Genomic DNA, 54,482 nt, shown 5'->3' on the forward strand with positions numbered 1-54,482 from the left:
CATCTGGCTTTGTTCCACCATGTTCTACTGCAGTTACTACGGTTTTCCTTGGTATTCTATCAGGCTCTGAGTTCAGGCCATCCCGACCATGACACTCACCCTCACACACTCCATGAGACAGCCAGTGATCCAGTTATCACCAGAATAAACATGGCACAATTCCGCTGAAAAATGTTGGATAATTTTGGTCATAAAGTCAGTCTTGTCCAAAACTGAGTTTAGTGAGACTTGTGGTTGTGACTGCATCACAACGTAAATGAAGGTTGTGTCACGATCGTCGTAGGATTGAGTAGACCAAGGCGCAGCGTTGCGGGTGAACATATTTATATTTATTAACTAGATCACACGATCAAAACAATGAACGAAACGTGAAGTCCTTCGATACACAAACCAAAAGGAACAAGAAACCACAACACAAAGTGAAAAGACCGATAGTTAAATATGGCTCCCAATCAGAGACAACCAGCTGACCCTAGTTGCCTCTGATTGGGAGTCATTCAGGCCAACATAGATATACAAAACATAGACTTACACACCCTGGCTCAACATAACATAGTCCCCAGTGCCAGGGCGTGACAGTAACCCCCCCCAAAGGCGCGGACTCCGGCCGCGCCAAACAACCACAACAGGGGAGGGACCGGGTGGGCACTCCGCCTCGGCGGCGGATCCGGCTCCGGACATGACCCAGGCACGGGTTGTGCTGGACTGACGACGCACACCCCTGGCTTGATGCGTGTAGGAGGAACGGGCCGGACCGGGCTGACGACGCGCACCACTGACCTGGTGCGGGGAGCTTGGATGGGCCGGACTGGGCTGGCGACGCGCACCACAGACTTGGTGCGGAGAGCAGGAACGGGCCAGACAAGGCTGACGAAACGCACCATAGACTTGGTGCGGAGAGCAGGCACGGGCCGTGCCGGACTGACGACGCACAGCACACTGGCTTGGTGCGGGAAGCTTGGATGGGCCGGACTGGGCTGGCGACGCGCACCACAGACTTGGTGCGGAGAGCAGGCACGGGCCGTGCCGGACTGACGACGCACACCACTGGCTTGGTGCGGGAAGCTTGGATGGGCCGGACTGGGCTGGCGACGCGCACCACAGACTTGGTGCGGAGAGCAGGAACGGGCCGGACAGGGCTGACGACGCGCACCACAGGTTCGGTGCGAGAGGCAGGAACAGGCCGAACCGTACTGGGGACACACGCCACAGGCCCTATGCAGGGATCAGGAACGGGCCGGACCGGACTGGTAATACACCCCAGTACCTCTCGCCGTGCCTCCACACTTTCCCTCTCCTCTGTGACCAGTGGCCACCTTAACCTGGCGGCCTCCTCTTCACACCCGCTGGACCGCTCCATCGCGGCCTCCTGCTGCCCCTTCGTCCACGTCGTGAGCCCCCCCCTAAAAATTTTCTGGGGTTCTCTCCTCCCCGTGGACCAGGCCTCCCTAGCTCTCGCCAGACTCTCGATCCATTGCTTCATAGACCAGCCTCTCTCCTCTTCACTTAGCGTGGCCCAGCCGAAACTCCTACTCCCCTGATCCCAGGTCCTTCCTCTCTCCTCTTCATGCTGCTTGGTCCTGTCTTGGTGGTTTCTTCAGTCACGATCGTCGTAGGATTGAGTAGACCAAGGCGCAGCGTTGCGGGTGAACATATTTATATTTATTAACTAGATCACACGATCAAAACAATGAACGAAACGTGAAGTCCTTCGATACACAAACCAAAAGGAACAAGAAACCACAACACAAAGTGAAAAGACCGATAGTTAAATATGGCTCCCAATCAGAGACAACCAGCTGACCCTCGTTGCCTCTGATTGGGAGTCACTCAGGCCAACATAGATATACAAAACATAGACTTACACACCCTGGCTCAACATAACATAGTCCCCAGAGCCAGGGCGTGACAGGTTGCCCACATGCCCACACCAAGTAATAATCAATTCAGAATTTAACTGCACGCGACCCAATCGTAATGCCTGTGGTAAATGTGGGTTGAATTTGGATATCCCTATGGGGCTAGTTAGGGACCATCAGTAAATTACACCATGTACATGGACAACATGTTACAATTCCAATAGCTCCAAATTTGGATTGCAAAACTAAAGAGAGACATCAGACAAGACACAGAGACAGCAACAGAAGAATATGATATGATGGAGAGAGACACCAGACAAGACACAGAGACAGCAACAGAAGAATATGAAATGATGGAGAGAGACACCAGACAAGACACAGAGACAGCAACAGAAGAATAGGATATGATGGAGAGAGACACCAGACAAGACACAGAGACAGCAACAGAAGAATAGGATATGATGGAGAGAGACACCAGACAAGACACAGAGACAGCAACAGAAGAATAGGATATGATGGAGAGAGACACCAGACAAGACACAGAGACAGCAACAGAAGAATAGGATATGATGGAGAGAGACACCAGACAAGACATTGAGACAGCAACAGAAGAATAGGATATGATGGAGAGAGACACCAGACAAGACACAGAGACAGCAACAGAAGAATAGGATATGATGGAGAGAGACACCAGACAAGAAACAGAGACAGCAACAGAAGAATAGGATATGATGGAGAGAGAGAGAGAGAGAGAGAGAGAGAGAGAGAGAGAGAGAGAGAGAGAGAGAGAGAGAGAGAGAGAGAGAGAGAGAGAGAGAGAGAGAGAGAGAGAGAGAGAGAGAGAGAGAGAGGGTGTTTAGGTACTGTTGGAATTTTTAATCAGTTTAGCTCATTGGACAGGTCAGAGTCAATGTTTGAAGTTCTTGAGTGGTTTTTGGCAATACACTGGTGATGTATTCATGGATTTAACTGTTGAAATTCCTTCCCGGACCCTCCTACTGGCTGTGGGCTAAGCCACCAATGTCTTCAAATCCTAGGGGAGAGAGGAGCTGCTACCCCTGGGGAGAGAGGAGCTGTTACCCCTGGGGAGAGAGGAGCTGCTACCCCTGGGGAAAGAGGAGCTGTTACCCCTGGGGAGAGAGGAGCTGATACCCCTGGGGAGAGAGGAGCTGCTACCCCTGGGGAGAGAGGAGATATTACCCCTGGGGAGAGAGGAGCTGCTACCCTTGGGGAGAGAGGAGCTGTTACTCCTGGGGAGAGAGGAGCTGCTACCCCTGGGGAGAGAGGAGCTGCTACCCCTAGGGAGAGAGGAGCTGATACCCCTGGGGAGAGAAGAGCTGCTACCCCTGGGGAGAGAGGAGCTGCTACCCCTGGGGAGAGAGGAGCTGTTACCCCTGGGGAGAAAGGAGCTGCTACCCCTGGGGAGAGAGGAGATGCTACCCCTGGGGAGAGAGGAGCTGATACCCCTGGGGAGAGAGGAGCTGCTACCCCTGGGGAGAGAGGAGCTGCAATGAAGAGAGACGGTGACCCTGCTCGGGAAGAGCTTAATGACTGGTGATTGTTGGGGCACGTTTGGCAGGAGCTTCATTGATGAAGACTGCTGAACTTGCTGATGTTTCACAATATGCCATGGCCGTCTCAGTCACCAGGTCTCAACCCATTGGAAGACAACCATCAACAAAACACTCAATTATGGAATTTCTTGTGGAAGAATGAAGTCACATCCCTCCAATAGAGTTCAAGATACTTTTTTTTCTTTTTTCTTTTTTCAACCTTGACAATAAACATGTTAATGAACCACAAACACTTGATGTTTAGGGATGGCACACACATAGGGAGACAGTTTGCGTTGCTTCCCACATATGCACCTAGAAAGATGTAGTGTTTCTCAACCTGTCATTTTACATAATGTTGCAAGACACATACCATCAAATGAATCCATAGACTTTTGTCCATATTTACAGAAGGCTGTCATTTCACAAATTGTTCCTATATTGAAAGGACATAGGGAAAATAAAGTCAAACATTTCAATACAAAATAATAAAAACAATCACAGCATTACTCAGTCTTAATGTATTTTAACCATATTAACCTGTTTAATCAAATTGTTTTCATTTGGAACACTAAATCAGAACTACATTTGGAGTTCCAGACACTTGTAGAATGTATGCCAAGGCACATTGTAAGAGCTATAAAGAGACAGGGAGTGGGAGAGAGAACAGGTAGAACCTGATATGGAAATGAGCAGAACAAACTAAAGGAACTTTCCACCACCGAATGATCATTCCAGACTCTACTTCTATTGAGAGACATATAAAAGGTAAGACGACGATTGTTATGATATTAATATAGTTGATGATATTGTTATGTGTAATAATATAGTTGATGATATTGTTATGTGTATTAATATAGTTGATGATATTGTTATGTGTATAATATAGTTTATGATATTGTTATGTGTATTAATATAGTTGATGATATTGTTATGTGTATTAATATAGTTGATGATATTGTTATGTGTATTAATATAGTTGATGATATTGTTATGTGTATTAATATAGTTGATGATATTGTTATGTGTATTAATATAGTTGATGATATTGTTATGTGTATTAATATAGTTGATGATATTGTTATGTGTATTAATATAGTTGATGATATTGTTATGTGTATTCATATAGTTGATGATATTGTTATGTGTATTAATATAGTTGATGATATTGTTATGTGTATTAATATAGATGATTATATGTTTTGTGGACAGTGTTATAATAGGCCTACTCTCCTTAACATGTTTTGGATATAAATTAGATGCGTGGGGTGAATTCGTTCTGTTTCCATCTGTGTGCCCCAGGGTGATCACTCCTACACTATCTAGAATCTAAAAGGGTTCTTTGGCTGTCCCCATAGGAGAACCCTTTGTAGAACCCTTTTTGGTCCTAGGTAGAACGCTTTTGGGTTCCATGAAGAATCCTTTCCACAGAGGGTTCTACATGGAAGCCAGAAGGGTTTTACCTGGAACCCAAAAGCGTTCTCCTGTGGGGACAGCCAGAGGACCCTTTTGGAACTCTTTTTTCTAAGAGTGTACTGTATCATAGGTCTATAGACTTGTCTTCTCAAAACAGGCTTAAAACACAACAAGCAACAACATTTTCTCTTTCTAATCTACTGTTAACTCTTTTCACTCAGGAAGGTATTTCGTGAGAAAGAGAGACAAATAAATACAGTGGAAAGACTAACAACAACTTACACTTCCTCGAAACAGGTTGTGTGTGTTCATTAGTGCCCACCGTAGCAAAACGTTTGGCAACAGAAACCGTTTAGGTCACGTTGGACAGCGTTTGGAGTAAACTGTTTATGCAACATTTTAAAACTGTTGGCTGCGGAGTCAACTAATGAACACGACCCAGGTTGTAGCCTACAACTCGGCTGTTGATGCCTGCCTCATGCTGAAACCTGTATGTAGCCTGAGGGGTGTACTATGATGCAAGCTAGATATACTGGTTAAAACCGATTTGTAGGTGATCAATCCTGCTACTGATAACCTATGTGAACTGATCTGAACAGGTTTAGGCTGGTCTTCTAGGATATGTAGGCTATAGCTGAGGTATAGACCTCCATCTGCATTTCACTAACAAACCTCTGTTATATATTATAACCTAGCCTACTTTACATAATATAAATCTCCTACTTGTTGCAAAAAACCTTTCTGTACAGATCACTGATCCCCCTCAGATCAATCATGTTCATTTTAGCCCTTCTGTCTACATTCTCAGATACGTTTAGAAAAGAACAGATTGAAAGAAATAGTCTACTTTTAATAAATACACATTAGCCTAAGAGAGTGGAAGGGCTGAGAGGAATGTGGCCTTGTGTTGCTGCACTGTCTATAACTACCTTAACAAACAGTAACAGGGAGATGAGGTGAAAGATATCAGTCACGACTACATGTTGTTACAGGCTTTGGTATTTCCATTTATATTTTGAGGTTGGACGTTAGCACGTTGGCCGCACCTCTTGGCGCCACCTCAATAGACAGTATGCTTATGCCTGTGCTGGCTTGTCATCTCTTTAGTCAGAAGGGTTCCATCTGTTATGTGATATTGAAGAGCAGCTGGTCCAGTGTTCTGGTTGGCCTTAAAGATGTTAGAAGACTGGCACCTCTTTGTAACTCTGCTTCTTTAAGTTGATGAACAAAGTCTTTCTGTCTTGTATCTCCCAGGGTTTGGTCTGGTTTGGTTTGGTTTGGTTTGGTTTGGTCTAGTTTGGTCTGGTTTGCTCTGGTTTGGTTTGGTGTGGTCTGGTCTGGTCTGGTTTGGTTTGGTCTGGTTTGGTCTGGTCTGGTTTGGTCTGGTTTGGTCTGGTTTGGTCTGGTTTGGTCTGGTCTGGTTTGGTCTGGTTTGGTCTGGTCTGGTTTGGTCTGGTTTGGTGTGGTCTGGTCTGGTCTGGTTTGGTTTGCTCCACTTGTTCTTTTATTCCATATTGTAAGTAGGAGGGTTTTTATTTCAGATGTCCTCGTCTGGAGCCACTTCATTGGGCACTCATGGTGGGTGTCTTTTAGGTACCACTTTCTTGTTGCTAGTCAACATTCAGTGAACACTAGGGATTGGTCGATTAATACCAGAGCTACGATGTGCCGTTGCAGTTTTCAAAGCACTACTGATTTGACACAACGTATCAATGCTTGTATCAAAGTAACAATACTACGTGATGATGACGGTCGAAGCTTCGGACATCACACTACCATCTGACAGCTGTCAGAAGAGCATTGACCTCTGCTGGAGGCTTTGTGTTTTTTTCTATACTGAACAAAAATATAAACGCAACATGTAAAGTATTGGTCTCAGGTTTCATGAGCTGAAATAAAAGATCCCAGAAATGTTCCATTCGCACAAAAAGCTTATTTCTCTCCAATTTTGTGCACAAATGTGTTAACATCCCTGTTAGTGAGCATTTCTCTGTTGCCAAGATAATCCTTCCACCTGACAGGGGTGGAATATCAAGAAGCTGATTAAACAGCATGATCATTACACAGGTACACCTTGTGCTGGGGACAATAAAAGGCCACTGGAAAATGTGCAGTTTTGTCACACAACACAATGCCACAGATGTCTCAGGTTTTGAGGGAGCGTGCCATTGGCATCCTGACAGCAGGAATGTCCACCAGAGCTGTTGACAGATAATTGAATGTTAATTTCTCTACCATAAGCTGCCTCCAACGTTGTTTTAGAGAATTTGGCAGTACGTCCAACCGGCCTCACAAAATGTGAGAGATCTCACTGATTTCTCCCTGGTGCCAGTGCTTTTTCCAAAGCAAAGTCTCTTTCAAACACTGACCTCTACTGGACACCTTATTTATACATTTAGTTTGATGTCTTCCAGTTTGTAGCCCCTGAATGGGAGCTCAGCAGGTAGGGATGGGGATTGGGATTTCCCATTGTTGTTCAAATAATTTGTTTTATTTAGTGTAACCTATGATAATCTTCTGTATTTAGTTTCCTAAATAATACCACAGATGCATCATTTTTGAAAACATAGTGAACCTGGAGGCAAAAAGCGAACCCCACATTCTAACTAAATATTGTTTATTAGCACTCAAATCTATCAATGGCATTTTCGGCACAATTTGGTGAAAGCCCCAAAGCGTTCAGAAAGCCTCTGTTTCCCACCACTAGTGGACACCCCCATGAGTGTCTTTCAGAACCCCTCCTAAAACCACCTGTTTCGTTTTGGTTGTTGTTAGTGACTCTTTGTTAGTTCCTTCTTCTGTTTGAGAGACAATGTTTTATTTCTTGTTGGGGAACGTAACAATGTTCCTGTGATTAAATTAAATCACCTGACTGTTTGGATGTGTCTGTTAGTAAATGTTTTATTTCTAAGAGATCATGAATAAAAGAGAACATTTACATTTTAGTCATTTAGCAGACGCTCTTATCCAGAGCGACTTACAGTTAGTGAATACATATATATATTTTTTTTTTTTACTGGACCCCGTGGGAATCAAACCCACAACCCTGGCGTTGCAAACGCCATGCTCTATCAACTGAGCTACATCCCTGCCGGCCATTCCCTCCCCCTACCCTGGACGACGCAGGGCCAATTGTGCGCCGCCCATGAGTCTCCCGGTCGCGGCTGGCTGCGACAGAGCCTGGATTCGAACCAGGTTCTCTAGTGGCACAGTTAGCACTGTGATGCAGTGCCTTAGACCACTGCGCCACTCAGGAGTACCAATTGACATTCTAGAATGAGTTGTCACTGTGTTCACCACAACTAACATGCTGCATCTCTGTTTAGGGGTCAGTGGTCTAAAATGAGTCTCTCTGGGGAGAGAGAGGAGGGGGTCCCTGCCTCTAAAATGAGTCTCTCTGGGGAGAGAGAGGAGGGGGGCCCTGCCTCTAAAATGAGTCTCTCTGGGGAGAGAGAGAAGGGGGGGCCCTGCCTCTAAAATGAGTCTCTCTGGGGAGAGAGTGGAGGGGGGCCCTGCCTCTAAAATGCGTCTCTCTGGGGAACATGACACCAAAGCTAAGAGCTGAGATGACAATTTTATGAATAATTTATTATGTTTATATCCAAAACGCTATTTCCCCAAAAAAATCACGTGTTTTTTTTAAATATAATTTATTGCTAATATTACTTTTCTCAGATTTTTAATTCATAGATTTTAAATGTGTATGAATGTTTTGGGTTGTTGTTTGCAAAACACTACATTTCCAATGTTCAGCTAGAATAAAATGTTTGTATCCTGAATATATGACTGTGATATGTGGTTGTCTCACCTAGCTATCGTAAGATGAATGCACTTACAGATGCCATGTCTTCATTTCACCCAGTTTCTCTCAGCAGGAAAATAATCCTGCAGCAACAGGAAATGTGAATTATTATTTGGATTATAATTAATGGAATTTTTTTGTAGGGGTTGATAAATTTTTCATTATAGCAAAATAAGTCTGAAATTTTGAAGTGGAAATTATAAACTTTAGAAGCCTTTTTAAACCTTGAATACATTACAAGTATGCATTTCCTGCTGTGTGGGAAAATTCATTTTCAAATTTCAAATGTAAAAAAGAGAAAAGTAAAAAGAAAGTCAAGTCGTAGCCGGCTGCGACCGGGAGAGGGGTGGTGCACAATGGGCCCAGGGTAGGGGAGGGAATTGCTGGCAGGGATGTAGCTCAGTTGGTAGAGAATGGTGTTTGCAATGCCGGGGTTGTGGGTTCGATTCCCACAGGGGGGCAGTATGAATAATAATGTATGCACTCACTAACTGTAAGTCGTTCTGGATGAGAGTGTCTGCTAAATGACACACAAAAAAAAGTTTATTGCAACATTTTAAAACTGTTGGCTGCAGTGTAAACTAATGAATATGACCCAGGTTGTAGCCTACAACTCGGCTGTTGATGTCTGCCTCATGCTGAAACCTGAACTTAGCCTGAGGGGTGGACTATGATGCAAGCTAGATATACTGTTTTTTCAAAGCTTATCTAGATTTCAGTTAGCTTCACATTCCAGATCAGACTTCACCCATTAGAATATACAGAGCGCTAGTCATCAGGAAGGTGCTCTCTCAGCAGAACAGTAGATATCTCAATGACTTGACATGTTCTGGTTGTGAATTCAGGCTACAAGGTGAGAATCTTTCCATGGATTATTATAAAGTGGTAGAGAAATGTAATGTCTGGTGTAATTTTAGTACTGAATGGAAGTAAAACACTCAGACCTAACAGTCGACTTCAACTGAGACAGGTACGTGTCAGTTTAATCATACAAAATGGAGCTAACTGAATCTGGGCAAATCAAAATCAATATATTCATATATTATAGTTCTACATTTAACATTTCATATGATAACTGTAATTGTATCATAGTTCCACTATAGTGTAGTGATCCTCGCTAAATGAGCCACGTCACAATTCCAACCAATTAACCCAATTGGCGCCAGTGGTGCGATGCGTAGGTTGTTTGCCTTTTACACATGCAACCTGGGTTCGCTTCCCTGCCCCGCTGTTTGCTACATTGGTGTCAGAAGTAGTATGGTGTCTGTGAGGCCATCAGAATTTATGGCCCGGACATGTGAGGGGTCTGAGTAGTCGAAGCATGGGACTTTTGTAGGGGACAGTGTGAGTCAGGTTACAATTCCCATTGCTGCGATGCGTAGGGTGTTTGCCTTTTTCGCCAGTGACCTGGGTTTACCGCCCTACCCGCTGTTTGCTACACAATTGATATCATAGGCTTCCCGACATCCGTTGAACAAAGATACATTATAATATGAGTTTAAGGATTTGAGGATAATATCAGTAAGTGTTGATTTAGAGTTTTCTTCTGGGTTCAGCCTTCTAGCTTCCTTTATCAATTGGGTGAAATGTAACAAATGACATGGTCTCAGAGTTTGGAGATAACCAGTCCCAGTTTAAATCACTATGACAACCATTTCATTATTTCCCCAGCACAGCAAGGGAATCTAGAGACTCAACCTTTTTTAATTTAACCTTTATTTAAGTAGACAAGTCAGTTAAGAACAAGTTCTTATTTACAATGACGGCCTACCCCGGATGACGCTGGGGCAATTGTGCGCAGCCCTATGGGATCACAGACGGTTGTGATACAGCCTGGAATAGAACCAGGGTCTGTAGTGACGCCTCTAGCACTGATTGGCTCAAACGCATTAAGAAGGATAGTAAAGTGTAAAGTGATTATCCCACTGGCTATAGGGTGAACGCACCAATTGGTGAGTCGCTCTGGATAAGAGCGTCTGCTAAATGACATAAATGTGCCCTTGAGCAAGGCACTTAACCCTAATTGCTCCTGTAAGTCGCTCTGGATAAGAGCGTCTGCTAAATTACTAAAATGTAAATGTAAATGATAGAAATTCCACAAATTAACTTTTAAGAACAAATGACATCCTCATCCGTTTAAGAACAAATGACAAATGTGGTCCTCTGTAGCTCAATTGGTAGAGCATGGCGCTTGTAACGCCAGGGTAGTGGGTTCGATCCCCGGGACCACCCATATGTAAAAATGTATGCACACATGACTGTAAGTCGCTTTGGATAAAAGCGTCTGCTAAATGGCATATTAAAAGAAGGCACACCTGGTAATTGAAATGCATTCCAGGTGACTACCCCAAGAAGCTGGTTGAGAGATTTCCAAGAGTGTGCAAAGGTTGGCTATTTAAAGAATCTCAAATATAACATATATTGATTTGTTTAACACTTTTTTGGTTACTACATGATTCCATATGTGTTATTTCATAGTTTTGATGTCTTCACTATTATTCTACAATGTAGAAAATAGTAAAAATAAAGAAACAATGGTTTTGGGAAACAGCTTGGAGATTTAACAATACTCCTACAAAGGTTCTAATGATTAACTTAGCCTTCAGGTGCTTTAGGGAAACCGGGCCCAGGTGGTCTCTTTAGGAAATGTTGTTAAAATATTGGACTTAGGCTACATGCCCTGTTATTTAGACTCAACACCGATTTGTAGGTGATCAGTCCTGCTACTGATAGCCAATGGGAACTGATCTGAACAGGTTTAGGCTGGTCATCTAGGATATGTAGGCCATATCTGAAGTACAGTACCAGTCAAACGTTTGGACACACCTACTCATTCCAGGATTTTTCTTAATTTTTTACTGTTTTCTACATTGTAGAATAATAGTGAAGACATCAAAACTATGAAATAACACATACACATATTGCTCATGCCTAGGCTACATGCTCTGTCCTGCTACTGGTAGGCCTGAAACGTTATGGGAACTGATCTGAACAGGTTTAGGCTGGTCATCTAGGATATGTAGGCTATAGCTGAGGTATAGACCTCCATCTGCATATCACTAACTCTGTTATATATTATAACCTAGCCTACTTTACATAATATAAATCTCCTACTTGTTGCAAAAATACTTTCTGAATGTATCAATGATTTCCCCTCAGATCAATCATGCCCGTTTTAGCCCTTCTGTCTACATTCTCAGATACGTTTAGAAAATAACAGATTGAAAGAAATAGTCTACTTTTAATAAATACACATTAGCGTGAGAGAGCGGAAGGGCTGAGAGGAATGTGGCCTTGTGTTGCTGCACTGTCTATAACTACCTAAACAAACAGTAACAGGGAGATGAGGTGAAATATATCAGTCATGACTACATGTTGTTACAGGCTTTGGTATTTCCATTTATATTTTGAGGTTGGACGTTAGCACGTTGGCCGCACCTCTTGGCGCCACTTCAATAGACAGTATGCTTATGCCTGTGCTGGCTTGTCATCTCTTTAGTCAGAAGGGTTCCATCTGTTATGTGATATTTAAGAGCAGCTGGCCCAGTGTTCTGGTTGGCCTTAGAGATGTTAGAAGACTGGCACCTCTTTGTAGCTCTGCTTCTTTAAGTTGATGAACAAAGTCTTTCTGTCTTTTATCTCCCAGGGTTTGGTCTGGTTTGGTTTGGTTTGGTTTGGTTTGGTCTGGTTTGGTCTGGTTTGGTGTGGTCTGGTTTGGTCTGGTTTGGTCTGGTTTGGTTTGGTTTTGTTTGGTCTGGTTTGGTGTGGTCTGGTTTGGTGTGGTCTGGTTTGGTCTGGTTTGGTCTGGTCTGGTTTGGTTTGGTCTGGTTTGGTCTGGTTTGGTCTGGTTTGGTGTGGTCTGGTTTGGTCTGGTTTGGTCTGGTTTGGTCTGGTTTGGTTTGGTCTGGTTTGGTCTGGTTTGGTCTGGTTTGGCCTAGTTTGGTCTGGTTTGGTTTGGTCTGGTTTGGTTTGGTCTGTTGTGGTCTGGTTTGGTCTGGTTTGGTCTGGTGTGGTTTGGTGTGGTTTGGTTTGGTTTGGTTTGGTCTGGTTTGGTCTGGTTTGATCTGGTCTGGTTTGGTTTGGTGTGGTCTGGTTTGGTCTGGTTTGGTTTGGTTTGCTCCACTTGTTTTTTTTTACTCCATATTGTAAGTTGGAGGGTTTTTATTTCAGATGTCCTCGTCTGGAGCCACTTCAATGGGCACTCATGGTGGGTGTCCTTTAGGTACCACTTTCTTGTTGCTAGTCAACATTCAGTGGACACTAGGGATTGGCCGATTAATACTGGAGCAACATGTGAAGTGTTGGTCCCATGTTTCATGAGCTGAAATAAAATATTCCAGAAATGTTCCATATGCCAGAGAATTACAATGGTGTCAGAAGTGGAATGGCGGTTGTGAGGTCATCAGAACGCACGGCCCGGACGTGTGAGTAGTCGACTTCCTGGTCGGAGGGGGCAGTGTGAGCCACATTCCAATTCCCAGCATGTGGGTTAACCCTATTGGCGCGATGCGTAGGTTGTTTGCCTTTTACACGTGCAACCTGGGTTCGCTTCCCTGCCCTGCTGTTTGCTACATTGGTGTCAGAAGTAGGCCATCAGAATGCACGGCCCGGATGTGTGAGGGGTCTGAGTAGTCGAAGCACAGGACTTGCTTTTATAGGGGGCAGTGTGAGCCAGGTTACAATTCCCATCATAGCAATAGGTTTAACCCTATAGACAGGTTATAATTAGGTTTAACCCTATAGACAGGTTATAATTAGTTAGTTTAACCCTATAGACAGGTTATAATTAGGTTTAACCCTATAGACAGGTTATAATTAGGTTTAACCCTATAGACAGGTTACAATTAGGTTTAACCCTATTGCTGCGATGTTTAGGGTTTTTGCCTTTTTCGCCAGCGACCTGGGTTCACTGCCCTGCCCCACTGTTTTCTACACTATTAATATCACAGGCTACCCAACGTCCGTTGAACAAAGAGACACAACAATATGAGTGAAAGGATTTTAGGATAATATCAGTTAGTGTTGATTTAGAGTTGTCTTCTGGGTTCAGCCTTCTAGCTTCCTTTATCAATAGGGTGAAATATAATAAATGACATGGTCTCAGAGTTTGGAGATAATCAGTCCCAGTTTAAATCACTATGACAACCATTTCATTATTTCCCCAGAGCAGCAAGGGAATCTAGAGACTCAACCTTTGCAGCATCAGAATCACCTTTATTCGCCAAGTACATTTGCACATACAGATGTAGGATCTTAATTTGAGCCAGTTTGCTACAGCAGGAAAATATTCCTACAGCAACAGGAAATGTGAATTATAATTAATGGACATTTTTGTAGCGGTTGATACATTTCTATTAAGGGAAACTCAAGTCTGGCATTTCTAAGTGGAAATTACAAACTTCAGAAGCCTTTTAAAACCTCAAATACACTACAAGTTTTACATTTCCTGCATTGCGGGAAAGGTTTTCTGCAGAGGGGGTGGGGTGATCAAATTAAATCTTACATCTGTACACATAATTGTAAATGGTGATAGTGACAGACAACATTTAGAGACAGAATACAGACAGAAGAGTTTACACAAATGTCTGTACAACATTATACACAACTAGGAAGAGTGAGCATAGAGCTATAAGATAATGAACAGTGGATATACAGATATACAGTACAGTGGGAATACAGTTGATATACAGATATACAGTACAGTGGGTATACAGTTGATATACAGATATACAGTACAGTGGGAATACAGTTGGTATACAGATATACAGTACAGTGGGAATACAGTTGATATACAGATATACAGTACAGTGGGAATACAGTTGGTATACAGATATACAGTACAGTGGGAATACAGTTGGTATACAGATATACAGTACAGTGGGAATACAGTTGGTATACAGATATACAGTACAGTGGGAATACAGTTGATATACAGATATACAGTACAGTGGGAATACAGTTGATATACAGATATACAGTACAGTGGGTATACAGTTGATATACAGATATACAGTACAGTGGGAATACAGTTGATATACAGATATACAGTACAGTGGGTATACAGTTGATATACAGATATACAGTACAGTGGGTATACAGTTGATATACAGATATACAGTACAGTGGGAATACAGTTGATATACAGATATACAGTACAGTGGGTATACAGTTGATATACAGATATACAGTACAGTGGGAATACAGTTGGTATACAGATATACAGTACAGTGGGAATACAGTTGATATACAGATATACAGTACAGTGGGAATACAGTTGGTATACAGATATACAGTACAGTGGGAATACAGTTGATATACAGATATACAGTACAGTGGGAATACAGTGGATATACAGATATACAGTACAGTGGGAATACAGTTGATATACAGATATACAGTACAGTGGGAATACAGTGGATATACAGATATATAGTACAGTGGGAATACAGTTGGTATACAGATATACAGTACAGTGGGAATACAGTTGATATACAGATATACAGTACAGTGGGAATACAGTCGATATACAGATATACAGTACAGTGGGTATACAGTTGATATACGGTGGATGTCCACATGTACAGTACCAGTATAAATGTATCTAAGAGAGATGAACATAGTGCTAATGCAGTATAGTGCAGTTATTTAGTGTACAGTTCAGAGATGGCTTGATGTGGTGAGCAGCATAGAGTGTATAGTCCTTTAGTCTCTATGGGCCAGATGGTAGTGTACAGTTCAGAGATGGCTTGATGTGGTGTGCAGCATAGAGTGTATAGTCCTTTAGTCTCTATGGACCAGATGGTAGTGTACAGTTCAGAGACGGCTTGATGTGGTGAGCAGCATAGAGTGTATAGTCCTTTAGTCTCTATGGGCCAGATGGCCAGTTGGTGAGGGCTACAGCATGGGGAAAGAAACTGTTCAGATGGGGGTCTATAACATCCAATCACATAGGTTTACAGCAGCTGACAGATGCAACGTTATTGCTAATAACTCAAACTGCCTTATTTAGATAAAAACATAATCTCTGTACAGATGTAGGATCTTAATTTGATCACCCTGTTGCAGGATAACTAAAACTTGTAGTGTATTTGAGTGTATTTAAGCTTTAAAAAAGGTTTCTGAAGATGATAAATTCCACTTTTCTATTAAAATAATTGTTCATTAATTATAATCCACATAATAATTCAAATGTCCTGTTGCTGCAGGATTATTTTCCTGCTGTAGCAAACTGGCTAGAATTACAAATCACAATTTTTGCCTGTGGTGCCTGGCCTTAATATTTTACAATTGGTTTCGACGTATAATGTCCAATTATCAAATGGGCATGAACAGGGTCAGGGGAACAGCTCGACTAGTGAATGGAGGCTGCTTTCCTGCCTGTTCGTTTTTAGTTTTTCAATCATATGCTGTGTATACTCTGGTTATTTCACTCCAAAACCCCACCACTGTTTGAGGAGCATGCAGCCTCTCGCTGCGTGACAGGTGATATTCCACCCAAACTCTGTATGCCATGGGCTCTCCAACCCTGTTCCTGCAGCTACCCAGTGCTTCATTTGGGAAACCAGGTGGAATCTGTTTTGGATCATCAATAGTAACATGTTTTCACAAGGAAACGTATTTCACTAAACTGTTGACAGCCCTTCTCTCTGCGCGCTCGAAAAATGAATGAAGGATAGAGGGGAGGAGATGGAAACGCAAGGTGGTGAGATATTCTGTAGCTAACGGTAATGTCTGCCTATTAATTATGAACATATTTGTTTTCTTCCTATTACTAGACTATATTAAAATCTAATTCTGTAAACCGGAAGGCTAACTCTGTAAGCTGCCCTGCACAATCAATGAACCAACAGCATGGCCTGGGCCTATACGTTCTCTCCCAGACTCATGGATAGGAAGTGTGGAGTGTAACATAAGGTAACCAGTCCATCCAGTATGTATAATAATACAGTCATCACTCAAAGGACATTACTAGAATTTGTTTAATTGTGGAGTCAAGGCTAGACCAATTATGTACCGAAGACATCTTAAATCATTTTTCAGTTTTTAATGTTTTTCTGCCGTGCGTAATATGCAGTAGGTTATGTATTGTATAATGGTTCAATCATTATTTTATCATTAGTTTTTTTGGGGTTTGGGCTCATATATAGCCTATGTGTATACATAATATACAACATCCACAACAACCATGTTTTTCACTCAGTTTCAACCTGTTGAACTTCTTTCTTCAAATGGATCAATCACAGTGATGTGAGTTTTAAAAGCACCATACTGTTATGATAATAGGGATTTGATGTGATTTTTGTTGTTGTTGTGTGTGTGTACATGTGTGTGTGTGGGAGAGAGAGAGAGAGAGAGAGAGAGAGAGAGAGAGAGAGAGAGAGAGAGAGAGAGAGAGAGAGAGAGAGAGAGAGAGAGAGAGAGAGAGAGAGAGAGAGAGAGAGAGAGAGAGAGAGAGAGAGAGAGAGAGAGAGAGAGAGAGAGAGAGAGAGAGAGAGAGAGAGAGAGAGAGAGCGAGAGAGAGAGAGAGAGAGAGAGAGAACAGATAGAACCTGATATGCAAATGTATGATATGCAAATGTGTTCAGCAGTAACTTTCCACCACCGAATGATCATTCTAGACTCTGTTTCTGTTGAGAGAAATAAAAGGTAAGATGATGATTGTTATGTGTATTAATATAGTTGATGATATTGTTATGTGTATTCATATAGTTGATGATATTGTAATGATATTAATACAGTTGATGATATTGTTATGTGTATTCATATAGTTGATGATATTGTTATGTGTATTAATATAGTTGATGATATTGTTATGTGTATAAATATAGTTGATGATATTGTTATGTGTATTCATATAGTTGATGATATTGTTATGTGTATTCATATAGTTGATGATATTGTTATGTGTATTCATATAGTTAATATTTTTGGTAGACAGAGTGTTATAATTGGCCTACTCTCCTTAAAATGTATTTGAAGTAAATTCGATGCGGAGGGGGGGGTGACTTCATTCAGTGCCCACCTGTGTTCCCTAGGGTGATCTCCTACTGTATCATATACCTATAGACTGTGTTCCCCAGGGTGATCTCCTACTGTATCATAGACCTATAGACTGTGTTCCCCAGGGTGTTCTCCTACTGTATCATAGACCTATAGACTGTGTTCCCCAGGGTGATCTCCTACTGTATCATAGACCTATAGACTGTGTTCCCTAGGGTGATCTCCTACTGTATCATAGACCTATAGACTGTGTTCCCCAGGGTGATCTCCTACTGTATCATAGACCTATAGACTGTGTTCCCCAGGGTGATCTCCTACTGTATCATAGACCTATAGACTGTGTTCCCCATGGTGATCTCCTACTGTATCATAGACCTATAGACTGTGTTCCCTAGGGTGATCTCCTACTGTATCATAGACCTATAGACTGTGTTCCCCAGGGTGATCTCCTACTGTATCATAGGTCTATCACTTGTCTTCTCAAAACAGGCTTAAAACACAAAAACAAAGCAACAACATTTTCTCTTTCTTATCTACTGTTAACTCTTTTCACTCAGGAAGGTATGTTGTGTGAAAGAGAGACAAATGAATATTGTGGAAAGACTAACAACAACTTACACTTCCTCAAAACAGGTTGTGTTTATTCATTAGTGCCCACCGTAGCAAAACATTTGGCAACAGAAACTGTTTAGGTCACCTTGTACAGCGTTTGGAGCAAACAGTTTATGCATTGTTGCAAAACTGTTGGCTGTGGTTTAAACTAATGAATACGACCCAGGTAGTAGCCTACAACTCGGCTGTTGATGTCTGCCTCATGCTGTAACCTGAACTTAGCCTGAGGGGTGTACTATGATGCTAGCTAGATATACTGGTTTTCTAAAGCTAGCTTCAGTTCGCTTCACATTCCAGCTCAGGCCTCATCCATTAGAATATACAGAGCGCTAGTCATCACGAAGGTGCTCTCTCAGCAGAACGGAAAATATATAATGACATGACAGTTTAATCATACAAAATGGCGCTAACTGGACGTGGGCAAGTCAAATTAAATCTAGTGGAGGTTGCTGAGGGGAGGACGGCTCATATTAATGATACCATTCCACCTATTCTGCTCCAGCCTTTACCACAAGCCCGTCCTCCCCAATTAAGGTGCCACCAACCTCCTGTGAATTCAATACATCAATATTCATTCGTAGTTCTACATTTCCCATTTCGTATGATAAATGTAATTGTATCATAGTTCTACTATGGTGTAGCGATCTGTGCAACTTCCCGCGTGAGTTTACTGTGAACACTGAGGCTGTACCCACTTTAAGTTACAGTTTTAACAGAGACCAAGTAGGCTATTTGATCATAATGTAAAAAAGGCCTACAATAACATTTAACATGGAAATAGCTGTTGTACCATTCAGCCTACAGTAGCAGCCAATGTGTGGTGTTCAATGTAAGCCTACATTGCATGAGACATTCCAAAAAACATGCAGAGCTTGACATTAACCTGTTTATTTACTTGTCCTTCACACAAGGAGGAGGTGACTGAAAAGGTGAATGGACATTTTTGTAGCGGTTGATACATTTTTAGTAAGGGAAACTGAAGTCTGCCATTTCTAAGTGGAAATTACAAACTTCAGAAGCCTTTTAAAACCTCAAATACACTACAAGTTTTACATTTACTGCGTTGAGGGAAAGTTATTCTGCTGTGGGGGGTGATCAAATTAAGATCCTACATCTGTACACATAATTGTACATGGTGATTTTTTACATTTTAGTCATTTAGCAGACGCTCTTATCCAGAGCGACTTACATACATTGCGAGTGCATACATTTTTATTTTTTATACTGGAATCGAACCCACAACCCTGGCGTTGCAAATGCCATGCTCTACCAACTGAGCTACATCCCTGCCGGCCATTCCCATAATAATTCAAATGTCCTGTTGCTGCAGGATTATTTTCCTGCTGTAGCAAACTGGCTAAAATTAAGATCCTACATCTGTAGCAATACACCTCTCTTTGATGTACATGGCTATATCAGGATTGACATTTGACCATTTGACATCTTTTATTTACTGTTGTTTAGGCTGGTTGAATGAGTTGCCTATAAAAGCTACTTAATCTGCAAGAGAACAGGCGGCTCCTCCAGCGACTGTCAGAAGTTATGTGATTTCCTCATATGAACGTGAAAGTAAGTGTGTAGCCTACGCAGTTACACAATGGCTGTTGAAACTGTGGCACGTATTTCTCGGTAACATTAGAAGTCGGATACATGTGTTGATATGTAGGAAAGACGGGAAGACTCTCGTAGGTCTAGGCTAAACTACAAACTATTATAAGGTTAGGTCGACGTCAGGCATTCAATAGTCAGAGTAGGTTTGAGCTATGATCACTTATCATGCTGACAAACCTGATAGTCTCCGTTTGAAATGGTGTGTAAAATACCATGCCTAGGCTACAAGCTCTGTCCTGCTACTGTTAGGTCTATAACGTTATGGGAACTGATCTGAACAGGTTTAGGCTGGTCATCTAGGATATGCAGGCTATAGCTGAGGTATAGACCTCCATCTGTATCAGGACTAGGCTCCTGCTACTGTTACTGTTACAACGTTATGGGAACTGATCTGAACAGGTTTAGGCTGGTCATCTAAGATATGTAGGCTATAGCTGAGGTATAGACCTCCATCTGCATATCACTAACAAACCGCTATTATATATTATAACCTAGCCTACTTTACATAATATAAATCTTCTACTTGTTGCAAAATAACTTTCTGAATGGATCAATGATTTCCCCTCAGATCAATCATGCCCGTTTTGGCCCTTCGGTCTACATTCTCAGATTGAAAGACAACAAATGGCCGACTTTTAATGAATACAAATACGTGTGAGACATGGCCTTGTGTTGCTGCACTGTCTATAACTACCTTAACAAACAGTGACTTATTATTATTATTGACAGTTAACATGGAGAAGAGATGTCACAACCAGAAGTTCATCTGATTGCATTAAATAGCCTGACTGTTTCGATATGTCTGTTAGTAAATGTTTTATTTCTAAGAGATCATGAGTAAAAGAGAACAATGGATATTCTAGAATGAGTTGTCACTGAGTTCACCACAACCAACATGCTGCATCTCTGTTTAGGGGTCAGTGGTCTAAAATGAGTCTCTCTGGGGAGAGAGAGGAGGGGGTCCCTGCCTCTAAAATGCGTCTCTCTGTGGAACATGACACCAAAGCTAAGAGGTGAGATAACAATTGTATGAAGAATTTGTTAAGCTTATTTCTAAAATAAATAGCTATCTTAAGAGCTATCGTAAATTGCTCTGGATAAGAGCATCTGCTAAATCAGGAGTTCTCAATCCGGGGTCAGTGGAGGTACTGCAGGGGTTCTGCAGCACCCTGACTGGACTCGTTGCAATGGAAGACATTTGATAGAATTTTCACACGACACGAACACTTTGCCTACTCTTCATTATTGCCTAATATAATGGAATGCGTATTTTTTTAACCAATTCTGATAGTTGTTACAAGCAGAATTTTGACAATATTACCGCTATACCAACACACTCTTCACACCCGTTTAACAACTCTAAATAGCTTTGGCATCGTAGGCATCAAGTCCCGTGTCAATAATGTTGCCTACAACTTTGCATACAATGTTCATTTTCATCTAACACATATTTCGCCCTAGATGCCTTCAATTGGCCATTTTATAGCCATGCCCAAATTAGAAGTATTTTTTAACAACGTGATGTTGCGCTCCAAAGGGATAACTTGAAATAACATGATATAGGTAATTAAATAATTGTGTTTATTATACTGTCGTGTCTGTTGTTGGTGGCTGTTGCTGTCAACAAGGAGTCCGCTTAGGCTGCACTGTGATTAGAGGCTTTTATTAATATCACACGTTTACAGCATAAGTGACAGATGTCATGACATCCGGAGAACGGCGTCCCAGATTGCAATGGCCGTTCTGCCCTTTCATTGTCTAGCCCCTACTTATAAACAATGCAAAAAGATGGGTGGCTCCCTATTCTGGCCAATCACCAGTCTCCCCTGGGGCGTCACCCTCCAAACGGCTACATTTGAACTAAGATCATAAAAACATTTAACAAAGGCATAATCCCAATACACAACATTCCCCCCCTTCGAGACGAACTAAAAGTCTCGAAAACAAACAGAATAGGATTATGACAAGTAACAATTTATCTTATTGAGTATCTTTAACATTAAACCAAAAAAACATTCTTCTCTAGAGTGTATATACCTTCCTATGAAATATGAATAACTGTTTATGAAGTGTGTATACATTACTATGAAATATGAACAAATCTTTATGGAGTGTAAGAGCGAAAAACTGTCCGGCAACCTTCGTTCCAAATCCATCCATCAATCAAGACAGTAAAATTCTCTCACGGTCCCTCTGCCCCAGGCAACCACCTCGGTACTCCAGATAAACTCATAAACAATGTAAATGCATTTGAAACTATGATGCAATTAAATACACATGTAAGCCCCTGCAAACACAATCCTATCCAAAAAATATCCACTCTAAGGCTGGTCAACCCATTGGACCCTACAGTGGACCTCTCCCTGCCTAGACTCCCTGTCCCTAAGCATTCACGAAATAAACAAAAACATCTAAGATCCTCACATGTATTCAATAACATCAAACATCATTCTACAAAAATTAATACCTAAGAATATGACACAATTATGTATTACACATGCAAATATTTCATTGCAGACACTGGAATGTAGTCCACTACACTTCATCTCCTCCGTAGTCTCCTCTTCTAATGCATTGTTGATGATGGAATCGGAATCTTTCCACACCCTCTTTGTTTCATCTCCTCCAGTCATTGTCCCTTCATATTGTCCTTGTTTGAGTATTTCAATCTCCACATGTTACCCCAAATGCTTCTGAAAGAAAAGGAAAGACCAAACAGTATCTTTTGCAAAACAAACACTTTCAAATTAAACATCAATATCAACCAAGAATATAAAAATGATATATAAATGATGTATGAATCACATTAACCTATTCCCCCCTTTGATTCATAAAATCATACTAAAATCACCCTAATATTGAAAAAAAAAATGAAAAATGATCAAATAATCAAAAAGGATATTTATCCATCCAGTTCTACTTGTCCATCTTCATCCAGATCAGGAACAGTCAACACCGGCATCTGAGTGTTGTCTCCAGGCATCACTCTCCAACCTATCTCAATATCATAGCTTTCTCAAAGGTCAGTAACAAATTACAAACCTCACACACAGTGCTATCAAAGCTGCAACTAAAATCTGAACCATCACTGCCCCTACTGGGCCTACCTGATCTTGCTACCAAGTCTTCGCTGACTTCCGCTCCTTCAGATCTCCCAAATGCATCCCTTATATTCTTCAATGCATATATAACCCTAGTGATAATATCTGAACTATCTGGACTCAAAGTATAACTAACATTATCAATAGGATCTTCCCAAATGTTACACCATACCATGGAAAAAGTCCCCCCTTCTCCCTTAGATTTATCCTTCAATGATAGGCTTGAAGACTATGACATGCCTCCATGTCTTTTTCATCCTATTTCCAACCCTAGATTTATCTGTGTCCGGTGGTACCCCTCTTTTAATGGTAGAAACCTCATATGGAAGCTTCAACGTTGACATGTAACAACATCCTGTCCATCAATAGGGTAAGAATATATACGCTTTATCACCACAAACCCTCCAAATATCTCTAAAATTCCCAATAGTCACATTGTCAGGCAAAAGCTAATCTTTTAACCATCAAAGTCCTGCTCTTCTTACTAACTGGTACATGAAAAGTAACATATTTCTCATTACTACCCTTAAGGTCATGCATACCCAAAGTTATCATATAACATCACAATCTGATATTCCCATAAACATACCCCTTACCTCATATGTTTTATTAGAACCAAACAACTTTTAGCCCTCACTGCTTTCACCTCCAATGTTCAGGGTTTGCTGTTACCTGACTTTCCTTACCGTCTAATAAATTTACATAGGGTAATTCATCTAACCAAGAACACCTAAACCTAGGCTTAAACAAATGTTCTGACAACGACATTATTTTATCTGTTACTGACTGTTGCTGATACCACAGCCATGACAACGCATAAGATTGACACATACTTGATAGAGGTCGAGCGACCGTCTCTAACATGTTTGACTGGAATTCTCAACAGACATGGACCCTCAAGATTCCTCACTGATCTTACAGAATGAGCTGCTGGAACCTGCCCATCTATCTCTAATTTTCACAACAGAAGAATCAAACCACTCCATTTAGTTTCTCTCTTCCCTAACGAGCGGTACTGATCAGATACCTCTCCTTGTCTGTCATTAAAATCAAAGACCTCATCCTGTACCTCCATGATGAATCTATATTCTCTCTACTACTATCTGTTCTCCTATTTTAACCCTATTCGTACTATCATTGACAGCACTCTCCATCCGTAACATAAACCCCTGAGTCCTTCTTGCTACCCCTTTAATTTCAGAAAAGTTGTTGTCGGTGTCATACTTCCTACATTTGCTATTGCCATCGTATCATTAATCCCTTCCAAAGTTACCATTAAAGTTGATGTATTACCACCTTTAATTACTTCTAGTGGGAAAGTTACCAATATACTCTGTGTATTATTTACTGTTGGAGTGACTACTGTAACATATTCTTCCTGACCTCCTTTGATTAGGTGCAACAGCTTCTACTCCTGGTCCTGATAACAATACTTCTTCTCCATAATTATCTCTCCATGTGGGAGGAACGTCCCCATCCTAACCCTAATAAGTATTTTTTCCCTAAAATTGGTGCTGGAGCTATTGGTTCCCTTATAATCAAATGCGATATATTTATGGCTTTAATAACTATCAATGTTGAAAGAGTTAAATTGCTTCTCACTGTTGTTTTAATAGACTGAAGTGTTAATGTCCCTAGTTACTTCATCCATTTTCCCGAAAGCTTTGAACTCTTTACTTGTACTTCCATATATCACCACTAGTGTCACTTTTTCCCAACTCTCAGTCCTATCTCTAATCCCTGACTTTCAAACTTTTGATTATTAAAAAAATACACCTATAATTACCTTGATCTCCCTGCTCTAAAGTGTCCTTCACCATTGTTCTCTCTCTTACTACTAACTTTGAAACTTAGCTTACTGTCTTAGAGTTCCTTCAACCTAGTTCTCCTAACTTTTTTATCTAATCTTTTCTCCTAACCTTTAAAAACCTTTTCCACTGATTTATTCACAAAATCCCTTACCACCAATTTTTAGGATATGTGATTGGGAAAGTCCCCACCTGCTTCTGACTTCTTTACACACAGACTTGGCAAACGACTAAACACCTTTTAGCCTAGCCTGAAATCTCTTGGTGTAAGAATGTAACCCAGAATAACAGTCACCCCTTTTAACTTTATTTTTCAGACAGATTGTCTAATAGGCAGTCTAATAGATTATCATCCTTCCTATGATATTATCTTTTTAAGCAAATATGATTCCCAAAAACCCTACTTTTTTAACATCTTCTACCAGACAGCCGTTTAGTGTACATCCTATTGTACAGTTCAATTTACACCATGCATCTCTTCCCAACACTGCAATAGGTATATGTTATAATATTAGTATGTCTATTTTAATTTCTCCTTGATTTTTTATAGCATAGCTCAATTGGTTCCCTAAGAGTAATTAGCTGTTTTACTACCTCAAATCCCTATCCTAATTAGTTAATTTTACATAGTGAGATGTTTAACCTCTTTAGGCTCAACACAGATAAAAGCTTTTCCACTATTCACCATCACTTCTCATAGTCCTTTTTTTACTTCAATTGTTAGATATTTTCTCTTCTTCTCTAATCGATGCTATCAGCTGACACCCCCCTTTCGGATCTTCTAGGCACTCTAGAATCCTTAGGGTTCACCTGGAGAACAGGTGATCTTGACTGGCCCCTGTATCTTCCTTAAAAATGTTCTCTGTTGTTTCCTCCTGGCCCATTGCACTCACAGGTAAAGTGACCAAACTGTCCATAATTATAACAGTCTTCTGAAAGTTGCTGGAAGTGTAGCTGAAATCTTCCTCCTCCTTCTAAGCCTTCTCGTCCTCTTCCTCTCCAATTCTGTGTCTGTCCAGAAACTGGCTGTGGATATGAAACACCTGGTACCCCCTTGGCTGGTACAATTGCATTTGATATTGCTCAGTTGAAGCTGTAACAGTGATTGTTGATTTGGTTCACTCTGATTCTTCCTAACCAAAGCGTCTCTTCTCCACCAGTTGTATGATTGAGTTTTTTGAGAGTTTCTTCGTCCTGTTCTTTCTTGGTGTTGACATATCAGGATTCTTCAACAGCTCATATTCTAAGTTCTGTCCTCGAAATATCATCTTCCATCATCTTCTTACTATTTCTTCTGTGCCAGTCCTTGTAGGATAACCTCCTTTTGAATACACAGCACCTTTAGTCCCCTCTTTATCGCTGTCTTCATCTGAACTCGAATCTCTAGTATCCTTCTTTCCTCTCTTGCCAACTTCCTTCTGATCACAGAGTCATATCCACCCATGACCTCTTCTCAATCACTCTCATCTTCATCATCCTCGTCTTCTTTAACCTCACTCTTCTCTTCCAGACATCTCATTTTCTTCCTTCTGGAGTTTTGGATTCATCTTTATCGTCGTTTCTGCTTGTCCTCTATCTATTATTTGTTCATCTTCATTTCTGATGCAATAATCACCCTCCTGGATGATCCCTGGAAGCTGAGGATAAACATCCCTAAGCTCTACTTCCCTTAGCCTTATCTCTATAGCTTTGTTTATCTTATCGCTGGAATCTTTTATCAGTTTTTGTTTGAGAATGAAGGGCAACTTTTGTTTCACTTGCCGGATAACCTCGCAATACTTTAGTTAAAGGATTACCATTTTGCACTATATCAACCGGTGTAATCACTTTCATAGCCTTGCTGTCCTTTCTCCCCATTATAACAACCCTTTTATATTCCTTTATCGTGAATTATTTTATTTTAGACTGTATAGCCTATGGCTTCCCCCCTTCAATTACTAATATAAACCAAACAACCCAAACATTTTTTTTTAAAATAAATCAATAGATTATGAATATGAAAAAATTCAATTAAAATTTTTATTCAAAAACCATTTCTAATTAAAATAAAAAATCAATTAAAAAATAATTTAAAAATTATGAATAATTAAAACCAATTTTCTATTTGTATATCCTATCTTACCCATTTATCAATTAGTGGCTATCTTACCACAACCCATCAGGAAAGAAAATGCAAGTAGTCAACTTCAGACTACAATCCTAAAAACAAAGCATCTAACCCTACCATTACTACAATTCCCATAACCCCTTGCTCTATAAGCACCTAATTATCTTTATTTTACAGAATAATGTCAGTCCTTGATTCCCAACACAACTGCAATCAACCCCAGTGATGCACATAGCCTCCAAAATGCAATTTTTAATGAAATAGTATTTGCCAAGCCTATGTGAAATTATCATAACATCAAATATCCTGTAGGGGGAAGATTTTGTAACCAGACCAGTCTCAAACTCTTGACTCGATCCTCTGCCGCGTCACGTGATGCTACGTCAGCACCCCCTCTCCTTCTCTCTCTCTCTCCTGTCGTCTCGTCCTATCGCCTCTCATGACAAAAACAGAGACACAGAAAAAGATTTTAGTAGTTACTGCAATCACTGAGTTATCTCAACCATATTCAACATTCCTTCGTTCACATTCGCTTTAAGATTTAATTCAGGACTAAATAGATCAATAACATTTTTATTTAATTTTTATTTATTTTAATCGTCATTTAATTTAATTTATTATAATTCGTCCTCATATATCTAATTTATAAATTCACTACATCTCAACAAATAGTTTCATGTTCGACCAACAGTCACTTTAACGATTTAGAAGATTCGTGTCCAAATCTCTCCTCTTTGTGGCTATTTTCTCTGTCTCCCCCTGAGCACGCAAGCCCACAGAAATATGACACGTTACTCACAATCCCGTGTTGTAGTTTTACTATACCCTCGTGTTGTATTTTAGTGCCGTAAAACAAAACGTGTCCTAATCTCGTGCCATAAACTCCCCCTTTCTGTAGTGTAGTGTCGCAAAATTAAACGCATGCGCAAATGCATTCAATGATGCGATTCTCAGACAATAGAACGATAGCATTACGCTACAGCTTCACTATTTTATACCTTATAATCGAACAATTACACGTAACAGAGCTCACATTTGCGTAGAACTCTGAATTCCACCCACACACAAACAAGTTTAAGAGGCTTTAATCCATCGCAATGGGCCTCTAAGGATACGTTAGCATGTAGCACGCAACACAATTAGCATTTAGCCTTAGCATTTAGCATTAGCCGCTATGTATAATGTGGCATGACCCACACTCCAGCATTTAGCATTAACATTAGCCTTAGCCTTTAGCTAACTGCGGCCTACCACACACAAATAAGCATCCTGCACTGCCCTTCAAATCAAATCAAATCAAATGTTATTGGTCACATGCGCCGAATACAACAGGTGCAGACATTGCAGTGAAATGCTTACTTACAGCCCTTAACCAACAGTGCATTTATTTTAAACAAAAAAAGTAAGAATAAAACAACAACAGCAACAAAGTGTTGAGAAAAAAAGAGCAGAAGTAAAATAAAGTGACAGTAGGGAGGCTATATATACAGTAAAATAAAGTGACAGTAGGGAGGCTATATATACAGGGGGGTACCGTTGCAGAGTCAATGTGCGGGGGCACCGGCTAGTTGAGGTAGTTGAGGTAATATGTACATGTGGGTAGAGTTAAAGTGACTATGCATAAATACTTAACAGAGTAGCAGCAGCGTAAAAAGGATGGGGTGGGGGGGCAGTGCAAATAGTCCGGGTAGCCATTATTAGCTGTTCAGGAGTCTTATGGCTTGGGGGTAGAAGCTGTTGAGAAGTCTTTTGGACCTAGACTTGGCACTCCGGTACCGCTTGCCGTGCGGTAGCAGAGAGAACAGTCTATGACTAGGGTGGCTGGAGTCTTTGACAATTTTGAGGGCCTTCCTCTGACACCGCCTGGTATAGAGGTCCTGGATGGCAGGGAGCTTTGCCCCAGTGATGTACTGGGCCGTACGCACTACCCTCTGTAGTGCCTTGCGGTCAGAGGCCAAGCAGTTGTCATACCAGGCGGTGATGCAACCAGTCAGGATGCTCTCGATGGTGCAGCTGTAGAATTTTTTGAGGATCTGAGGACCCATGCCAAATCTTTTTAGTCTCCTGAGGGGGAATAGGCTTTGTCGTGCCCTCTTCACGACTGTCTTGGTGTGTTTGGACCATGATAGTTCGTTGGTGATGTGGACACCAAGGAACTTGAAGCTCTCAACCTGTTCCACTACAGCCCCGTCGATGAGAATGGGGGCGTGCTCAGTCCTCTTTTTTTTCCTGTAGTCCACAATCATCTCCTTTGTCTTGGTCACGTTGAGGGAGAGGTTGTTGTCCTGGCACCACACGGCCAGATCTCTGACCTCCTCCCTATAGGCTGTCTCATCGTTGTCGGTGATCAGGCCTACCACTGTTGTGTCGTCGGCAAACTTAATGATGGTGTTGGAGTCGTGCCTGGCCATGCAGTCATGGGTGAACAGAGAGTACAGGAGGGGACTGAGCACGCACCCCTGAGGGGCCCCCGTGTTGAGGATCAGTGTGGCAGATGTGTTGTTACCTACCCTTACCACCTGGGGGCGGCCCGTCAGGAAGTCCAGGATCCAGTTGCAGAGGGAGGTGTTTAGTCCCAGGATCCTTAGCTTAGTGATGAGCTTAGAGGGCACTATGGTGTTGAATGCTGAGCTGTAGTCAATGAATAGCATTCTCACGTAGGTGTTCCTCTTGTCCAGGTGGGAAAGGGCAGTGTGGAGTGCGATAGAGATTGCATCATCTGTGGATCTGTTGGGGCGGTATGCAAATTGGAGTGGGTCTAGGGTTTCTGGGATTATGCTGTTGATGTGAGCCATGACCAGTCTTTCAAAGCACTTCATGGCTACAGACGTCAGTGCTACGGGTCGGTAGTCATTTAGGCAGGTTATCTTAGAGTTCTTGGGCACGGGGACTATGGTGGTCTGCTTGAAACATGTTGGTATTACAGACTCAGTCAGCCCTTATTCCTTTTTGTCTATTTCCCTACCATTTTGTGCTACCGTGGACTTAATGACAATTCACAGAGAAATTAGACCCAAGCAGACCCCCCGTCGGACGAAAGTCGAGCAATAATCACAATCAGATACATTTCATTAACCCGAGTTTTTCTTTTTTTTTAAACACACTGAATTGCACATTCTATCGTACAAACGGATTTGTCGGCCCATTTCCTAAAATGGCCCCCCTGGGGTCTTAAGCGGTACAGTGCTCTAATGTATGCGCATATCTGCTTAATTGTACACCTTCAATACTTAATTCCTACCGTTTTATGCTCTAAAATTCAAATTACCTGCCGTTTACCAATGGAATATATTATTACAGACTCCTAGTCGACCACAACAGCACACATCAACAACGACCCAAGTACTTTTAACTGTACACCTTCAATGCCCTCTCATGAATCAGCGGAATAACCAATGCCCAAATTTTGTGAGTAATCTCACCTTTAAAGCCGGCTTGGGCAGTAGTCAACTCGCGAGTTCAGGAAAGGAACCAAGAACGATGAAATCAATATCCCGGACGAGCCCCCATTTTGTCGTGTCTGTTGTTGGTGGCTGTTGCTGTCAACAAGGAGTCCGCTTAGGCTGCACTGTGATTAGAGGCTTTTATTAATATCACACGTTTACAGCATAAGTGACAGATGTCATGACATCCGGAGAACGGCGTCCCAGATTGCAATGGCCGTTCTGCCCTTTCATTGTCTAGCCCCTACTTATAAACAATGCAAAAAGATGGGTGGCTCCCTCTTCTGGCCAATCACCAGTCTCCCCTGGGGCGTCACCCTCCAAACGGCTACATTTGAACTAAGATCATAAAAACATTTAACAAAGGCATAATCCCAATACACGACAATACACTTAGAAAAGAAGGTTCCTTATAGAACCAAAAAGGCTTCTATCACTTCCTTAATATATGGAACCACTAAAAGTTAGATATATTGTTGGGTTTAGTGAAGAAGAACCTCTAGAGTTCTGATCAACAAAAGGTGAATGTTTTGAGGATGTGAACCCAGCAGCCCTACAGAAGTCAGATCAAGCCCACCTGTTTTTCCAGCGCCCGGCCCGGGATTCGAACCAGCCACCTTTCTGCCATAGGTCCATCTCCTGCCACAGCTCCAACTCCTTAGCCGCTGGGCGAAAACCTGAGTTAATCTTCAGAAATAAGCATGAGTTAATATGCCAAGATGAAGACAACATGCTATGCAGACATTAATGGTATCACTTATACATAATTATTATACATAAATCATTGCCAAAAGCACAAGACATACTGTTCCATGTAGGTCTATATTATTTATGGATTGATCATATAGAAATATAAAAATATTATTTTGAACTACTCCAAAGCAATTACATGTGGCGCAGGAACCACTGACTCACTGCATTATTCTATAGTATTATCAAGACACCTGCTGTTAATTCTTAACTGGTTAGGACAGCTCATGAGGTGTCCTAAATATCTGCCGACTAGGTGGGACTAGAGACTTCATGCATAGCTTTAATTTATACCCATAAGTGTAAAATGTCTTTATTCTCAGCACTTATACGACCAGTTTTCTACTCTGAGATACTTTGTGGATATTGGCCCAGATCTCAAAATATTGTTATAAAAAAACTTTGAATGTTTGTTTTACATATAAAAATAAATAAATGAATATTTCTAATGTAAGCCACTGTAAAGACTGGGTTTAGTTTATTGTGTGGCTCTGCTCATGTCCGCGTTCTGGAACTGTCCGCGTCCCCGTACAGAACTGTCCGCGTCCACGTACGGTTTGGCGCCAAGCATATTGTCCAGTTACGCGCAGAGTGGTCTGAGGTGATCTTGGGGAACAACGACGGAGTTCGTTACAGTGTTGAGACACCAAAGTTTATTGTTCAATTTGCTTTTTGCTTTACGGTCAGGGACAGTATGACTGTAGCCAGAATTGGTTAATTGCATCCGCCATTGAGCCCAGTTTCATAATATTAAAAATAGACCTTATTTTTTGGCATTTTTCACCCTACCAGCTCCTATTAGTTCCATTGAGCTCCGTGACACCGACTCGCCTTCAGAACGTTCTATTCCCAGCCCATTGTTCTGTGTCACAATGCCAGCTTCACTATTGTTATCAATGAGACCTGCCTGCGTTAACCCTGTAGGTTTACCTCAGGTAACTTATTATTAACAAGGTTACGGCTACTTGGTGAGCGTTAACCCTGTAGGTTTATCTCAGGTAACTTATTATTAACAAGGTTACGGCTACTTGGTGAGCGTTAACCCTGTAGGTTTACCTCAGGTAACTTATTATTAACAAGGTTATGGCTACTTGGTGAGCGCGCACACTGTTCACCTGAGTACATGTTGTGGTCACCAACAGTATTAACGATGGCTGGCATTTCTGGTCATGGTTAACCATATTTGTTTTCAGAAAAAGCTGTACAACCTAAACAAAACGCATGTCCCTGTCCTCTTTTTCAAGATGTGGCCGATTTAAACAGCCAGAATACATTTTTTAATTAAGAAATAACATTTTTTCTTTCACGATTTGTTGTTTCTAAATGGCTGCTGGGTAATTTGATATGCATCGAAATCTTCGTTCGCAGGCATCAAATTGAGCGAATGCTGCGCAGGTTCACTGAGTTGCAAACCAAATGGTATAATGGGGTTATTGTTGTCTAATCGGGTGGTCTAGCTAATAGATTTGTAGATCTGACGCAGTTGCTACCTCAGATTATGAGCCTAGCAAGTGTCATAAATGAGTTATGTAGTACCCACATACGGCCACAAGGAGGAGCAAGAGTGCCATAAACCCATACTGTTTTTTTTTTGCCTTAAAACCCCTAAACATCTCAATCAATCAATCAAATGTATTTATTAAGCCTTTTTTACTTCAGCAGATGTCACGAAGTGCTATACAGAAACTCTAACCCTACGTATAACCTATTTTAGCCTTAACCCTAAGAATGGGCTCCCGAGTGCCGCAGCAGTCTAAGGCACTGCCTCTCAGTGCTTGAGGCGTCACTACAGACCCCCTGGTTCGATTCCAGGCTGTATCAAAACCGGCGGTGATTGGGAGTCCCATAGGGCGGCGCACAATTGGCCCAGCATCGTCCGGGTTTGGCCGGTGTAGGCCGTCATTGTAAATAAGAATTTGTTCTTAACTGACTTGCCTATTTATAAAAAATAACCTATTTTAACCCTAATTCTATTTTAGTCCTAACCCTAATTCTAGGGTAGGGTAGCCTAGAGCACTTTTAGAAAATATTTTAGTAATAATATTATCTTAGTAAATACAATTATAATACTAAATAACATTTTTATTATTTTGTTAATCAAAACCTGTCTAAGCGTTTTGCTGTTGTTTTTTTTGTTATTAGTTATTTTATGATATTTATTATTGCAAGGCAGAACGCTTGATAAATAAGACACATTTTAAATACACTTTATTCTCAGCTGCCTCACCAATGTCTGTACGTGAATTAATAACTTTGAATTGTTAAATATTTCCAATAGATGGCAGCATAAGACCACGAAGCATCAATTATAGGCTACAAGCAGCAATATGATTGATATAAAATAGCATGCAACCAAATACTATATGTCCCATGATTTTCTAAAATGGTCACTCATTACTTTAGTTAGCTATATATCTCGTATTAGGCCTGTGATGCTTTTGGAAGAGCAATTAAATAGTGATTATAGCAGGTGTTGAATGCCTGGTAAATAATCACTAGTCAGATGCTCCAACCTCAACCCTAGTATACATGCATTTTTAAATATCTAATATTGCGATTAAACAACCTCGGAATAGATAAGACAAGAGTGCGTCTTCCAGCCCGCCAATGAATTTCATCATGCAACCCTCGCGGTTAGCAAATGTACCTCAACATGCCCCTCGCTTGTGCTAGAAGGCAGAGTGCTCGCTGCTGGTTGATGAATCTGACAATGAATGTACTAGGAAAATACGTTTTTCTAGACCAGAGGTGACTACATTAATGTTCAGGCTTATTGATAATCGTTATAGTAATCAAGTATAATTTCAAAACATGAGCATAAAAACAGCTAATAATAAACATGAATCATCATTATATTATTTCACAGTAATCTGTTAAATGCTTTTTCAGTCGTTCCTCTTGCGTTAGCAGTGTGGAAAGGGACAGTAAAAAGCGTGTGCAGGAGTTTTCCTGTGAGGGGGAGTGGTGGTGTATCCAGGGAGAAAACTAAACAAATCTTCTGAAATGTCATTTGTGGTCTTATGCTGCCATCTATTGGAATTATTTAGTAACTGCAGTAGTACTGAATAAAGTATATCCTTACTAAAGTAGTAATTACTCAGAATTTCAAAATAGGACATTTTCTAGTTCATTTTACCACTTACAACGATAAAATAACAATTTATAGCATAACAAACAATGAAACTGATATAAACCAAAAACACCATACATTTAGTTAACTATATATATATATATATATATATATATATATATATATATATATATATATATATATATATATATATATACTATTTATTTAGATGGGTGACATTATCTGCCAAAGTAACACCACTGTAGATAAAGAAGAGCTCTCCAGGAGGTGAACCAAAACATTCAAAGCCATTTTCTCAAAATTGAGGTTACAAGTTTATCATCTTTCAAAGCAGAATTACTTTCCCATTGTTCCTCAACTGTAGTGTATGATATACCTTTTCTAGCTGAGTCTCTACTTTTATCCAATGTAAAAAACACAATTTCAAATTTTGCTACATAAGACCGAATCGAGCCGGTCGGTCACATTTGACTGTGTAAAACCTAGCAGTACTAATTATTTCTCTGAAAGTGAGGCAGATATATATTATTACTGTGTAAAACCTAGCAGTACTACTTATTTCTCTGAGAGTGAGGCAGATATATAGCATTTTGCAAAAAAACATGATTATTTGTCTCTCTAAAATGAAACCATCAAGTGATAGATTTTAAACAAATACATGGCTGTCATTGAATGCCGTGATTAGCTAGTGAAAAAACACACAATCTCTTTCATAATTTCTTTAAACAATAAAAGCTAATTTACAAACATTTCTGAAAATGGATATATAGCGTTTTGGAATGAAACTCTTCTCATGTTTCCCCGTCTGAGCTCAGAGTAGATGAGAGACGTAATGTTTGTCTCTGTTGTGTTGAAGCCAAATCAAGCAGGAGAGACCAGCCTCCCCTGTACCCAGCTGTGTGTCCATGAAGAGTGACCGGTCTATGGGTAAACCAATAAACTTCAGAGAGGGAGACTTTTCTACTGAACAAAGGTAAGAATAACTCATTTGTAATGGTCAGTGAGTTAAACAACACTGTCTCTAGTAATTTCTCTCCTCCCATTTTCCAATTTATTTTTGTTGTTTTCATAATCCATAGGCTAATACTTTTTTCCATTTTCATAGTCCTGAAACAATATTAAACTAACACAACATTCCCTCCCTGTGTGTGTGTGTGTGTGTGTGTGTGTGTGTGTGTGTGTGTGTGTGTGTGTGTGTGTGTGTGTGTGTGTGTGTGTGTGTGTGTGTGTGTATGTGTGTGTGTGTGTGTGTGTGTTTGTGTGTGTGTGCCTCTTAGTGTGTGTGTGCACTCCCTGGATGAGGAGATGTAATCTCTATCCTGATTGCCTTGTCACTTTTACCCCTACCTACATGTAAATATTACCTCAACAACCTGGTACTCCTTATTGTCTCATTACTACCTCAACTACCTGGTACCCCTGCACATTGACTCAGTACTGGTACTCCTTGTATATAGTCTAGTTATTACCTCAACTACCTGGTACCCCTGCACATTGACTCAGTACTGGTACTCTTTGTATATAGTCTAGTTATTACCTCAACTACCTGGTACCCCTGCACATTGACTCAGTACTGGTACTCCTTGTATATATTCTAGTTATTACCTCAACTACCTGGTACCCCTGCACATTGACTCAGTACTGGTACTCCTTGTATATAGTCTAGTTATTACCTCAACTACCTGGTACCCCTGCACATTGACTCAGTACTGGTACTCCTTATAGCCTCATTATTGTTATTTCATTGTGTTACTATTTCCTTTTTTTATTTAGCTAATTTTTCTTGCTTTTTAACTGCAATGTTGGAAAAGGGCTCGTTAGTAAGCATTTCATGGTAAAGTGTACACCTGTTGTATTCAGCGCATGTGAGAAATACAATTTGATTTGAAGGTCATTGGCAGAAACACGTCATTGGCTCTAACGGTCGTCTCGTGCCGAACAGCGCATGTTCGGATGTTGAAGCACGGTGGCTAGGAAAAACTCCCTAGGAAGGCAGGAACCTAGGAAGAAACCTAGAGAGGAACCAGGCTCTGAGGGGAGGCCAGTCCTCTTCTGGCTGTGCTGGGGGGAGATTATAACAGTACATGGCCATTAAGGCCAGATCGTTCTTCAAGATGCTCAAATGTTCATAGATGACCAGCAGGGTCAAATAATAATCACTGTGGTTATAGAGGGTGCAACACGTCAGCACCTCAGGAGTAAATGTCAGTTGGCTTTTCATAGCCGAGCATTCAGAGGTTGAGACAGCAGGTGAGAGCGAGAGAGAGAGAGCGAGAGAGCAAGAGAGAGAGCGAGAGAGAGAGAGAGAGAGAGACGGAGAGGGAGAGAGAGCGAGGGTAACAGTCAGCCAGATTAGGCTACATGTAAAGAAATAACCTGGCTGTTGTTGACAAGCATAGGCCTATTCAGTTCATATCCATATTATTAATTTTCATTTCAGAGATTGAAATTACGACCCCATTCTCAGTAGCCTATTCCAGCAGGCTACTGGGCAACAGAAGCACTTCCTACCTCAACATTGTCTTGCTATTCATGTTAAATAAATTAATCTGTCAATTTCAACTAAGCAAGCTGCTAAATCATTCAGCTTACATCTTGCCTACATCTTGCCCAGACTACTGGAGGCTATCTGAAATAACATGTAGACCTATCAGGGGCAACTTTTCTGGGATAGTTTTCAGGCCTTGTGGGTGGGTTTTGAGTAGTCATTGGGCTAGAAAAAGTCATTGCATTAAATCACCTGACTGTTTGGATGTGTCTGTTACTTAATGTTTTATTGCTGAGAGATAATGAATAAAAGAGAACACTGTGTTAACCGCAACCAACATGCTGGATCTCTGTTTAGGGGTCAGTGCTCTAAAAGGAGTCTCTCTGGGGAGAGAGAGGAGGGGGGCCCTCCCTCTAAAAGGAGTCTCTCTGGGGAGAGAGAGGAGGGGGGCCCTGCATCTAAAAGGAGTCTCTCTGGGGAGAGAGAGGAGGGGGGCCCTGCCTCTAAAAGGAGTCTCTCTGGGGAAAGAGAGGAGGGGGGCCCTGCCTCTAGAATGAGTCTCTTTGGGGAACATGACACCAAAGACAAGAGGTGAGCTGAAAATATTGTTTAAGAATTTATATTAGAAAATGCTATATAGGAGTAAAGAAAATCACATTTGTGTTTTTTCATCAGAAATTATTACTAATAGGTACCTTCAATGTAACTATTGTAGATTTGAGATGTGATTTAAAACCATTGTTTAGCTGGAATGTAATGTTCGTATCCTGTATATTTGACTGTGATACGTGGTTGTATCACCTAACTACCTTAAGATGAATGCATTTACAGATGCCATATCTTAATTTGACCCAGTTTCTCACAGCAGGAAAATAATCCTGCAGCAACAGCAAATGTGCATTTTTCGGTGGATTATAATTAAGGGATATTTTCTGAAGGGATTCATACATTTTTCATCAGGGAAAATCAAGTCCGAAACTTTAAGTGGAATTTACCCACTTTAGAAGCCTTTACAAAGCCTTGTAGTGGTTTAATAATTTCTTTAAGCAATAAAAGCTAATTGACCAACATTTCTGAAAATGGATATATAGCGTTTTGGAATGAAACTCTTCTTATGTTTCCCCATCTGAGCTCAGAGTAGATGAGAGATGTAATGTTTGTCTCTGTTGTGTTGAAGTCCAATCAAGCAGGAGAGACCAGCCTCCCCTGTACCCAGCTGTGTGTCCATGAAGAGTGACTGGTCTATGCATCATCCTATATACTTCAGAGAGGGAGACTTTTCTACTGAACAAAGGTAAGAAAAACTCATGGGTCATGGTCAGTGAGTTAAACAACACTGTCTCTAGTCATTTCTCCTCTCCCATTTTCCCATTTATTTTTGTTGTTTTCATAATCCATAGGCTAATCCTTTTTTCCATTTTCATAGTCCTGAAACAATATTAAACTAACACAACATTCCCTCCCTGTGTGTGTGTGTGTGTGTGTGTGTGTGTGTGTGTGTGTGTGTGTGTGTGTGTGTGTGTGTGTGTGTGTGTGTGTGTGTGTGTGTGTGTGTGTGTGTGTGTGTATGTGTGTGTGTGTGTGTGTGTGTTTGTGTGTGTGTGTGTGTGTGTGTGTGTGTGTGTGTGTGCACTCCCTGGATGAGGAGATATAATCTCATGTTTTGTCCATAGAAACCAACAGGAGAGATCAGAGTCAGAGATTCTCAGTGGTCAGTCTTCCCTGAGTCATCAAACAGACCTGGCCTCCATATTCAGTGTATGTGGTCCTGTTATGTACATTTGTTTTTGTTTACCTCAAGTAAAGTTGATCTGTCAATCAGTCATTCATGTGTTAATGAGAAAGCATTTAGTCTCTTGCTTAACTTATTTACTTGATTTATTTCAGTTGCTTGAAGAGAATATTATGACATTTGTGAAGAACGAGCTGAAGATGTTCAAGAGGATTCTTAGTCCAGAACTCCCAGAAGGCTTTGAGACTCAGAAGCAGGATAAGGAAGTGGTGGACGCTGAAGATGAGAAGCAGGAGAGCAGTGCCAGAGAGGGGGCTCTGAAGATCACACTGCACGTCCTGAGGAAAATGAACCAGAAGGAGCTTGCTGACACACTGGAGAAAAGTAAGAGCTGTCTGCCTCATGTTGAATGCTGTTTTAGAACATTTAAAAGCTGTAGCTAAAGTACAGCTAAAATAGCTGTGTAACTCAATGATATTGTAGCAGCCTTAACACAACACCTAGTGACCTCATCAAGGAGCAGCAGGGATGTGTTGTGTTGTGTTGTGTTGTGTTGTGTTGTGTTGAGAGAGAGAGAGAGAGAGAGAAAGAGAGAGAGAGAGAGAGAGAGAGAGAGAGAGAGAGAGAACCAATAATACTATAATCAGTCACACCAGTCTGTAATGCATTATGAAAACATTTATACAGTCAGTTAAGAGAATAAAGTATTATATTTTAAAATGTTCTAACAGTCCTAGAATACTGTAGGCATTAAAACAGACGTAATATTAATATCCTCTGTGTTATTTCTAGATTCAGATGAGCGTGCTGTGATTCTTCAACGTGAACTAAAATCTAATCTAAAGAAGAAGTTTCAGTGTGTATTTGAGGGGATCGCTAAACAAGGAAACCCAACACTTCTCAATAAGATCTACACAGAGCTCTACATCACAGAGGGTGGAACAGGAGAAGTCAATAATGAACATGAGCTGAGACAGATTGAGACAACAACCAGGAAACAAGCAAGACCAGAGACTGCAGTCAAATGTAACGACATCTTCAAACCCTTAACTGGACAAGACAAACTTATCAGAACTGTGCTGACAAAGGGAGTCGCTGGCATTGGAAAAACAGTCTCTGTGCAGAAGTTCATTCTGGACTGGGCTGAAGGAAAAGCAAATCAGGATGTCCAATTTGTATTTTCATTCCCTTTTCGGGAGCTGAATTTGATGAAAAAGGAAAAACACACTTTGATTGAACTTCTCAATCACTTCTCAATGGAAACCAAAGAATCAAGGATCTCCAACTACGACAAGTACAAAGTTCTGTTCATCTTTGATGGTCTGGATGAGTGCCGACTGCCCCTAGACTTCCAGAAGAACAAGATCTGTTGTGACGTCACAGAGTCAACCTCAGTGGATGTTCTGCTGACAAATCTCATCAAGGGAAATCTGCTTCCCTCTGCTCTCCTCTGGATAACTACCCGACCTGCAGCAGCCAATCAGATCCCTTCAGTGTGTGTTGACCAGGTGACAGAGGTACGAGGGTTCAATGACCCACAGAAGGAGGAGTACTTCAGGAAGAGATTCAGTGATGAGGACCTGGCCAGCAGAATCATCTCACACATAAAGACATCAAGGAGCCTCCACATCATGTGCCACATTCCAGTCTTCTGTTGGATTTCTGCAACAGTCCTTGAGCACATGTTGAGTACAGACAAGAGAGAAGAGATGCCCAAGACTCTGACTGAGATGTACTCACACCTTGTGGAGTTTCATACAAAACAGAAGAATGAAAAGTATCTTGGGAAAGAAGAGACAGGTCCACACTGGAATAAAGAGAGCATTCTGTCACTGGGAAAACTGGCTTTTCAACAGCTTATGAATGGCAATCTGATTTTCTATGAAGAAGACCTGAAAGAGGCTGGCATTGATGTCAATGAAGCCTCTGTGTACACAGGATTGTGCACACAGATCTTTAAAGAGGAATGTGGGCTGTACCAGGACAAGGTGTACTGCTTCGTGCATCTGAGCATTCAGGAGTTTCTGGCTGCTGTATATGTGTTCCTCTCATTCATCAACAACAATGAGAATCTAATGGCCGAACCGCAAGTTACTGAAGTTACTGTCTACAAGAGTGCTGTGGATAAAGCCTTACAAAGTGAGACGGGAAACCTGGACCTGTTCCTCCGCTTCCTTCTGGGCCTCTCACTGGAGTCCAATCAGAAGCACTTACGAGGTCTACTGACAACAACAAGAAGCAGCTCACAGAGCCATGAAGAAACAGTCAAGTACATCAAGAAGAAGATCAGGAAGAATCCCTCTCCAGAGAGGTGCATCAATCTGTTCCACTGTCTGAATGAACTGAATGACCATTCTCTAGTGGAGGAGATCCAAAACTACCTGAGATCAGGAAGTCTCTCAGAAGCCAAACTGTCACCTGCACAGTGGTCAGCTCTGGTCTTTGTGTTGCTGACTTCAGAAAAGGAGCTGGATGTGTTTGACCTGAAGAAATACTCCAGATCAGAGAAAGGTCTTCTGAGGCTGCTGCCAGTGGTCAAAGCCTCCAGAGCTGCTATGTGAGTACATAAAATGACATTTAAGTACTAATCATCAGGAAGAAATATTCAGTTTAGAGAAAAATATATATTTTAATATGTATATAATATATTATATTATATTGAAAAACTTACTGAATCAGTGTATTGGTGTTCACATTTGTATAACAATATGACCATACAATTCTAGGAGACAGAAGATGAATCTATATGTTGTTTGAGAGAATAAACCAAATGCATCTGCCATTGTCCTTCTACACTACTGGTGTTAAATTAACAGTGTGTTTGTGAAATCATGATGATCTCTCTGTCAGGCTGTCAGGCTGTGGAGTCACAGAGAAAGGCTGTGCTTCTCTGGTCTCAGCTCTGAAGTCAAACCCCTCACACCTGAGAGAGCTGGATCTGAGTAACAATGACCTGAAGGATTCAGGAGTGAAGCTGCTCTCTGCTGGACTGGGGAATCTCCACTGTAAACTGGAGACTCTGAGGTCAGTATTCCTGTACTTGGTCAACAAGTGATAACTGTTCACCAGATCCACATGTGTTTACCAGGCACACATAGTCCACACCATATGTGTTTGGACAGCTGGACTGGGGGATCCCCACTGTAAACTGGTTGAGAGAATGGCAAGAGTGTGCAAAGCTGTCATCAAGGCAAAGGGTGGCTATTTGAAGAATCTAAAATCTAAAATATATTTTGATTTGTTAAACACTTTTTTGGTTACTACATGATTCCATATGTGTTATTTCATAGTTTTGATGTCTTCACTATTATTCTACAATGGAAAAAATAGTAAAAATAAAGAAAAACCCTTGAATGAGTAGGTGTGTCCAAACTCTCGACTAGTAGTAGTGTGTATATATACATATATGAATAGATATGGCAGGTTTCAGGACTCTGATGTATCTGAAAATGTTGATAAAATATATTTTCACCACCAAAGAATTGCAGTGTGGTTTTAATATGATTTGACTCTTTGCAGGCTGTCAGGCTGTCTAGTCACAGAGGAAGGCTGTGCTTCTCTGGTCTCAGCTCTGAAGTCAAACCCCTCACACCTGAGAGAGCTGGATCTGAGTAACAATGTCCTGAAGGATTCAGGAGTGAAGCTGCTCTCTGCTGGACTGGGGAATCCCCACTGTAAACTGGAGACTCTGAGGTCAGTATTCCTGTAGTTGGTCAACAAGTGATAACTGTTCACCAGATCCACATGTGTTTACCAGGCACACATAGTCCACACCATATGTGTTTGGACAGTGAAGCTTACAGTTTTAAATGTGGTGCTATGCTCCATCATTTTGTATTTGAGATATAATGTTTCATATTAGGTGACAGTACAGAATGTCACCTTTTATTTGAGGGTATTCATACATATCTGTGTTACTGTTTAGAAATGAAAGCACTTTATGTATCTAGTTCTCCCATTTGAAAAAGTCGTAATAATTTGGACATATTCACTTATATTGTATTAAAGTAGTCATACGTTTAGTGTTTGGTCCCATATTCCTTACCTGCAGTGATTACATCAAGCTTGTGATTCTACAAACTTGTTGAATGCATTTGCAGTTTGTCTTGGTTGTGTTTTGGATTATGTTTTTCCCAATAGAAACTGAATGGTGAATAATGTCCTGTCATTTTGGAGTCACTTCACTTGTATTGTCAGTAAGAATAGAAGATGTTTCTGAACACTTCTACATTCATGTGGATGCTACCATGATTATGAATAATCATGAATGAATCGTGAATAATGATGATGAATGAGAAAGTTACAGAGGAACAAGGATCATTCCCCCTCTGTTATTGGTAATGGTGAGAGGTTAGCATGTTTTGTTGTAGCCTCTGTAACTTTCTCACTTATTATTTTTCATGATTCATTCATGATTTTTCTAAATCATGTCATCATCAGGATTAATTTAGTGATGTTTAGAAAAATGTTATCTACTCACTTAGACAGAAAATTACTCCAGTCATCATCCACCATTCAGTTACTATCGGGCAAAACATAACCCAAAACACAACCAAAACAAACTGCAAATGCAACCAACGAGTTTGGGACCAAATACTAAACTTTTGACTACTTTAATACACTATGAGTGAATTGGTCAGAATACTTATGACTTCTTCAAAAGTGGGGGACTAGATACATAAAGTGCTTTAATTTCTAAACGGTGAAACAGATATGTATTCAAATACCCTCAAATAAAAGGTGACATTATATACTGTCACCTCATATGAAACATTTGATCTCAAATCCAAAATGCTGGAGTATAGAGCCACATTTAAAATGTTAGCTTCATTGTCAAAATAGATATGGTGTGGACTGTATACTCAATACAATCTACCGTAATTTTCGGACTATAAGCCGCGCCTTTTTTCCAATTTTTCGACCCCTGCGGTTTATATAACGGTGCGGCTAATCTATGGATTTTTACAGCTAACGGCCACTAGAAGACCTCCTAAATCTATGGATTTTACAGGTTACAGTCCACCAACTTTAACTGTATGGGCTCTATGACCGGTCCGCTCCCCCCACCTTTAAGCGGCGGGCTCCAGCAGGAAAAGCTGGAGGCCGGAAAAGAGTGAGACAGGTAGCGCTCAAAAGTAAAAGTGGAACCGAGAGTGGTACGAGAGACAGAACGAGAGCAAGACAGACAGACATTACGAGAGCGAGACAGTTTGTGCAAAGGAAGTTTTCATGCACAAACCCTCATTATGGAAAACAAACGTAGAAATGCATATGATGCAGCTTTTAAGTTAAAGGCAGTCAATCTGGCTGTAAAAGAAGAAAATAGAGCTGCTGCACGTAGCCTTGGCATCAATGAGTCAATGGTGAGACGTTGGAGACGCCAGCGGGAAGAACTGTCTCAATGCAAAAAGTCAGAATATGCTTTCAGAGGTAATAAAAGCAGATGGCCCGAACTTGAAGACTTTCTTGAAGATTGGGTGAACACACAGAGAGCAGACGGCCGAGGTATTTCCACCGTGCAGATCCGACTGAAAGCTGAAACAGTCGCCACCGAAATGAAAATTGAAAATTTTAGAGGTGGACCATCCTGGTGTTTCAGATTTATGAGACGAAAGGGACTCTCCATCAGGGCGCGGACGACTGTGTGTCAGCAACTCCCTCCCGACTACCAGGAAAAAATAACAAACTTCGGCGAATTCACACAAAGAATGATAGAGGAATATTCCATCGGACCGGACCAGATCATAAATATGGATGAAGTGCCTTTGACGTTTGACCTGCCTCTCACTAGGACTGTTAACAAGAAAGGTGAATCGTCCATCACGTTGAGAACCCACTGGCCACGAGAGAACGAATTTAACTTGTGTTCTTGGCTGCACAGCATCTGGATTAAAGCTTCCGCCAATGGTGATTTTTAAGCGGATTACAATGCCAAAAGAAAATATCCTGAACGGCATCTCCTTTAAAGTCAACAAGAAAGGGTGGATGATGGAAAGCATAATGAATGAGTGGCTGAATGAGTGGCTGAATGAGTGGCTGAATGAGTGCTACGTCAAGCGCCCTGGAGGATTCTTTCGCCCAAAAAAAGCTTTGCTCGTTTTGGACAGCATGAGGGCCCATATAACGGATTATGTGAAAGCAGCCATCAAGAGCACAAACTCGATTCCTGGGGGCACAACGAAGCATCTGCAGCCACTCGACATCAGTGTCAATCGTGCGTTCAAAGTGGCACTACGCGTTCAGTGGGGGGCGTGGATGACTAGCGGCGATAAATCATTCACCAAAACTGGTCGCATGCGAAAAGCAACTTTCGCTCAAGTTTGCGAGTGGATCCTGATAGCGTGGAGGAGTGTCAAAACATCCACGATCATTAACGGGTTCCGAAAGGCTGGACTGCTGCGTGATGAAGAGGAGGATGCCGCCACAGCTGAGGCCCTTCAGAGTCTGTTCGATTCCGACAGTGACGAAGAGGAGTTCGTTGGTTTTGAGAGCGTCAACGAAAGAGAGAGGAGAGTGGCTGACGAAGCCACCCTGAGCCTGTTCGTTTCCAACACTGAAGATGAGGACTTTGGTGGTTTTAGTACGCAGGAAGAAGACGGAGATGAGGATTAATGACTTGACTTTTCTGGTTACAGCCGTGTACGGCACCTTAGCCTAAAAGATGAAGACGAGGATTAATGACTTTTCTGGTAGGCTGATTACCGTATATTTTAAGCAGCCGTGTTGCTGCAACTTTAGGTTTACGCGCTTACTGTCGTGTTACAGGCACTTTATTTTGCACTTTTTAAAAAACACATTTAATTTAGCCATTGATATTGCCTCGTCAAGCGCTGTAAGCTTTGTTTTTTGTTATGGTACTACTGTAGGCTATAATGTAGATACATATTCAAAGATGTGCACACTTTTTCAAGGTTTTTCAAAAATAACCAAAGTTAAGTGGTTAAATGATTGTGACGCTATTAACTAATTTTGATGGAATACGTTATGCAAATATGAAACTTGTTTGTTGAAATGTTAATAAATGGGAGCTTCCTCAAGCAGCCATCTCTTTCCCGACAATCCCCTCTGTGCACGAACCCTTACATATGGTAATTAAACATTAAAACACCTGCGGCTTATAGTCCAGTGCAGCTTATATATGTACACATCATTCAATTTAGCTGCTGCGGCTTATACTCCGGTGTGCCTTATAGTGCGGAAAATACGGTAAATCTGATACCTCACTGTCTGTCTTTTGACTGATACTGCTTTTTAAACTGCTCTGGTCAGTCTACTCAAATATTCGTACTATACATGTTTCTCTCTACAAGCAATATTATGATCATTTCTAATAATGATACATTCATTTATGAATAGATATGGCAGGTTTCAGGACACTGATATATCTGAATATGTTGTAAAAATATACTGCCACAATTTTCACCACCAAAGAATAGCAGTGTGGTTTTAATATGATTTTACTCTTTGCAGGCTGTCAGGCTGTCTAGTCACAGAGGAAGGCTGTGCTTCTCTGGTCTCAGCTCTGAAGTCAAACCCCTCACACCTGAGAGAGCTGGATCTGAGTAACAATGACCTGAAGGATTCAGGAGTGAAGCTGCTCTCTGCTGGACTGGGGAATCTCCACTGTAAACTGGAGACTCTGAGGTCAGTATTCCTGTAGTTGGTCAACAAGTGATAACTGTTCACCAGATCCACATGTGTTTACCAGGCACACATAGTCCACACCATATGTGTTTGGACAGTGAAGCTTACAGTTTTAAATGTGGTGCTATGCTCCAGCATTTTGGATTTGAGATACAATGTTTCATATTAGGCAACCGTACAGAATGTCACCTTTTATTTTAGGTTTTTCATACATATCTGTGTTACTGTTTGGATATGAAAGCACTTCATGTATCTAGTTCTCCCATTTGAAGAAGTCGTAATTATTTGGACAAATTCATTTAGTCAAAAGTTTAGTATTTGGTCCCATATTCCTTACCTGTAGTGATTCATTCATGATTTTTCTTAATCAAGGCATCATCAGGATTAATTTAGTAGTGTTTAGAAACATGTTATTTACTCACTTAGACAGAAAATTACTCCAGTTATCAACAACCATTTTAATATTGGGCAAAACATAACCCGAAACACAACCAAAACAACCTGCAAATGCAACCAACAATTTTGAGTCACAAGCTTGATGTAGTCATTGTGTTCAAGGAATATCAGACCAAATACTCAACTTTTGACTACTTTAATACACTATAAGTGAATTGGTCAGAATATGTTTGACTTCATCAAATGGGGGACTAGATATATAAAGTGCTTTCATTTCTAAATGTTGAAACAGATATGTATTAAAATACCATAAAATAAAAGGTGACATTATATACTGTCACCTCATATGAAATATTTGATCTCAAATCCAAAATGTTGGAGTATAGAGCCACATTTAAAATGTTATCTTCACCGTCAAAATAGATATGGTGTGGACTGTATACTCAATACAATCTAAATCTGATACCTCACTGTCTGTCTTTTGACTGATACTGCTTTTTAAACTGCTCTGGTCAGTCTACTCAAATATTTGTCATATGCATTTTTCTATCTACAAGTAATACTTTGATAATTTATCATTTCTAATAATGATACATTCATTTATGAATAGATACGGCAGGTTTCAGGACACTGATGTATCTGAAAATGTTGAAAAAATATACTGCCACTATTTTCACCACCAAAGAATAGCAGTGTGATTTTAATATGATTTGACTCTTTGCAGGCTGTCAGGCTGTCTAGTCACAGAGGAAGGCTGTGCTTCTCTGGTCTCAGCTCTGAAGTCAAACCCCTCACACCTGAGAGAGCTGGACCTGAGCTACAATCACCCAGGAGACTCAGGAGTCAGACTGCTCTCTGCTGGACTGGAGGATCCACACTGCAGACTGGAGAAACTCAAGTATGTAGAGGGTTTATGTCAATGTTCATATCAGACATGTTGGAGTTATCAGGCTAGTTAAGACAAACATTCTGACCACCACTTGGACTAAGTTATATAAAGACTGTGTGTGTGTGTGTGTGTGTGTGTGTGTGTGTGTGTGTGTGTGTGTGTGTGTGTGTGTGTGTGTGTGTGTGTGTGTGTGTGTGTGTGTGTGTGTGTGTGTGTGTGTGTGTGTGTGTGTGTGTGTGTGAGTTCAGGTGTATCCCTCAATGACTGTCTGTTCTTCTGCTTACCGCTACAGTGTGGAACATGGTGGAGAGAACACATTGAAACCTGGACTTAGAAAATGTGAGTGTTGACTGATGTGAAGAATATGACTAAGAATAAGTCTTAATTCAAGTGAAGTCAAAGTCAAAGACCACCATCATTACTTACTTGGTCATATTAAATATCAGCTGTAGTTCTACAGAAGCACAAATCAGGGACACCAAAGTTTACAAAGAGTTGCTTTGACAATGTGTGTGTCTGTGTGTGTGTGTGTGTTCAGGATGTGTTCGTGTTACTTTTGTGTGTTCATGCTTGAAGGTGTGTGTGTGTTCAGGGTGTGTGTGTCCAGGGTGTTTGTGTGTGTGTGTGTTCAGGATGTGTGTGTGTGTTTGTGTGTGTGTTCAGGATGTGTGTGTTTGTGTGTGTGTGTGTGTGTGTGTTCAGGATGTGTGTGTGTTTGTGTGTGTGTGTTCAGGATGTGTGTGTTTGTGTGTGTGTGTGTGTGTGTTCAGGATGTGTGTGTGTGTTTAGGATGTGTGTGTGTTTGTGTGTGTGTGTTCAGGATGTGTGTGTTTGTGTGTGTGTGTGTGTGTGTGTGTGTTCAGGATGTGTGTGTGTTTGTGTGTGTGTGTTCAGGATGTGTGTGTTGTGTGTGTGTGTGTGTGTGTGTGTGTGTGTGTGTGTGTGTTCAGGCTGTGTGTGTGTGTGTGTGTGTGTGTGTTCAGGATGTGTGTGTGTTTGTGTGTGTGTGTTCAGGATGTGTGTGTTTGTGTGTGTGTGTTCAGTGTGTGTGTGTGTGTGTGTGTGTTCAGGCTGTGTGTGTGTGTGTGTTCAGGATGATGATGATTTCTAATATTGTGTCTGGTTTCATCCATCAGATGTCTGTGATCTCACACTGGACCCAAACACAGTAAACAGATTCCTCTCTCTGTCTGAGGAGAACAGAAAGGTGACATGGAGGAGAGAGAAGCAGCCGTATCCTGATCACCCAGAGAGATTTGAGGTCTGGGAACAGGTGCTGTGTAGAGAGGGTCTGACTGGACGCTGTTACTGGGAGGTAGAGTGGAGTGGGAGAAGGGCTGATATAGGAGTTACATATAAAGGAATCAGCAGGAGAGGAAGGGGTAAGGACTGTGGGATTGGATACAATGACAAGTCCTGGAGTCTGACCTGCTCTGACAACAGTTACTCTGCCAGGCACAATAATAAGTCCACTACCATAGACGTCCCCTCCTCCAGCTCCCACAGAGTAGGAGTGTATCTGGACTGGCCAGCCGGCACTCTGTCCTTCTACAGAGTCTCCTCTGACACACTGACCCACCTGAACACATTCCACTCCACATTCACTGAGCCCCTCTATCCAGGGTTTAGGGTTATGGTTGGGGACTCAGTGTCCCTATGTTAAATACACACTGGACACTGTACACACACACACACACACTAGACACACAAACACACACTCACACTGGACACACACACACAAACACTGGACACACAAACACTGAACACACACACACACACACACACACACACACACACACACACACTGGACACACAAACACACACTCACACTGGACACACACACACAAACACTGGACACACAAACACTGAACACACACACACACACACACACACACACACACACTGGACACACACACACACACACACACACTGGACACACAAACACACACTCACACTGGACACACACTCACACTGGACACACACACACACACCGGACACACACACACACTGGACAAAACACACACTGGACACACACACACACTAGACACACACATACACACTGTACACACACACTGAACACACACACACTGGACACACACAAACACACATACACACACACACACACACACACTGGACACACACAAACACACACACTGGACACACACACGCACTGGACACACACACACACACACACAAACACTGGACACACACAAACACACACACTGGACACACACATACACACACACAAACACTGGACACACACACGCAGGACAAACACACACACACACCGGACACACACACACACACACACATACACTGGACACACACACACACACACACAAACACACTGGGGACACACACACACACTGGACACACACACACTGAACACAGACACACACACTTAACACCCACAAACACACACACACTGGACACACACACACACACACACACACACACACACACACACACTGAACACACACACTGGACACAAACACACTGGACACACACACAGTGGACACACACAAAGACACACACACACACACTGGACACACACCAACACACACACACACACACACACTGGACAAACACACACACTGGACACACACACACACACACACTAGACACACACACACACACACTAAACACACACACACACACACACACTGGACACACACACACTGGACACACACACACACTGGACACACTCACACTTGACACACACACACACACACTGGACACACACACACACACACACACACAATGTACACACACACACACTGAACACACACACACACTGGACACAAACACTGGACACACACACACTGAACACACACACAAACACACACACTGGACAAACACACACACACACTGGACACACACACACACTGGACACACACACTGGACACACACACACTGAACACACACACAAACACACACACTGGACAAACACACACACACTGGACACACACACTGGACACACACACACTGAACACACACACAAACACACACACTGGACACACACACACACGCAGGACAAACACACACACACACACCGGACACACACACACACACACATATATACTGGACACACACACACACACACAAACACACTGGGGACACACACACACACACACACACACTAAACACCCACACACACTGGACACACACACAAACACACTGAACACACACACACACACACACACTAGACACACACACTGCACACACACTGGACACACACACACACACACACACACACACACACACTGGACACACACACACTGAACACACACACACACACACACTAGACACACACACACTGAACACACACACAAACACTGGACACACACACACACACACACACTGGGCACACACACACACACACACACTGGACACACACACACACACTGAACACACAGACACACACTAGACACACACACACACTGAACTCACACACACTGAACACACACACACTGGACACACAGTGGACACACACTGGACACACACACACACACACACACACACACACACACTAGACACACACACACACATGCACTGGACACATACACACACACACACTGGACACATACACACATGCTGGACACACACACACACTGGACACATTTCCATGTGTTGGATTTTGATGAAAGGAAATCCCATATAGCCTACTGGACAGGACTTTGCTATGGCATCTTCTGTTTGGGTGTCTCAGGTCAGGTCTGAGCCATGATCAGAATGTGTCTCTGTGTCTATTTCCAGCCCTGCCATTTCTACCTGTCCTGATCTAGTGTTTCACCCCTGACCTCCTCACACCGTCTCACTGTCCATGTCTGCTTTTAGCTCCCACCTCTACTTAACTGTGTTATAATGGACCTTATGCTTGTTATGTCACCTCTGGAACCAGTTATCAAACATACTGACCTTTCTGACCCTATCCCATGGCCCTACTTTCTACAACTGAACATTTAAATTCCTCTATGAGTTTTGTTTCGTGTCCATTTACTTATGTATGTATTTGTTGTATATTGGGGTTGTGCTGCAGAGCATCATGGGGGTTTGTATGTGTTGAGATGATCACGTTCCAGATAAATGGTTGAACTGATTCCTGTCTCCTGTCTCATCATTATTGAATTGTTATACAGACGTGGTTATGAAACCCACGAGACATAACAACAGATTGTTGATCAGTACGTCTGAATCTACAGGAACTATTCTGTCTGGAAGAAGTGGATTTTTACAACTGTTTAAAACTGTTATTTTCTGTGGTACAGAATAGGCTAATGTTAGCACAGTGTATTGCTAGCAGAGGCAAGTGCATTGTCGAGCTAGCTAAGAAAGAGAGTTAACCAGTGGTGTAAGGTATTTAAGTAAAAATACTTTAAAGTACTACTTAAGTAGTTTTTTGGGGGGTATCTGTACTTTACTTTACTATTTATATTTTTGACTACTTTTACTTTCACTTCACTACATTCCTAAAGAAAATAATGTACTTTTTACTCCATATATTTTCCCTGACACCCAAAAGTACTCGTTACATTTTGAATGCTTAGCATGACAGAAAATGGTCCAATTCACGCACTTATCAAGAGAACATCCCTACTGCCTCTGATCTGGCAGACTCACTAAACACAAATGCTTTGTTTGTAAATTGTCTGAGTGTTGGAGTGTGCCTCTGGCTGAACGTACATTTTAAAAACAAGAAAATTGTCTGGTTTGCTTTATGTATGGAATTTGAAATTGATTTATACTTGTACTTTTACTTTTGATACTTAAGTATATTTTAGCAATTACATTTACTTTTGATACTTAAGTATATTTAAAACCAAATACTTTTAGACTTTTACTCAAGTAGCATTTTACTGGGTGACTTTCACTTTTAGTTGAGTCATTTTCTATTAAGGGATCTTTACTTTTACTCAAGTATGACAATTGGGTACTTTTTCCACCACTGGAGTTAATATCGTCATGGACGGCAGAAAAGGACTGGAGACGGACATCGGAGTGGGAAAACAACGTGATTAAAAAGGAGGAATATACAGTGATTAAAGGAAAGGACATTTATTCAACTGTGAAGACAAACCTTTTAATTAAATCTGCTAAATGAGCGAACTTAGGAGGAAACGTCAGTGAGTGAAGTGAATGAAGATCACGTGACTGAGGAAAATATTGCTTTGGTTGAGGACAATATTGAAGTGAGTGACAATCAGGAGCTTATTGAGAAATGAACAATTATTGGAATTGTTGGAAACATTGGACAGTTTGATGAAAGTATTGATCAGTGGAGCTCATATACAGAATGGTTTGAATATTTTGTTCTTCTAAATGACATGGATGAGGACAACATTGTGCCTACATGTTTTAGTGTAATGGGGCCAAAGACATTTCATTTACTAGGCAGCCTGCTACAGCCAGACAGAACAGGTAATAAGACGTATGGGGATATTGTGGAGATACTTAAAGGACATTTTTCACCAGAACCACTAGTTTATGCTGAAAGGTTCAGGTTCCACAGGAGACATCAGGAAGAGGGAGAATCAGTAACAATGTTTGCTGCTGCATTAAAGAAACTACCAGAACACTGAGTTTTAATGCTGTTCTAAATGACATCATTAGAGACAGACTAGTATTTGGGCTACGGAGTGAAGCTACACAAAAGAGACTGTTGACTGAAAGTCATCTGACCTTGGCAAAGGACATTGAAATCAGTGTGTCCATGGAACTAGCTGCTAAAGAGGCTCACCAGTTGAGTTCATCAGGAACTTAGTGGGTTCATCTAACAATCCTAATCATCAGCTGATACATTTTAATCTCATACACAGGGTAAACCTTCCACCTAGAAAACATAGTTTAATTAACATATTAACCTCTCTTCTGTGTGATCTATGTAATCAATTTAAGGTTGTGTATTTATTTTTCTCAGTTCACCTTGTGTTATTGAACGTAGCCCTGTTTCTTTGTGATCTTGAACGTAGCCCTGTTTCTTTGTGTTCTTGAACGTAGCCCTGTTTCTTTGTGTTCTTGAACGTAGCCCTGTTTCTTTGTGCTCTTGAACGTAGCCCTGTTTCTTTGTGTTCTTGAACATAGCCCTGTTTCTTTGTGTTCTTGAACGTAGCCCTGTTTCTTTGTGTTCTTGAACGTAGCCCTGTCTTTCATTTTTGTTCATTGATTCCACCTGTGTTAGTTACTCACCTGGTCTCATCAGCTCCTTATTTAGTTCAGTTCATTCTGTTTGTGCCTTGTGAGGTATTGTTTGTTTTGACTCTACTAAGCCTTTTCCTAGCTCGTTTGTGAGAACCAGTTATAGCCTTCAGTCCTAGTTTTGATTCTCCTGCCTGTTTGCCTACCTGTGTATGACCATTGCCTGCCTGTGACCACGATTCCTGTCTTCTGTAAAGGCGTAATAAACACCTGCCGCTCTGCGCGTGAATCTACACCTTTTTCTCCCTGAGTATTACATTTTTATTTTTTATTTTTATTTTTAGTCATTTAGCAGACGCTCTTATCCAGAGTTAGTGAGTGCATACATTATTATTATTATTATAAAAAAAATAAAAAATTCATACTGGCCCCCTGTGGGAATCGAACCCACAACCCTGGCGTTGCCAACGGCATGCTCCACCAACTGAGCTACATCCCTGCCGGCCATTCCCTCCCCTACCCTGGATGACGCTGGGCCAATTGTGCGCCGCCCCATGGGTCTCCCGGTCGCGGCCGGCTACAACAGAGCCTTGATTCGAACCAGGATCTCTCGTAGCACAGCCTTAGACCACTGCGCCACTCGGGAGAGTACTGTAATTAAAATTAATTACAGTACCCTAATGTTAAGTGTCATAAATGTATAGTTATTAGGTGCTGACATCTTTAAAGATAATAAGAAAGAGGGAAAAAGATAGAAACTAAATGAAATGATGAAAGTATAAAATAGTAACCATCTGGTGAGCTAATACCCTGACCCTACCACAAACCCACCAACCCCCTCCCCAACTGAGGGAGTTAATATACCATACCCTTAGACGCTAGTCTTTAAGCTAGATGTACCTGCTATGCATAGCATCGCCCCAAAGAGGTTCATTCTAAATTATATGTATATGGCATTAGAAGTGCATTGACTGTTCCCTGTAACATGAATATATTGTCAGTCGAGTCACAAAATACAATTTGAATCAAAGCGACAAACATCGGC

At 41.3% G+C, this 54,482-nt stretch overlaps 1 protein-coding gene across 1 annotated transcript; it reads left to right on the forward strand.

The window, feature by feature from the left end:
• Positions 1-4,080: 4,080 nt before the first annotated feature.
• LOC311119086 (NACHT, LRR and PYD domains-containing protein 6-like) lies at positions 4,081-48,965 on the forward strand (the record flags this gene model as incomplete). Its single annotated transcript, XM_084193831.1, has 15 exons — positions 4,081-4,180; positions 19,707-19,811; positions 20,768-20,866; positions 35,010-35,126; positions 36,999-37,232; positions 37,819-37,935; positions 38,315-38,399; positions 38,529-38,757; positions 39,166-40,930; positions 41,224-41,397; positions 41,893-42,066; positions 45,844-46,017; positions 47,138-47,311; positions 47,595-47,641; positions 48,439-48,965. The coding sequence occupies exons 3-15, from the start codon at positions 20,784-20,786 to the stop codon at positions 48,963-48,965; spliced, it is 3,900 nt and encodes a 1,299-aa protein (XP_084049957.1). The 5' UTR covers positions 4,081-4,180; positions 19,707-19,811; positions 20,768-20,783.
• Between the last annotated feature and the right edge of the window lie 5,517 nt (positions 48,966-54,482).

The sequence above is a fragment of the Coregonus lavaretus genome (assembly GCF_964263955.1).
Source record: "Coregonus lavaretus genome assembly, contig: HAP1_SCAFFOLD_4061, whole genome shotgun sequence".
NCBI classification, from domain to species: Eukaryota; Metazoa; Chordata; class Actinopteri; order Salmoniformes; family Salmonidae; genus Coregonus; species Coregonus lavaretus.